This window comes from Micromesistius poutassou, assembly GCF_964030765.1.
Source record: "Micromesistius poutassou genome assembly, chromosome: 12".
In the NCBI taxonomy this organism is placed as follows: domain Eukaryota; kingdom Metazoa; phylum Chordata; class Actinopteri; order Gadiformes; family Gadidae; genus Micromesistius; species Micromesistius poutassou.
In genome coordinates, this window is record NC_140282.1 from 13824079 (window position 1) to 13888543 (window position 64465).

Sequence of the window (64465 nt, forward strand, 5' to 3'; positions counted from 1 at the left end):
CACACACACACACACACACACCCCAAGACCTCCTCATGTATATGTCTGCTGGGTATGTATTTTTCCAGTTCTCTGGGGCCTGATGAAGAGCAGTAGACGTATACATTAATATCCCAGCCTCCCATTAGGTCCATATCTATAACATACAGCCTGCTGGGCCCTTCCCCCACTCTGTACAGACACAAAATAACCGGCTGCATTGATTCTTTTTCAGCATGACTGATAAGGAGATACCTTGTTGGTTCAATGGGGTGGATCTCTATCTCCCGTGTGTGTGTTTGTTTGTTTGTTGGTGAGTGTGTGTGTGTGTGTGTGTGTTTGTGAGTGTGTGTATGCCTCTGTGTGTGTGTGTGTGTGTGTGTGTGTGTGAGTGTGTGTGTGCGTGTGCGTGTGTGTGTGTGCGTGTGTGTGTGTATCAAGTTCATTCTGCATCCTCAGCTACCCTGTTACTGTCCCGTGTCTCTCTCTGGTTTTGAGTGTGCAGCGGATGCTAGTCATGTCGGCTAGCGTTCCCTCTAAGGAACATTGTCCCAACGTGAGGACGTTGATTGGGACTTGGTCAAGGTGAGGACATGGTGTGGATGCAGATACTTCCCAAAGTGCAGCAGCATCAGTGCAAATCCCATCAGACAACACACCTGTTCCCCAGCGTCTCCCCTACAGCCGGGGCTGGATTTCACTTTGGAGATGGATGGAGTGTGTTCCCAGGTGTCATGGGTTCAAAGCTTGACTGCTGACCCTGACGTCACATCCCCTCTCTCGTCCATCTCTTCTCCTTACTCTTCACCCCTCCACCAACTCTTTGGCAAATAGGAATGATGCTGTCAGTCTGTCTGTCTCTCTGACCATGTGTGTCTGACTGTGCGTGTTTATGTGTGTGTGTGTGTGTGTGTGCGTGTGTGTCTGTCTGTCTCTCTGACCATTTGTGTCTGACTGTGTGTGTGTGTGTGTGTGTGTGTCTGTCTGTCTCTCTGACCATGTGTGTCTGACTGTGTGTGTGTGTCTCTGTCTGTCTGTCTGTCTGACTGCTGTTAGTGTGTGTGTGTGTGTGTGAGTGTGAGTGTGAGTGTGTGTGTGTGTGTGTGTGTGTGTGTGTGTGTGAGTGTGTGTGTGTGTGTGTGTGTGTGTGTGTTTGTGTGACTGACTGACTGTGTGTCGTTTGTTCCAAAGGATCTGCCATATACTTAACCCCAATAAAAGATGCAGACGAGTGGGCGAGGAGGGGTGTTGCGTGATACCATCTTGTCCTGGTTGTTTCGCGTGTTGTGACCAGGGGTGAGGAGGGTGAGGGGGGGCTGAGGGCTGAGCGGAGATGGACAAAGCGTCTCGACAGATTAAACCAGATTTGCCCCAGCATCCCGCTGGGCGTTTGTTCCGTGCAGCTCTCGGCCTCATGTGGTCCTGAGAGGTTCTTTCAAGTTTTTTTTGTTTTTTTTCTTCCTTTTCAAAATGAAAAAAAAAAAAGTCCCTAAAAATCATGTCCTTGTTTGTCTCTTAAATTACTCCAAACAACACGTCCCCCTGATTAGTCTCCTCTCACTAGAGGCCACTTGTGCGTCTGAATGGCTGCCTCACTGCATCTTGTTTAGCGCTGTGCATGCTCGCTGTTCCTCACCCCAGGACAACTCTTTACTCAGACGCGTGGGGCACGTGATCGTTTACACATTAATCAGGCGCTTTACAAGGCTAAGGAGACATGAGGAGATAACTTAACCATACATTATTAGCACTTTTTTTTTTTTTTTTTAAAGATGGACAGCCGATAGATTGGGAAAAAAACGACCTACATTTAGAGGATTTATTTGTTCCTCGTTCTTAATCCTGAATTTAATTAAAGAGATGATACTGTAATTCTTGTTCCAGTTCCACTGATCACCGGTACTCATGTTGAAAGGATTCATATATCATTAATTTGTTCCCCGGCAGCCATTAGTGAAATTAAATGTTAAAATAAATACATGCAACTGCAAATGTAATACGTCAGAACCTCAGAACTAGAAACCAATACTTTAATCAAATCACAGCTGGACCTGTAAGACTAATCTTGTGCCTCCGACCTCAACAACATGCCATAATATTCAACATCCTATCTCTATCTATCTATCTACTGTCTACCTTCCACTATCCATCTATATATCTATCTACTATCCATCCATTCATCTATATATCTACTATCTATCCATCTTCTCTCCCTCCCTCCCTCCCTCCCTCCCTGTACTTCCTTTATAACACTGAGGTGGGGGCTTTTGTGTGAGCATGAACACCAATCTGAAAGTGTGTCAACCCTTCCTTACTAACACGTCACAGTCCTGTCAGACCGGCCTTCAGGTATAGCCTATTGCCCAAAGTAGAGTCTAAACAGAGATATAGTCATCACGGTTGAAAGGTTGAGACACATGTGGTTTGTGTCTTTCCCTTAATCCCTTCCTTGTGAGGGATACTTTATGAAGAGATGATAGGAGGAGGAGAGTTTGATGAAGTCCCACTCCTGTGTCTGCTTCCAATGGGCTTCCAAGAGGGAGGGAGTGTGGTGGAGCTCAGGTCTGAGTCTTTGTTTGCGTAATCCCTTGTAATTCTCTCTGTGGGTACCGTCGTCATTGTTCGACTTGTCTTTGATGAATGAGATACAAGGAAGGGCTGCTGTCTGCGTACACATGGCACACAGCACACACGACGGGAGTAGCCTACTTGGATTCACGGGAGGGAAAATAAACATGATTTACATGGATACAAACTGTTGATCATGTTTGATTAATTTGGCATTTGTTTTAGTCTGCATGACCATCTGTGATTGTGTTTGCGTGCGTGCGTGTGTGTTTGAGAGAGAGAGAGAGAGAGTGAGTTTGATCTTTATTTTTATGAGTCACATGCATAGATGAATGGTAAAGGGATTTATTTCCAGATAAACCGTAATTAGAAGTGTATGGAAAGTGAGGCAGAGCAGAGCAAGCTTTCACCGGCTGCAGATGGGGAGCGCGTGTGTGCTGCGTGTTGGAGGAGGGGCCAAAGTTTCCACACTTGGAGGCGGTGAACCTCAGTCATGTGTAGTAAAAAAGGATGGCAGTCTCTTCACCGAAAGGGGACGTGACGGATATCTCGGATTGTAACGTTGCGCTGCGTGATACGTTTAGCGATGATACCAGTTACTCTTCTTTTCATCCTAAACGAATTCGAGTCATGCTGGACTGAGGAGAATGTGAGCGGAAAATCCGTTTCCAGTGAACGGTAAGGTCGTTTTTGGTTGCTTTACCTTTTCTGTGGTTCCGTTGTCCCGTAAGCCTACTACTGGGGTCTTTAAATGGCCGAGAGGGAACACCTTTAAAACGGACATTGGACCGTTTTAGGTTCGTTCCCGTTCGATCTGAATGTTTTCAGCGGATTGTATGGTTTTCTGTTTTGCACGGCCGTAGTGGGGTGGCTCGCCTCCCCGGCACACTTAACACGTTTACGCCTTTACGCTTTCACCGGAGTGTGCATAAGGCGCATGCATCATGATTCCCCACTTGGTTCAATTCCCATAACAGCACATTTCTATCCGACCAGGCAATGACGTCTCTTACGCTACGCCTATTCTATGCATGGCGATCATTTACAAAGGTTAAGAATGTGTTGCTTTTCATTTGTAGCCGACAAACTTTTGCCCATCCTTTAACTCTAGTAGATGTTCGGCTATTTAATGATGGAGGTCTGTACGCTGCGGTTCCAACTTTTTACCTTTCCGCCCGTCTTCTGCAGCTGTTTACTTAGATTGGTGGACACACGCGTTTGGTTATTGTTATTATGTATCGACCCGACCCGAGGCATACGTTGGCCACACTTTTCATAAACAAGCTGGCATGCGACTCCTCGGCTTGTTTCCATTTGGTTAGAAAAAACCCTCCCCTCCTCCTTGTGGATTCTCTTGTTTTATGGGTTGAATTTCTCATTCCATTCAACTGTTTTATTTTATATATATATTTTTTATCATACTTCATTTTACTTAACGTTACTAACTTTTTATTTACAAGAACCTTGATAATGCATTATCCAATTTGAAAACATAATGTGATTATGATCACCTCATTACACGCATCAATAAGAACACTGATATTAGCATATCATATGTGCAGTTGTACTTTTTAACATTTCCTCTGCTATAACACGGTCACATAATTAAGCACTGATGCTGTTACTTTTTTCCACATGTTGTTGCGCTTTCGTTTTAATAGCCATAGGAAAACAACAACACATACTTATGCAGAAAGACATCAAATAAACAAACACACACGCACACCACACCAGCCCCCCCCCCCCCATCACCACCCCCCGCCCCCCCCCCCCCCCCCCCAAACGTGCTTGCACACGCACAGCCAGACACTCCAAACAAAAGGCGCAGGCTCCAGTAGAAAGCAAAACAAAGTAACTCCTCCCACCCACACCACTTCAGAGTGCTGGTCAACGTGTGGATGAGTTGTGGTGAACAGGGCTGGAAGGGTTTAGGGGGAGCAGAGAAGGGTGGGTGGACTGGGTGGAGCCCCGGCCTCATCAGGCTAGCAGGACTCCACACCACCTTGAGATAACTTAGGCCTCTTGTTATCCAAACACTGAAGACTACGTGAGGGGAGAGGCACCGTCCTGAACCCTTAAAACTAGATCATAGCAAACTCCCAGGATAGAGAAATGTAAAAGCAGAGATGCCATTTTGTTGTGCATGCGAGTTGTTGAAAAGATGGCAGAGGCAAACTTATGGCCTCATGTGGTTCATGGGTGTTAATCACTGAGATGGTCAGCCCTGTCAGTTGTGTCTCAGCTTCCTTTATACTTCCAAACCCTTTGGGAAGATATCCTTCATAGGCTGACTCACCAGTTGTGGAGAAGGCATGTACAGGCCGGGGGCTAGAGGCTAGAGCCCATGGGGTTCTGTAGGCTTTGTCTCCAGGTGATCCCATTCCTCATGCTTCCTCCGGCCCTGTGCTTATCCGCCGTCTCTCCATAACACATCTACTCTATCTCGACTCTGCATAGGTCTCAACCAAGCTGTCCACTCTGGAATGAAAGCGGCACATCTAATACACATGCTCGCTACAGCAACCACAAATCCACTTTTTATAAAAAAAAAAAAAAAGAAATAAGCAAAGCAGGAGCCTCCATTTCCTCCTGCTCAAATGAAAAAATATATTGTGTCAAATCTGTGGTCAGGAACGCTCAGTTCCTGAATGCAAAACAGACCTCTTATGTGGTTGCCATATTCCCCCCCCCACCCACCCCCAGATATCAGCTGATAAGCAGATCTCATGCTGTCTCGGGTTGCGGTTCAGAGGCTCTCCGGATGGGTCTGCCGCTGTGTTATGGGTTCCAGGACCGTCCTCATGTGTGGTTAGGAAATAACTGGGAGGAGGAACTGCTTTTATTGTGCTTTTGAATCAAACAAACACTGACTGTGTCATGCGTTCTGACTAGCGGCAGGCGGGCCGAGATACAGCCTGGGCTTACACAAGTTTTAAGCCTTGGAGAAAAATATTGCTCTGTCCCGTGTGGAGATGATAAACAAGGAGGAGGAAGAGATGGTCGCTCAACCCCATGGTAGTTTGCGAAAGAGAGAGATATTTCTGTTAGATGGGACCTCATGCTGTTTAGAAACCCAGTCCAAGTGTATAATAAGACTATTGGTAATACTTGTTGTTATAATAGTTTATGTTTGTGACCAATGTGCATACTAGAGAGACGGGACGATGTAAAAACTCACATATACTAGGTATGTGTTATTTGACTACATTCCATTGTCACGATTAATTAAATGATGTTTGATGCAAGTGTTGCTACATGAGCAACAGGGGAATATCCCATTCCAGTTATCATCCTATAACAAAGTAATTTGTTACAAACGCACCATTATCACATAGCAGCCTCCCGGTTGGTTCCTTCTGTCAGCACCTACCAGCGGGATGCTACTGTTGACATATCACTTCCTTTATTGCCTGCAACGGTGTGCAAAGACAAAGCCCCCAAGCCACCTAGGAATCCCCCTACTGACAGCGCACACAGTTGGAAGTCCCTCATATGTTGCTCTGTACCGGACATGTGTTTGCCAAGTGTGACGGCGGTTAACTGATGAAACGACTCGCATGTGCCTCCCTTTTCTGCGAGGCTATATCCACACTACAGCAACACAGAATGTAAATAAAGTTTTCATGTCAACCGTTTTCCATCCATACTCGCCTTTTCCACTCCGTTAAAATGCTGTCCATCCACGCTAAAGTGTTAGCCGTCCGTTGATAACCGTAATATCGCATCACAATCAGACGTCAGATGTTTCTAAACCCTCTGGTTCCCTGCATTTTCCCAAGCTGGTCACGAGCGAGTACATTTTCAACTCTGTTTACAACTTCAAATGCTTCTACTTCAGTAAGGACAAACGTTTTTTTGTGGATGAAAACATTGTTTAGTGTGGAACAGAAGAAAAACAGGAACGATGGATCCGCCTCAGCATGAGGACATTGCCTAAGTCGCATAATGTTTGCACCCGTGTCTTCATAACATAACGAGTAACCAGCTTGAAACTCTTGCGTAATCGTCAGTGGTAAACATCTCGTGGTGTGTAGGTGTTGAGGGTCTGGCAGGGGGAAGGAACAGAGCTGAAGCAAAGCAGTCATCTGATAGGCCTATTGTTAAGTCCTCCATCCCTGCCTGTCTAGTCACGTCAAGAAATGAAGTCTCAAAGTGGCTTAGCCATAGGGATTAATGTTGTTCGCTCAATTGAATGCTGTGAGTCACGAGAGAGGCCCACTCTTGACGGCCAATCAGGGGATCTGGCGGCATGATTAGCAGATGAACTGTGATTTCCTGAGCAGTGGTGTGATCCAGACCTGGGAAAAGACCCATGTTAGTCTATTTTCTGAGATTGTCAGTTTGCGGATGAGGGGGTTTATGATAAGTGTGTGTGTGCATTCTTTGATACATCAATGTTTTGGAGACATTCATTTTTTTAGGTTGTTTCCCTGAGAAAGTTGGTATTAAAAACATTGGCAAGATTAATTAAATGATCAATGCATCCAACAGTGAGCAATAATTATAGGTTTATGACCACTATGGAGGAAATAAGTGCACTGTGTGTTGAGAAACCAAAATGCTGTTGCCTTATGTCCTACAACAGATTCAGTTTGTGATTGCTAAAACTGATTTTTTTCGCAGGCTAGAGCCTTCGGAAACTGACCTTGGATGCTGTCTGGTAATTTGTGTCCAAAAAAAGACAGAAGAATATTATGAGGTTGTCAATTAATAAATGACATACACAGGCAACTGATATTTTGTCATCTAGTAAGCATTTTCAGAAAGATAATTTGCTTGTCCGAAAAGAAGCCGTTGACAAAAGGTCTTGTAATGTATCTCCAACTTAGATTGCAGTAGTTGTCCAATCATGTTAAAATGCAGCTGATGCAGTAAGTCCTGCTCCCCTGGTGAGTATTTTAAACCACGAGAGCCATGCCTGGGTCCTGGAGTGCTTTACACAGCGGTGTAATCAAGAGGGGATTCAGGGAAATCATCCTTTCACACCACGCTGCGCTCCAACTGAAACACGTGGTTCATTACTGACAAGAGTTTCAGCTCCCCACACCGTCTCCCCCACCCTCACGCAGTCTCCCCCCCCCCCCCCCCCCCCTACAGTGATTTCCCCCCCCCTCGCTGTCTCCCCCCCGCCAGCCTCCAATCACGGCGCTGTCTTCAGACGGGGGCACGGCGACCCAAACCCTTCCTTTAAGCACTTATCTCCTCCTCCTCCTCCTCCACCACCATCGCTCCTGCGTCCCGCTTGTTTGAAATGATAATTATATTCCACTGCGAAGGCAAAGCTTTATGTGATAGAGACGGTTTCAGTAAGAATGTCCTTGCAGAATATCTTCCAATATGGTGTGACTGCATAGCGGATTGTCACTCCTTGCTTCGTGTCTCTTTACTCGGCTCACACTGCATTCCCTGGTTACAGTGGTAGGTCTTCATGGGAAACGTATTTCAAAACAAACCCTTGTCCTATATGTGAAATCCTTCCGAAAAGCAATCATATTGTGTTTATTTTGATAGGGCACAATCTACGAGGTGTATAATACTTTAAGGTATAGTTCAATTAAAACGCCTACAAAGTTGCCTTATATTATACCACAGGACATAGTAAAATTTTGGGTTCTTCATCAACATGGTGATGGAGTTGGGGTTTAGTGTGTGGCTGTGGACAGGTGCCATCTAAGATTAGATGAATCACATGGCCAGTCTTGTCTGCCACTTTGTTATTATCCCCCAAAAAATAATCCCTTGATCAAGAAAATAGGGGGGGGATCAGTGAAATGAATTGCCATGTTTTAAGGATTGCTTCATGCATACAGGCTGGTCTTTGTGAAATGGTTAAGGCGTTGTCTTGAGGAATTAGGATCCCAATTCTTTGGCAGCCAGATCTTCCACAAGAACCGTTTGGAGTTGGCGTCCACGTTCTAAACCGAGGTTAGCATTAAGAAGCCAAGTAGAGTTTGGGCTACCTGCGGGGTGGAGCTGATGTTGAAACAGAGAATTACAACATGATCTCTCTGACTCTCTACTTCTCTCTTGCTCACTCTGTATATCGCTCTCTTTCTTACCCTCTGTATATCTCTTTCTGTGTGTGTGTGTGTGTGTGTGTGTGTGTGTGTGTGTGTGTGTGTGTGTGTGTGTGTGTGTGTGTGTGTGTGTGTGTGTGTGTGTGTGTGTGTGTGTGTGTGTGTGTGTGTGTGTGTGTGTGTGTGTGTGCATGTGAGCTGCGTGTGTGCTTGTGTTTGACTGTTCACACACTGGATTAGCTCACAGCGGTTTAGTGGTTAAAAGGTTTCACTCCCAGCTGAAAGGTTCTTTGTTCGATTTCCAATGTCCGCCTACCTGTAAGCACTGTTGAGCAAGACACACAAAAATCCTTAATAACCTGTCTCTCTACCCTCTATAAAGTCACTTTGGATATAAGCAGCTTCTTAATCGTGATTTACAGTCTCTGTGTTACAGTATATTTCTTAATTTCATAACATGCTGTAATAGCCCAGCCACCTACCCTAAAACTTTATTGATACTTGCATGCAATCTGCAAAAAGTAATATAAGCTTACCTATTACAAAGACAAGATGCTTCTTTATAAATCCCATACTATACTATACATTCAAACTATATTACAACTAACTATATCAAACATTAGAAAGTCTTTGTATAATTTATAATAATCCATCACATTCATATTGCGTCCTTCAAGACACAAAAGGCACTGAATATTAGGGCATCATCATTTTACTTTAATGCCATTACAGCTTCCTCCCACCTGCCTCACCCTTCTAATCCTCACCCACCTCACCCTTTACACCCTCACCCTCCTGATCCCTCAGCCCCTTGTGTTGATTCACAGGTTTGGTGTGATCTTGCCAAATCATGGTGCCGGTGAATCTACTCTGAGCCCCGGCAGCTACACAGGGTACTCTCTCTGCTACCGGGGATCTCCCGTTTATTCTAAAAGCTGCTTGTGAATCATTCAGGAGTCTGCCTTTGGAGCCAGAAGCCATGTGCTCTTCTCTTCTCTTCTTTCTCTCCCATGGGACGCTGAGAGAGACTGGAATAGCCCTTTATTACGTCTAAATGTGTCATGTCTCTCCGTATAGATTTATAGATAAGGAAGGGAGAAGGAAAACAGAACCGTGTTACCTAGCTAGAAGCTATCATTTCCTGCGACGCCGCATTTCCCCTGTGTGTGTGTCGGTGGGTGGGTGGGACTAGGCCCATACCCAAAGGATCATGTTCACCTACAATATGGAATACAAGAATATTTCCATAGGTATTGCAATATCTCTGGTGACATCTCCACGTGTTTTTGTATTTTCAACAAATACACAGATCTGGACCAAGACTTGGGGTTTGATCCCCAATCTCTGCAGCGTACCTGTTGGCATCCTTGAGCAAGATGCCCTTACCCATACCTGCTCATTCTGGACATGCATCTGCACAACTCCATAGTACACATCAATCACAGGAGCACCTGTTTATAACCTCAATGAGCATGAATGAACACTTTATTTTCAGTGTTGCATTATAATCTCATGGCATCGCTATCAGTGTTGTCTACCACCACACAATGGTGTGGCTTCATGCTTCGTCAACACCATGACTAAACTAACTGTGGGCTGCCCTGCAGCCTGATGAGCCATGAGTTAAAAGTACAGACTCAGCATGCAGCCTCTACTTAGCCACCAGCCGGCCGCAGCCTTGTCTTCACACTCCCAGTCATTCCTGGAATCCGGCTGAAAAGCTCGTCTCAAATGCCAGTACTGCGATTTGTCCTTTTGACAGACAGAACATATCCAAGCAAAAGTAATTACACATTGTTGACACTAAACTCCCCTGCTAGACCTTTTCCATGACCCTTTTTAAACCATCAGACCTCTTCTCTTATCTCCCCATGTCTGCTGTTTACTGCGCCTTTTCCATTTTTGTGATTAAATCTCGCCGAGTCACCCTTTGCACCTTGGCAAAAAATCTGTGGCATTGATAGTAGCCAAGCAAATCAAATGTGAATGCGTTGCTGCTCTTTGTACTCTTCCTGCCTCAGCCTGCGATGGGCTGGTGATAGCGTTAATGGATTGGAAGGAGGCCTAATATAGCCTGATGTCTGGCTCTGTAATTGAGCTGCCATCTCAGGGTCAGCAGCTGACGTTCTGGTGAGTCCCTGCCAAATAATACACTGGAAAGTCAAGTCACTTTGTCCGGATAAACAGCAGAGAGCGAACCTAGCCACTTCCGAAATCCTATTCATTAGAACAGACTGGATGTGGTTAGGGGACACAATTTCCCCCCCGCCCCCCCCCCCCCCCCACCCACCCCCACGCCAACCTCACTACCACTTCCACCCCTTAAGTGAACTTCCTGTGAACTGGTTGGACAGTGTGGGCCCTCGTCTAGAGTGTCTGCAGGCCCCGCCCCCCCCCGCATCACACCAGATGCAGGTATAAATAGGAACCCACGGGGGGAGGGCAAGAGGTTAATGAAACTCTACCCTCTGGCAATATGGCGCCAAGATTCAGTGCTACTATACATACAAGGTGGGGCAGACCCTGCCGTGAGATGAGCAGATGGGATTCTGGAGCAGGGGCTTCCTTTTGAATAGAGGGTTTAATGTCCAGGGGGCTTTGAAACAGGAGAGCCCCCCCAGAGATGTCATGGCTATAGGAGACTGAAAAATCGCTTGCAGAATATACGTCGTATTTATTTTGTTAGGTGGTAATTGCCACGCAGTCAGTCACGCGCACGCGCACTAATACAATGTCTGCAAAAAGAGGCGTGCTTCTATTGCCGCGTTTCAGTTGGCTTGAGTGTTCATTTTTGCTAGTTTTAAAGGACACCGATGAATACGCTGTGGTGCCTCCGGTCCGCCTGAACACAGACGCTGCGGACGTCATAACTCTGAGTCACTCATTGTGTTTTTCCTCTTTCTGCCGTGCATTTCTGGTGCAAGGGGGTTTATATTGGCCAGCAGCTTATTCATTATTGAGCACTCTAACTTATTTCTTATTTTTTTTTATTAAGTGTAATGCTGCAGGGTGGTGCCATTACACTCTGCAGGGCAGGCTGATGGTAGGGCCTGAGTGATGATGGTGTGTGTGTGTATATGTGTGCAACCCTGAATAGGCTGGCCTGCCTTATGCCTGCAGTAATGCTGGCTCTGTTCCAGGTGGAAGCATAAAGCACAATGACTCATCGTTTATTGCCAATGTATGGCACCATAGGACGTATCAGCAATCCATTGGTTAACTTGTTTAGTAAAGCCGTTGATGAGGCATTTTCCCAGGATCTCAGTATTTTATCCATCACTTAGAATGTTGCACTGACTCCTCTCAACCCCGCCCCCCCTCCCTCCCCCCCTCCCCCCCTCCCTCCCCCCCTCCCTCCCCAAGAGACCTTCACCCCAAACCCCAGCACACCTCCCACTACTTATTCCACTTCTCTCTCTGAATATCTTGAGCAAAGTTGCCGGAGTTGCATAAGGCGATGTCCTGGGAATACTGGGGAGTCTGTGGGCTGTGAGCCCGGGCATCGCTGCAGTCCCAGTTGACATGACGAGACGTTCAGAACTAGTACAGCGATGATGTCATTCGCCCCCAGTGAATGAGGTACAACACCAGCTGAACAGCAGCAACCAACGCTGTCTGCTGCTGTGTGACGAGGAGGAGGAGGAGGAGGAGGAGAGGGGGTTGACTTGGTGTGACGCACACAGACTTCGCGGATCACCGCAGAAGACCCAGGGGATGGGGAGGAAGGGTGGGAGAAGTCAGAGGAAGTGGTGATGAGGACGTGGACTGCTGCAAAGGACAGAGACGCTATGTGTTTTTCCTCAGTGACAGCAGTAGACACCTTAGAACACAGCCAGGGTCAGAGTGGGACGTGGGGGTGAGAAGGAGAGAATGAAGGTGTGCTGCACAGAGGCAATCGAGCATGGCGATGGAGTGACAACACACAGATGCGCACACACACACACCCGACAGTCACAAACATATCAGGGAAAAGATGGATCTCTGTATACAAATATTGAAATCGCTCAGACTTTGAATCCTTACACACCCCACACAGATCCATGCTGACACACACAACCCCATGCCCTTCCAAGTATTCAATTGCTTTTGGTGACAGGGCTGGTCTCCGGCCCTGCAGACCACCCCGAGCACCCCCAGCTGATGAACCAGACGGCCAGACAGACCCCCATCCAGACAAACTGACCGTCTCCATCCCATCAGCCATTCTAGAAACCCTTTGTTCTGAAGTCCAATCAATCCTGAAACAAACAAGAAGAGGTTAGCTGGCTGTACAACCACCCACAATCGGCCAGTCGATCTGCCAGCCAGTCTGTCAGCCAGCCAACCAACAAGTCTATCAGACAGCAAGCTGTTCACTGCCTGCATTCCAGTCATTCATTGGGACTGCCCCCCCCATAGGCAGGCCCCCCAGGATCAGTCAGTCAGCAGTATTGGGAAGTGGATTGACAGCTACGGTGTCTAAGGAGGTCGTAAATACCAGTTTGGTCTGTGTTGTGGAGCTCTAGCTAGTATCTTAGAATCTCTATTCCCCCCCCCCCCCCCCAAGCAGGACTGCTCCCAGCAGGATGGCTCACAACAAGAGGCGAGAGATCTTATTTTATGACCGGCTGTGAATTTGCAAAGCAGTGGTGTTGTTTGGTCGACTTGGGAACGAGACGCCATGACTTCTGTGTTTGCTCTCACACCTACATGACCGTGTTTCTCTTCACCTGAATGAGGACATACTTACCCTGCACCCCATATTCTGGAAATCCGTTCAAAATTTTCCTCTAGAATATATAGAGCTGCGGTCTTGAAGCCCTCACCTAGGGCGAGTGGACTTCATAATGTTTCGAAAACCTTGCACCATAAGCCAAATATTTATATTATCCCTGTTAGGTTTTGTTGACGTCATGATAATGAATGAAGTTTGAAATCTACGTGGCAGAGTGTGAGGCAGTAAAACTCCAGGCAACTGTGTTGAGTGCATGCCGTAGGGATAGATTACAATACACAGCCTTGATGTCTTCATGCCTCTCCCTCTCCCGTTCTATCTCTTTTTCTCTCTCCCCCTCTTTCACCCTCAACCTTACTCACGCTATCCACTAGATTGTACTAGAAGTTAAGTAATATGAAAACATGAAAGATGGATACTTTTAAAACCATTTGTAATGCAGTGTTTTGTTCTCCATAGTTTATGGTGAAATTCATTTTGCAAATGGAATACAATATTATTCATATCTAGCGTGATCATTGTAAAAGGAAAGTCGTAATGTGGAAGATTGAGCCTCTCCCTATTAGTATGTTGGAGACTTTCAAAATTCAAAAAACAAAATAACCGTGTTGTGTCCGCTCTAACTGGCCAATTCTTGTAAACAAAGGAAGTAATACGGTCTGGGCAGCATTTGGTATTGGTAGAATATATCGCAGCCATAGGATGTGTTTTTATGGATAACATTATTGAAATCACTATAGATCAGAATTGCATATGGATTTGTACAGGTTTGAGCTACGAGCTTGAAATGTTACACTTTGCGACTAGAATTGCAGTAGATCTCTCTCCCGCCGTACTGCTCTCCCTCCACTTCACCACAAAATAAGAACTCTTATGTAATGTGACTAACTGGTGATCACTCACTGTTGGAGTGTCCCTGACAGCTTAATTAAATACTTTGCTATGTGAATCAAAACATGTTTAATCTTACCGAGAACCACGTGGCACACAGATGTGCAAGAACTCTCCATCTGGAACCGAGAACCAAGTAAACAACAACTAAAGGTCATCAGGATGGTTTGTTGGGTTGTTGCTTGGGTCTTGCCTATCCAAACAGGGGATTTCTCTGATGACACAACACAAAACATACAAAAATGGTATTATTTCACAACAAAAGTACTCATCCAATGCCATATTATATGTATTATGAGGATAAAAGAACGTCGATAAAGTCTCGATGGATCTTCGGTAGTAATTGAAGTCTTCATTTGTGAAGCAGCCTTCATGCAGAAAGTGCTTTACAGAACACGCCAAGCTGAAACACATGATATCGTTTAAGCATGAAACAAATGATGAAACAATAGCCAAACAATCAATCAATGAAGTGAGGACAACGATGTGATGTGAGGGGGGGGGGGGGGGGCCATCAGTGTAACCATCCGTCATGTGTTGTGACTTGTGGTGCTTGTCTACTGTCCTTGGTTCGTGGCTCAAATGTTTCGCCTCTTTCCACAGATCCTGACTGACGGCCCGTAATTGCTACATGGAAGCCGGTCTGGCTTGGATATCTCCGAGCGCTACAAGTGGATAAAAAAGAGCCCATCTTTAAATCCATAAAAGGACACTCTACCCTATTTCGAGAGTCAATGAACAGCGTCTAAGCACCAGCGTTGGGAGGACAAGACCCGGACGAGTACCCCCTCTGCTCTCCCCCTCCCCTCCCCCCCCCCCCCCATCCACCCCCTCCCTTCATGTTAAGGGAGTAACAAGCGGAAGAAAAAGAAGAAGAGGAAAACGTGCCTTGGTTTGGGAGAGGGGGAGTGATCGAATCCAGGGAAGCCCAGTTTTCTGCATGTCGGCGTGATAAAGGTCACATGACCATGTGGACACTGGAGCGGACTGTGCGCTGCCTGGGAGCCGCTGCGCTGCTATTGGCCAGCCTGCTGCAGACCGCCATGTCCACGCAGGATGACGCCACGCCCAGGATCAGTTTCCACTACAGTAAGTCCAAAGTTACACCCGTTTTCTGTAAAACAGACATTGTCTATGTGTTATTATGTCTATTAGTAATTGCACGTCCAATAACTCTGAGCGTCACGTCAGGATGCCTGCATGTACTCGATGCACGTCCAGGGAAGCGAACCCCCTAGTCCCCAGTACATCAAGTAATAGTACATGGTTACTACAAGTAAGAATACATTTATAGTATAAGTACGCCATCACAAAAAGGGAGACTACTGCATGATTTTATACTGAAGGGTAAAATCAGACAAACACACCATGACATCATTTCAAGATTGATGGAGTGAATCTGGTTATTATATGGGGATGGATAAACCTATTGATTCATTCACATGCTATTCATCCAACAACAGGAAATTTAAACTTTATTTGAATTGAATTATCATATTTTAGTCTGACTGAATATTTGTTATGCGTTATTACGTGCAGATGCATTGGTAGAAACGATTTGGTGGGGGTTTCTGTGTGCTCTGATATAACTTGCGAGTAAAGTATGTATAATTATTCTAGTTTCCGGATCATTACATTCACAACACAGCCCTTGATATTGGATAGAACACACAGCTCCTTATAGCGTTGCACTTTTGCATGGATTTGAAAATGGCGAAGCAAATTGCATATAGCCTAGCGCTCCATGTGCTCATAATTCAAAACGCTGGGCACAAAGCGAACCGTATGAATGTGAATAATCCACTTGCTGTTCATGACAACAATTCGATTTATTAACCTCCATGTTCTTATGGTTGCAGTGTACCATTGCATGTCGTTTTGCAGGCTTGTGGTTTCAATGGAGTATTTTAGTTCAAGTTTTTGGTGTGGAATGGTGTCTGCTTTTAACCCACAGGACATCCATTTGTGTTGGAGGGACAAGATGACTCTCCCTGGCAAATTGAATTAAATCACACATTGAAATAAAATTAGAAAAGATTACATTATGCTTTTAGACAAGGTTACATTTTTGCAGTAAGTGGGTTAGCCATTGTCTATTTCAGTGTGTACCATTGTCCAGTAATGGTAATAAAGTCCTTACAGACGCGTAATTGCTTGTCAGAAAAATCAGATGATTGGATTCTATACCAATGTCTGCTCTCTTTCTCCAGGAGCAAATGAAAATAAGAACATGCAGCTCATGTATTTTGTTACACCCTGACCAAATCTGATTCAAAGCTTAACTGGATATTCCCTTTTAGTATTTGTATGGGTCTAACTAAGGTTTTAGTCTGTAATTAATTGACGCATTCTGAACATTGATAAATATTGACAAAACGCGCTGAATGGCGATGGCAGTTGTTAGCGGGAGAGATGGATCATCGATTAACGTCAGACTTCAATCTGTGACACCTCAACTTGTGAAATGTTTTCTCCAATGCGGTAGATGCCCAACAACCCACAAGCCTCTGCCTGCCTGAGCGACACCATCTATTCCTCACCGGTTGGTGTTTTTAGTCGTTAAATTGGCAGTGGTACGGTAGATGAATACCCACGTTGCTGCATCCTAAGTGGTGGCTCTTCCAGGGGGATTACAGAGGCGAAGGCAGGCCATGTGAGCCGTGACGGTCTTTGGCGTTGTCGCGGCCTGTCCCGACTTGTACTCCCACAAACTCCCCTTTTGAAATGAAGACTGGGAGGCCATTGTTTTTCCTCATCTCTCAACCGGCACAAGGAGTGCGGTGATTTTACTCGGCCGCACGATAACATTAATCACAGCCCGGGAACAGCCCTGCAAATCCTACTCTTTGTCTTGTCGTTTCAAAGGAAAGAATGAAGACACGCCAGTTTGCCACAAAGCAGTTTGTCAGAATGTTGTTGTGGGCTTGTCATTGCCTCGATTTCCTTTCCTTGCTATACAATATTGATCCATCACTCAAAAATAAATTGGTGTTTTTCTGTACTTGCATGGCCCGTTTCATGTAGAAACCTTTTACATGAGCGCCTGTCAATAACGCTGCCTTTCTCAACAATGTAATTATTGAACTAAATGTAGCGATTAGTCATTAGTCACTCATTGGCACTCATACACTACTCTGACATACATTCATACTCTACTACATATGACATACATACTCTTACTTTTGCATATACTTGTATATTACCTACATACTAGTACATATGTACTATAAAATACTATAGACACTACATACTCTATACTCTAAACTAAAATAATAAATTTTTTAGAGCCGTCCTGGAACATCAAGCTGTTTCAGTATTATATGTGAAGCTCTCAGAATCCGTATTAAAGCTCACCCCACACTACAAGAGAAATGTCCCGATATCCGGCCCGATTTGCCCCTTACGACAATCGGGGTGGCGTTCCCATGGCAGCCGAATCTGGACGAAAATCGGCCAAGATTATCCTGTCTGCCGTAGTGTTCTAAGATATAATCTCATCAACTCCAAGAGCACCTGATCGCAAAATCGGGGTTATCCAACATGGTAGATATTTTCGGAATGTTGAGTGAAGGGCAATTTCCACCAGAACCGTCACAGAAGCGGCACGGCAATAAAAACGTTCGCCGAAGACATTAGAAACCATTATAGTGAATGTAGGCCTTTCCACTGGATACGGCAGAGGCAGCGGCATGGCACCAAACCGTCACCAAACCGGCACTACTTTTTTTGAAAGTTGCCGGTTCGCAGCCGTGTCTCAGAACACAGCCATTCAGTTTGCACTTGCTCATGAATATTCATGAGCTCACATCGACCCCTATGCAATTCACTAACGGTAATATTATACAGTCTATCTATGGTATCAATAGCAAATCAGTGTCACCTTGCTAATGGTTGAATACTACAACAATAACAATGTAGGATTTGCTAACGGTAATATTATACAGTCTATCTATGGTATCAATAGCAAATCAGTGTCACCTTGCTAATGGTTGAATACTACAACAATAACAATGTAGGATTTGCTACAGACTCACAGACAGCATTACTTATTTTAATCTAAAAGCCTACCCGTTTTGATAACAGTCCAACACACTACGCTTCGAATTCACCCTACATGTTTTTCTAAATGTTGGTCATCAACGAGGTTGTAAAGTAGTAACTTCGGGCACATCTGTCAAAATAATATTTTTTTCTTCCGACGTGTTTATGATCTTGATTCATTAATTGCGCCGCGGCCGAACTGACGCAGATATTATCTGATATTATGTAAGCATAAGCACCGCGGAAACAACTGCTGTCATCCGACTCAAAAATCGCATAAGATTAAAAAATCTTGTAGTGTGGGGCAGCCTTTAGAGTCGCATCGTCTACCAGAAAAGAGAGAGGTGGGGTGCTGTGTTTTTTTCCACTGAAACTTTTTCCTTTCTTGTGGGATCTTTTTTTTTTTACTGAAAATCCCTTCAACCTTGCCCTATCTTTTCCTCTCTCCTTGTTTACATCCTAACTAGCATGCTAATCTGGCACGTGTCCCGAGAGAGAGAGGAGAGTGTGTTGTCGTGTCTGTCTGCTTTCCATTATTCCCCCTCGTGGGGAAAGAGGCCCCGACCCAAAGGCATCATGGGAGTTGGAGTGCCATGCTAATGAAACAGGCCATTCTGGAGCTCTTAAAGATAAATTTGAAAATGTGTAAATGTGTCAATTCTGGTAAGGGTAAAACAAAGACAAAGCTGTGATGTTTTGATCATTTTGCATGCTGGTGATTGGACAAATTAACCTATGTCTGGACTACAAGTTTGTGGTTTAGACATGTGTATTGAAGTGGAATAAGCAGTGATGGGGAGTAAAAAAACAAAAAAAATGGATCCATTAGAAACAAATGTAATTTTAACATTTGCCAATACAAAACACGTTTGGAAGAGCAAATCCATTCTCCCCAACGGAAAAACGACATTCCACATCCGATATATGAATTCAAGCATGTTTGTCCAGGGAAGTTTGGGATTTGAGTTACCACTATTGTGACCAGAACCAATAATTGTTCCACATATCTAAGAATCAAATATCGTATATATATTGATGGAGACTAGCTGGTCAACAAGCAAGATATATTATTCTTGGTTTTGAGTGGAGTTCTTTGCTTTTGTCTCTCTATACCTTGCACTGGTAAGGAGAGACAAAACAGTGCATGAAACTTTATTATTACACTTTTGTACACTCATGGATGAGGAAAGCTGCAATTAATGTTCCCAGTATTAAAACTAAAGCATTTTAATTAACCTCAGGTTGAGACTGTGTAGGCTTTGCGTGCACGCTCTAAACGCCCACCACTCAGCATGTCTGGTTCTTTCTCTCACGTGTGTGTATAAACCCAGGGACCTCACCAGCAGCTACAAAGAGTGGGGGGGGGGGCGGGCGTCGCAGAGTTGGTGAGTGGGGGGTGGGGGTGGTAGGGGATGTCGCCCCCGGATACCACTCATGTTTCATCAGTATTGGGGGGTGGGGGGGGGTTAGGAGGCCCCCCACGCTGATCCGTCATGACCACTGATGCAGAAAGACAATTGGCCAGTGATTTCAGAGAGCAGGGATGTGACTGACACGCGGCAGCACGCAGCCTGCTTACGGCAGAGGAATTGGCTTTAATAACAGAGCATGGCCTCCTCCACCTCTTCCTCCGACTGCCGGGTGGCTCCTCCTCCTCTTCCTCCTCCTCCGCACTCTCAGGAAGCCACAGACACACCGCCGTCTGCAAGCACTCTTCATCAAGAAACGGTTGATTGGACGAAATTGCCGAGCAGCCGAGAAACTGTTTTTGAGTCGCTGTGACACAGTGTGACACAGTAGAAATGCAAACAAAAATTAAAAAAAATTTAGGTTGATGCAACAATTCTGCCACTTGGCAGAATGAATCTGAAAGGTTTTTTTCTGTGTGTTACAAAGTACAGTGCAGAGTTGGCAGCTATGGCATAGGGTTTGCTAGACTCCCTGTGTTTGGCATTGAGTGCCAAACACATACACAGCCTTCTATTGCAGCGCCACAGCACAACAGCCTCAAAGTAATTATTTACAGTACTGAGGCCTGCGGCCCCTCTATAACCAATTCATAAATCTTTAGGGTGGGCCTTATTATTTAGCTTAAAGCTATCCACTTAGCTACACAGGATGACGCAGCACTTCAGCCCGCAGCTTCCCAACACCGCCTCGACAACACGCCACAGCTCTCTGAACTCTGCATGCTGCTTGGTTTATGGTGAATAATAATGACTAGCTGGGAGATATTTATGATAAGTGGCTTAAGTTGGGATTTAAATGATAAAGACCCCTATGCATTAGGTTTATTTATACTGCAATGCTCAACAGATGTGGCTAAGGAAATGGAAAGGCTCATCGACATATTGATTGATCATCCATTCCATCTACATTTAGAGTGTGTGTGTGTGTGTGTGTGTGTGTGTGTGTGTGTGTGTGTGTGTGTGTGTGTGTGTGTGTGTGTGTGTGTGTGTGTGTGTGTGTGTGTGTGTGTGTGTGTGTGTGTGTGTGTAACTGAGTCTATAGGTCTGTAGGTCAGATAAGAAGAACAGAGGTTTCCTGTTTGATGATTTGTGTGTTGTTCTTTTACTCTTAGCGACGGGCTCATGCGTTGTTTACTCGTTGACAAAACCCTTACTGTGAACACTTACTGTAAACACTTATATAGTGCCCTGTCTGTCTGGAACTAACAACAGAAAACTCCTTTTGTTCGACGAAGGGATCACCAATTGTAGTCCGCTCAGAGTTTTCTGTTGTTAGTTTCGTTGGTTTTGTTCCATGGACACAAACAGACATTTGCTTTTGTCCAGAGATGGAAGCACCCCTGCTGTGCCACAATGAACTCCTCTCTAGAGCTTTATCTTGACTTCCTTTAAACGCGGTCGCACAGACTGTCAAACTCGCGGCTTATCTTGCAGCAGAGTTTAAGCTTTTTGTGATTGGGTGTGGGTGTCTCACACACGCACACGCACACTCACCATGCAGACAGCAGGATTGGGCCATACATGTCGGTCATTATTCGCTACTGATTCTAAAGCTGATGGTTTGAAGGCGTATTTGCAGAGGGTTAGTATAACCTATGGAAAACAAATTTGTGGAAACAGCTGTTGTGGCAGATTTGAATCCTGTGCTGCTCATCAATAATTGCATGTGCATACTATGTGGGGTAATATGGACCTGTGTGTGTGTGTGTGTGTGTGTGTGTGTGTGTGTGTGTGTGTGTGTGTGTGTGTGTGTGTGTGTGTGTGTGTGTGTGTGTGTGTGTGTGTGTGTGTGTGTGTGTGTGAACTGCTCTTGCCTTTCCTGTACCCGTTCCATAATGATCCTAACAATAGGGTATATTGTTAAAGGTTATGCAAGTGTCTTCAGTAAGACCCTTCGAGCAACCATCGCCTCATTCTGCAACATGACCAGAGCATCTCAGGACTTGTGATCTCAGTGGCATAGCACAGTAATGCCGTGATGTGGTAGCAGTGGCTACGCTAAACGTAACTTAACCGTATGTCTCGTTGTTTTCATTATCATCCATACAAAAAAATAGTATGCGAGTCAATTACAGTGTCAAATATTCCAGTTTTTTCAGTGTCCTCAAATGTCCTTTTGGACTCGCTTTTGGCCCGCTGTCCATACTTTTAAAAACTGGGAGATAAGTGTGTGTTGTCATTGGAACGGGATGCCTGCAGTCAACCTCTCCTCCTAATCTGAGAGAGGGGAGATGGAGGCCCAGAAAACAAACATGACAAGCACAGACAAGTCGGTTATGAAGGTGGAGACATTTTACCACCCCTCAATTGTTCTCCCTTACTTACTCTCTCTCTGTCTCTTTGTATCTCTTGGTCTGACATTAAAGGACAGGTACTCTGGTGCTCAGTGTGGTGTTTGTGTCTGACCAGAGCCTGACACCCCAGAGCTGATAATTACAGCCCTGCTGGACCACTCACTATACTCTCCCTGCTCTAAGTGTGTGTGTGTGTGTGTGTGTGTGTGTGTGTGTGTGTGTGTGTGTGTGTGTGTGTGTGTGTGTGTGTGTGTGTGTGTGTGTGTGTGTGTGTGTGTGTGTGTGTGTTCATTCATCAATGACTATCATTTTATATATAAAAATACATATACAGGGGCTGTAGACCTGCTGTGGTTATCTGCCAGCTGCAGCTTCTCAAACAGTCCTGAGCCTCATGCAAACACCTCCTCTCTCCCTGCAAACAATAGCAATCAACACACACACAGCATGCATCAAGAAAGACACACACAAACATACACAGCTGCAGAGGTTAGGCTACAACATTTCTCTCACACACACACACACACACACACACACACACACACACACACACACACACACACACACACACACACACACACACACACACACACACACACACACACTAAGGTGTTATGGTCCATTCATAATGGCCCAGGGTGACAGATTCTCTTGGTTCAGCTGAGATGCTGCTGTCTGTCCATGCTGTGCATCCAGTCTCCTGCTATCCATCTGTCTCTCTCTCTCTGAGGCTTCTGAAAACAGAGCTTGCATGCATGAGATGGCTGAGATTAATGAGGTAGTCTGAAGCTGAATGAAGGAAAAACCCAAACCCCTGTTTCTATCTCCTCTCTTCTCTCATTCCAACAAAGTAAAGAAAGAAATACATCCACTAACACAACGTTGAACGTCAACCTATATTTTTTATGGTCCCAGAATGTCACCACAACATTTCCTGTTACCTGGCGTGAAGCCCCAGTTAGAGTTGTGTTCCAGATGTCCTTGGAGGTGGGGGCGGAGGGCGGGGTTGTGTGTAAGGGTGGGGGTGGTTGTGGGGTTCATTTATTTGACTACTCAACATCTGTAATTCATGGTCAGAGAACATGGAATAGCCTTCAGTTGTTTCCATGTACTCTATGATACTTACTATTGGAATGCTTTGGTCTGAAAGCCGAAAATCCTCCTAAAGACAAACCAAAATGAAGAGGAGCAGCCGTCACCCACTCGCTTGATCTGTTGGTCACCTGACCAACTGATGAGGAAGAAATGGTAGAAATGGTTGACTTTGCTGGTACAGACCAGCAAATTACTTTTCATAGCTCAATGACACCGTGACACTGAATTATCCGTCAGCGTACCCAAACCTTTCCCAAAGGGCTGGCTGACGTTATTGCAACCTTGACGTGACTCTTCTTGTGGAGAGATTTAGTATGAATGGAAATGGTCAAAACGTCAGCAGCCTTCAAGATGCGCGGGGAAGATGTGTGAGTGTAGATGGCATTGGACAGAGGCGCAAAGGTTTTTTGATGAACGTCTGCCCCTGTCGTACGAAGGATAAGCAGAGCTCAGCCTGAGCTGAATATCATTTGTTCCCCTCTCTTCTCCTCACCCCTCGTCACTCTCTCCCCTCTTCTTCACTGCTCCTCTCCCTCCATTCTTGCCATTTCCTTTCCCCTCTTCTCTTCCCTGTTCTCTCATTTCTCATTTCCTCTCCTTTCCTTTTAACTACTCCTCTTTTCTTCCCCTTTTCTCTTAACCTTACCTATCTTCTCTCCCCCCTTTTTTTTCTCTCCACCCTCCCTTCCGTGGCTGCACTTGGCTATAGGCTGGCCCCTCCCCCGGCAGCCCAGTGTCTTGTGACTGTTCTCGTGTTGCCTTAGTAAATCTGGGCCATGTTAATGGGTAATTCTTCTGCCACACAGCTCAACTACGACCTATCAATTCCACACACTGACCCCAGCCTGCCAGCCCTTGGCCTACTCCTCTGAACACACTCAAAGAGTTGGCCAATGTACCACCCCTGCACTTGGTGTGCAACTCCTGACTGCATCATCAATTCCTAGAGCAGTCTTACGCTGGTGATAACTCACTGCTGAATGAACATGTAGAAGAGACACACGCGTACACAAGCATACGCAGGTAGACACATCCTCTGTTACACGGCGTTCATATTCTGAATTTAGACTTTCATTTAGAGACGTCACTTTTTTAAAAGACATAAGAATGGCCTAGATCAAGATCTTTTAATCATCATTGTTTAGCAGAGATGAAGTGCCGCAGGAGTGACTTACTATTAAAGTATTTTTTAATTGCTATGGCTGCAGCAGGTGTGACCTCTTTTTTTTTCCACCGTCAGTTATTTATGTTTATTAGCTCTCCAAAATAGTTCAACCTTCATTTGATTCAAGGTCCTATCTTGTATGGTCAACATCCAGTTAATAAATGGGAATGAATATAAATATTATTCTAAATTATACCTTGGTCCATTTGTATGCCGCATTGTATTCAAATGTTGGCATTCAAATGTGGAATATACATGTAGGACCCTCACAATGATGTCAGTACTTTTTATGCTCTGAATGCTGCTAATCCAGTACAAATGAGTATAAATGGAAATTTTTAGAATATCCAAAAACAAATACCTTGTTGTGTGCTTAAATTCTTTAGCGGTTGACACTAAATGGTTTGCCCTATCGAATAGAAAGATCACTACAGTGGACAAGGAACTCTGATTACTGTGGGAAAAAAACACAAGTCTGTCAACCCACAGCATCAGCAGAAATAACAACCAACAGCTCCATGTATGTTTAAGGCAGGAGTAATCGTTTCCGTTTCCACACTCATTGTTTGGACAAGGACCTTACATATTCAATAGGGGTCAGAATTAGCCAAAACAAACTTGGCCCAACCTTACCGTTAACCAGTCCTGCCGACCATCGGATGTCATTTGAGAGGTAGCAGCAAGCAACACAAGACGTCAAGATGGCCATCTGAAATGGTGACGGGCCATATGGACGGTGCATCTGATGCGATGGAGAGGCTCGGTGCGAGGCGGCGGGAGGCGCCGCCAGTTGATTAAACAGGAGGCTGATGAATGAATGTGGAGCCGGGCTGTTAAATGGCTCGGCTGTCCTGTAATTGACGCTGCCTCCCAATGGATGCCCCGGCGTTCTAGAGAACGTCTGGCATAAGACACATACCACCGTTTACACAGCGTGCGCTGACTCTGGCGTTGAACACGACATTATTAGTATTTAACTCTCTGCTTTACATTTTGAGCAGAGGATACTTTAATACCTGCGGGATGACTGCGTGGATATGTCATCCAAAGTTTCCCAGCTGCTTCATCCGTCTCCCTGGATATCGTTCTCCGTAACCCTTCCCCTAATGAACTCACACTGATCTCCGACTAAAGGTCTCACAAGGTTCTGTGCTTGACTGCTTCTTTTATTCTATTGTTCGTACGGTGGTCCCTGTGATATATGTGTCAGGGCTTTAAAAGGCTGAGGGGAGGCAGGGTTTTCCTCTGAGGTTGCCGTGAATGGCTCGGACCCAGGGGAGCAGTGGCACCGGGACTATGACGGGGCTCCCTGCTGGGAGACGAGATGGCGCTGTTTTTGCGTGCCAAGTGCCCGATCCACCGGGACAAAGAGGAGCTGTCTATATGAGCTTCATTACAGAACGACACTCTCTTTTGTTCTGCATTCACTTCTCATCAGGAAATTGAAAATGATTCATGAGATAGCAAGACGTGCGAATAAGAAGGCAACTTGTTTTGCTTTTGAAGGACCCCTCGAGTATCAATGACGACGAGAAGACTGTTAATTAAAAAGACTCTTCCCCCCCCCCTTCCTCCCTCTTGGATGATATTTCTGTTTTTGTGTCCATTTTCTCCAGTGATTCCAGATGCCATACTGAAACTGAAAGAGCTCTGTTGATGTGGAAAGGGTCTGGTGATTAGATGTTGGACAAGATGTGTCTCCGACAGCTGGGTTTGGTCTCGCAGAGCATGGAGATAGCCGTCTGCCAAAGTGCCTTGAGTTTTTAGAGGGACAGTTTGTTTGAGAGCATGTTGGATCGTTTAACTGTTGGATAGTAAACATTTATTGCAGTTTACTGTGGCTATTTGGGATGCGATCCAATTCACTACCTGGGGTGCCAACGAGTGCCAACAATTTATTTGGGGGTTAAGGTCAGGGCCGAATGCACGTTGCTGACTTCATGCAGCAGCAGAGCTTTAAATTGTTTTTATAGGCACAAATATTAATGTTTACAAGCTACGATATGAGCCAGGAGTCGTATTTAGTCAAGCAAATGGAGTCCATGCCCCAAGTGGTTCTCAAGAGTGTGCTGGAAGTTTGGAAGAGTAGTCGTTAGGTAAACATTTACAGAGATATCATGACACGCAGCGAGCATGGACTCTATGGTAATCTCTAGCTTTACAAATATTTGGTTGCATATATACTGTGTATTATGTCTTCTTTATCCCTTGAATATGCAGACACCTCAATGACATATGAGAGGGGTTACTTTTATCTGCAGTTTGATAGCAAAGCAAGCCATGGAGTTGATCATTGTTGTTTTTCTGGATGAAGCAAGCTTGATTAACCTTTATCAAAAGATTGTCCTTATTGTTTTCATTTGTGTTTTTCCTTCTTTTCCTTTCTTGTCTTGCATTTAGCAAGATTCAGATTGCTGTGATATGAGATTTCAATTAGTTGACTTTCTGCAAGGAAAACTGTCATGGACATCAGGCAATTAATCAGCATTACAAACAAATGCCATGTCCTTATTATTATTATCCTCATTATTGTCCTTATTATCCTTATTATTAAGATTTATGATAGACTTTGCCTAAACATTTTAGGATTCATTATTTATTCCTATAATAAGACTCATAGGAAAAAGGAAGGAAAGGAAAGGAAAGGAAAGCAAAGGAAGACTCATCTAAATGTGAGAAGGGTTTCTATATCCACAATGATGAATGGTTTGATAATGTCAAGGTCTACTAGGACGTTGCAGCATGGCAACGTTCAATAAAAACATGGTACCCTAAGATCTATAAATTGTGAATGCATTTACATATTTAATGAATACAATTGAAATATGGCTCCCTAGCTAGTGTGTAATGAAAGGATTAAGCCACAAACCTAATCAACTCATTCAAGAAACAACACGATAACATTAGAATTTCAAAGACGGATACATTTTTGTTAGACATTCAAGGCCATTTGAATGTTTTTCCTCTCCCTCTCATGTAAAATGAATGAACCCCAGCCCTTAAACTTTGCAATATATATTTTTAAGGGTGACCGATGTCTCCTCTCATGTGGATCATCAGTCTCACAGGATGTGACATGTGGAGTCCAACCCTGTCTACTCCAGCTCTCCGGTCATATTTGGTGCAAGTTGACATAATCTGAAACCCTGTGTTTTCTTTTTTTCCTCCCTATTGCCAGATGCGAAGGAGCGATCGGCCAAGAGATTCTCTGCGGATGGCGTCTCTAACTACACCTCTCTGCTGCTCAGCCAGGAGGACGACATGCTCTATGTCGGAGCCAGGGAATCTCTGTTTGCCCTCAGCCTCTCCGATATCAGCAAGACCAAACTGCAGAAGAACGTACGTAGTGACAAGAAATGCCTAAATCCGTAGCGTTATAGAAGCAGTGTTGGCAGGATTGAACTGGTTGTATTTACTGTGTTAATGTGTGCATCATAACAAAAATACAAGTTATTTTTTTAACATAGAACATATTGACTAAAAGCCGGCTGCTTTGGAGACATATTTGCCTCCTTGTGGTCATTCATGATTTAACCCTTCTTTAAATTCTCAGATGACATGGGGCACTCCAGTCGGGAAAAGGGAGGAATGCAGCTTTAAGGGGAAGAACCTTGAGGTAAGAGGCGCCAATATATCGGTATTTCTTGACGCTCCAGTGACCGAGCTTAAGGATGTGAACATATTGTAGACAGAGCTGTCACCCAGCTACAACAGGATTTACTCATAGGGTCACAAATGGACTTTTAGTTTGTAACAGTGCATTGCTTTTCTCAATTGTTGTCAAACCAGCGGCCAAATCCCTTGAGACTAAGCTTGGTTATCGATGGCATTGTATTGCACTCCCTGTGTACCTTAGTGCCTGTATAGAAGCAAGATTACGCGGCCATTGTGCTATGCTTTGATATGTTCTCAACAGGGTTTTGGTTCCGTCATGTCTTTGCAACATATTAATTCTCGTGAACTCCTGTTCTCTCCTACCCAGACCGATTGCTTCAATTACATCAAGATTCTGCTGCGACTGAACAGCACACACCTCTATGTGTGTGGAACCTACGCCTTCAGTCCCATCTGTGCCTACATAGTAAGCAATGGTTTCCCTATCACCAGCACCAGCCCCGTGATCTACTGCGCTCTCAATCTTCTTTTCGGAAATGTCTTGTCTTTTATTTGTGTTATTAAGGAAAATAAACTTATTCTTTCCAATGTGGTAGTAGAGGAGCCATGTTGTTTGCCCGTGAATGAGGCCATCGTGCTGAGTTAGTGAAGTATGACAGGGCAGCAGGAGGTAGGATGTGGGTTGACAAGCTGTGTGGTGGCCCCCTGGGACAGGGCAGCATGGAGACCCAGGGAGTCCTCGTCTGCTGCTCTACAGAATAGGTAAACCAGGGGGTGATTATAGTCAGTAGCCAAACAGGACATTGATTTCTGTAGTAGAGAGAATAGGGAGAGTAAAAGAGTTATATAAAAGAGTAGCAAAATTGATTCAAAACGTTTTCGTCACTTCTGAATCACGCCACTGGATGAAGGGTCCTTATCTTGGATTCCTGGCGCTCCTTTGGTAGTTAGTGTTTTATTCTGCATGTTGCAACGTTGACAGACTCTGTGGCTGTCCTTCCAAATCAGCTCTTTTTCCAAAAAACCATGGTGGCAAATAATCGAATAAGAAAAAAGCGTGCTAAGAATAATGCAATATAAAATCAGTTTTCATAAATATAAATTGTATTTGATTCATATACTGGATTTTCTATTGACCATGAGAGAGAGAGAGAGAGAGAGAGAGAGAGAGAGAGAGAGAGAGAGAGAGAGAGAGAGAGAGAGAGAGAGAGAGAGAGAGAGAGAGAGAGAGAGAGAGAGAGAGAGAGAGAGAGAGAGAGAGAGAGAGAGAGAGAGAGACTGTGATCATGTAATTATTGAATGTAGCTGCTCGTTCAAAGAACATGGCTTCCAATGGACCAAGGATTGCAGAGCTTCTGGTCAACCACTGTAGTTCTATTGAGCCTGGAGGTTAATTGGATCGGGCTTAAGGGAGATGTTTTTCCCCCCATAGAACACATCCACGTTCTCCCTGGAGAGAGACGACTCGGGCGAGGTTCTGATGGAGGACGGACGCAGCCGCTGCCCCTTCAACCCAGAATACAAATCCACCGCCATCATAGTGGGTGAGTACTCCGCACCAACCAGCACCCTCTACTGTCACGTTAAGGTCGCACCAGCAGCTGTCTTCTTTCCAGGGAACAGGCCACTGGCTGAAACCCAAACGGCTGGTTTCGGTCCTAGAAGCTGCTTGGTCAGTGACTACACAGCTAGACGTCATTCACCTGTTTTTAAGTGTTGGCTGTCCGTTTTGCCTTAATCTGGATTCGTACTTTCTACGTCCGCTTCTCCGTAAGGGAAACCGCTTGTTCGGTTGTGACGTAAAAGTTTTCATTCGCTCAGGTCCGCTAGGCCCACGCAGACCCCCGTGCGGACCACCGTACGCAGTCCAACGTGTGTTAACCACGCAGACTGTTTGCATCGCAGACAGATTTCCACACATAGACAGTGCTCCGGTTGTGCATGCTCTGGATAACAAAATGGATGCATGAGGTTGTGGAGGTGATCCACTGTTACCCACACCATATAATTTTTCCATTAAACATTATAGAGACAGCCAAATGGCGAGAAATCACCCAACGCCGCTTGAATTTTATGTAGCTTGGCAAACAACGTTATGGTGCATTATCGCCGCCAACTGGCATGAAGTTCGGATCGGAAAGCATGCATAGGTGGAGCGCCAGACCGGCACGGACGCTCAATTTTAGAATAAATGGAACCGTGTGGGCCACTGCGTGACCAGTACACAATCACGGCTGTGTGCTGGTCTGGATGCGGAACGCAGAAAGCATGTCTGAGGCTTTAGTTCCTTTTGTGCGTTTGAAATAAAATCGCAAGTACTGTAGTGAAGGATTTGCTACACTGTCTACACACTAGAACATCCCCCAGCACCAAGGGGACTAAGAGAGACCAAGACTGTCGTCAAAAGCCATATAGTTCCAGCCATGTATTCGAATGATCGCAATACATATTTCGACAATGGGGCAACACTTTTTTTCATAAAAACTGACTGATATTAATTAATTATTAACTGACAGACCTCATCTCCTTTTCATCTCCTCAAGAAAGAAAAAAAAAAAATACCCAAAAAATTGGATTAGTGATCGATCTAGTGGTAGGATCTGAAACCCAACTAGATAATGTGGTTTGGTTTATTCACAAAAATAATACATGATTTCAGCCACAGACTGGCTCAACATTGTGTTTTCTTCATGGCTCCCCTCAGATGGAGAACTCTATGCAGGTACGGTGAGCAACTTCCAGGGGAACGAGCCCGTCATCTACAAGAGCCTGGGGCACGGCACGGCCTTGAAGACGGAGAACTCCTTAAACTGGCTGCAAGGTGAAATCTATTTGGCCTTCATAGATGGCCAACTGTTTCTATGTTTTATGATATCTTGGCTCCCTCTCCCCCGACGGACAAGATGAGATCGGAATCACAGTGGTCATTAGTAAGCCGCAGACTCTTAATGTATGCAAGGTTGAAGAGCAAAGACGAGCTCCCCGCTAGATTGCGCGGGCTGGCCGTCATCAGTCACGGTACATCAAAACAGCCCGTGAGGATGGTACTGGTTTAGCCTGAGCCAACTGCACTTTCCTTACAATTAGGCTCCTCTTTTGTCTTTTGATGTCGAGGTAATTCATGCGTGCTTCTGTCACTGAAGCATCAGAACTCCATTATATGCAGGATGTCTGCAGTAATGCTTCCCCCGACTTTGTAGTTAGTTTAGTTTGTCCTCTTGGTAAACACACCGTCATACGTTACCTCTTAGTCACCCTGCCTGGGATTCGGGAGGGGGGGGCATTTCCAGTCACAGCTCTTTCTTGAGAACAAAAAAAGCCAAAGCAACAAAAGACATTTGTCACGCCTTTATTGGTTTCTTTTTCGTTTGGTTTCGCCAGATCCGGTGTTCGTGGGCTCGGCGTACATCGAAGAGAGTCAGCCCACGGGCAACCCAGTGGGTGACGACGACAAGATCTACTTCTTCTTCAGCGAGGCGGGGAAGGAATTTGACTTCTTCGACAACACCATTGTGTCGCGCATCGCTCGCGTGTGTAAGGTGAGACACGCAAAGGCGCCGTCCGTCAGCGTGCGGTCAAACTCGGCTTAAAGGGATTACACGGGAGCTCCGTCGTGTAGCCGTTGTGTAGACATGCAGCGCCTGTGGGAATAGGCCAGGTCTCTGCATACACCTTGTTTGTTTTTTTTGTAATGTTTTGTTTACCTTGTGAGTTTTTTGCCTTTATTTTCTGTGTGTGTGGGAGTAGATGGAAAACATTTTCATATTTTCTTTACTGGAATCCACCTCCGCTGCTCACCATATCTCCCACCCTCTCTCCCGCCTGCCTCCCTCTCTCTCGCCCTTCCTCTCTCGCCCTCCCTCCCTCCTTCGATCCCCTCCCTCCATCCTTCTCATCCTCCTTCTATCCCCTCCCTCCTCTCATCCCTTCCTTCTCTTCTGCGATGTCATCTCCGCCTCTCCTTCCGTCTCCCTGCCGATGTCAGCCGCACTCGTCCATCCCTCCAGCTCTCTCTCTGTCTCGGTCTCCCTCCCTCTCTCTCGCTCCCTGCCCCGCTCGCTCTCCGTATTTTTCTTCCAGCTCTTTGAGCTTTGCAGCCGGTATTAGTATTCAAGGGGGCTTCACGCCGCAATATGAAATGCTTTTTCCCCTCTACTCTACTACAGTATTACTGCCTTTTGTTGCCAGAGACGAACCAAGGAAAACCCCAGCACACACACACACACACACACACAAAACTGAAACTCCAAACATTTCCAAACTGTGTTGGTTCACTTCATCCCTCCGCATCCACAAAGCGTTTATTGAGGTAACTCAACCCACGATAATCTGAATCAAAAGAAACATTTCTCCCTTGCGTCGGATCGATTAAACCGGCCATCCAAGCCTGCTCTGCGCGGCGTTCTTCAGACGCGGCAGTGCGTAACGGCGTGTTGGTGGAAGCGGTAATGGGGGTAATCGCCAGGGGGACAGCGTGTAATCTCAAGTGACAGCCTAATGACTTGAATCCCTCCGCTCGGCTTTTCTACACTCACCGCCACCATCGCCGCCGCGACACCTTCACCAGCCCAGCGAGCAGCCACTCCTGGAGTCTATATGTGGAAATCATTGACAGAGCAGCCCCCCCACCCCCCAGCCCCCCCACCCACCACCCCCCAGCACCCCCACCCCCCCCCCCCCCACACACACCTCCCTCAGTCGATGCCACCCGCTGTGTTGAACTGTGCAGTAGAAAAATGAGAATTGCTTTCTCCGCTCTATAGAAATCCTTTATTTCACTGGAATTCACTCCTCCTCCTCCTCCTCCTCCTCCTCCTCCTCCTCCTCCTCCACCTTCTTCTTCTCCTCCTACTCAGCTCAGGTCCTTTCAGTCGCCATTCAAAGACGGTATGGTTGCAGTCGCAGGTGGTGATTTCTCTGCTGTGCTGCGGACAGGCTGTCGATTTTAAACCACATGCTTTTGGTTTTTTGATTTACAAAATAATTTATCTAATGAAAGAAAATTTGTTTTGTAATGTTATTTCAGGAGATGATTTGTTGTTGGGATAATATTATATAAGAAATAATCATAGGCTGTACTAATTCTAGCCCTTCTTCTTAATTTGGTGATTCATCAAAGCAATTCAAAAGGATCCTAAACGCTGCATCGATGTAATTTCAGGCCAATTCAGCAGGGCTGTTACAGCGTGTTCCTTCCTACAGTGTGCTCATCTCGCACACAATTAAACGTAGGTCAGCATAAGGATCAGAGAGGAGGTCATGGCCCCGTTTACTCCTTCTGCAAAGTTACCGCTGCACATGTAGACCTACTGGGTTTAAGTTTGCCCCAATGTTTAAAGGCCTCTCTTTGACGGGTTCAGTGTGCTTGGGTCAGAAACGGAGGAAGGAAATCAGTTGAGTAAAGCAGAAACCTCGAAACAGGTAGAGAGGGCACATCGCGTTATATATATAAATCAAATAAGGCTAAGTTTAGTCTTCTCCTGTCCTAGACGGTTGTTTTGATCACGTTTGCCAGGTCGGCTACTTTAAACACCAGTTGTTTTCGTCTCCTCCTGTCTCTCACTCAACCAGGCTCCCAGGTCTCCTTTTGTTTATTCAGGTGTGTGCGTGGAGGGGCCCGGGGATAGAGGCAGCTCTTGAGCAAAATGTGGCCTCACTGTTTTTCTGCCTTTTTTTTCTGTTAGGCTACTCAGCATAAGCCGACGGCACAGCAGAAATATCTAAAGCTGAGGAGTCTGAAACGTAAACAGACAATGCAGTACATTAGCCTAGGGTATAGTGCAGTAGATTAGCCTACAGGACAGTAGCTTATTGTACAGTGCAGTACACTGCAACTGCCCACAGTGAAGGACATTATCTTACGGTGAATTCCCCCAGTGCATTAGAACATTGAAACGGGGCATGCTTTGTTACAGAACCACATGGGGAATGGTCCTTGAGGTTTCAAACGAGTGTGCACGTGTAGCACGCTAGCTGCTCGCATGGCAGCAATAGCTAGGGACGGCTGAGGGGGGCAAGAATGCAGAGTCCTCGTTATGTGGAGCGCCGTCTGCGGCAGGCGGCTAATTGGCTCTCAGGCCTTGCATTAGTCCCACGTGGCTTTGCCCCGCTGCGGTGAACCATGCCTGCTACTTTCCCCAATGTCGTCCAAGAAGGAGGAAGTCTGCGTGGGGATGGCTTTTACATTTGATTATCTCCTCAAGGCGCAAGTCTTCGTGCGGGTTTTGTCTGACGTTGGGAGTAGCCCTGAGCGTCTGTGGTTAGGAGCTGAGGTGTGTCTACGTGAACCAGCCAAACCATCTTAGGGCGGGGCCGGAGACTATTGTTGCAGTTCTTCACACTCCTTTCCCGCTAGCTGGCAGTTTTCACCCTAGGAGGAGTACCTTTTGCTGTTTTTGTTTACCAGATCTATTCTAATGGCGAGTCATCAGAAATGCATCACGTGATAACCGTCTTTTTTGAAGCCACTTTTGCACACAGCTTGAAGTGACTTACAGCTGCAATTATTAGATAATTGTTACGTGTCAGGGGAAAAAAGGGCTATTGCATGCTAATGCATTGTTTCGTGGGGAGGGGGATGAGGGGCATTTCTTCCATAGTCAGTATTAAAGTGGTGATCTAGTAGCTGGGATGGCCTTAGGGCACTAGACTGCTAATTAAAATCCATGGGAAGTAGTTGGATTGATTCGTTGATGCCATTTCTCCAAAGCTGAATGATGGTAATGGCCACACTTTACGAACTGCCACAAACCCTTTACTCTTATGTTTTGAGCAGGAAGCAAGGCACACGTTGACTCAATTACCATCAAATCAAAGACCTTTGTGCTTGGACGATTCATGTTTAAACGTGCTGATATGTGTACAGTGAATGAAAGCCATTAGTCAAAATGTGTACTTTGACATTTTGACTTGACTTTTGACAACGTCATGAAATGCACACACACAAATGGAAAATGAGAAAGAGGCTCACGTTTAACGCTTTGACACAAGTTTTCCCCTGAAGGAAACCAGTAATGATTGATGCTATTCAGATTAGATATTAGAAGTGTCTGCATTCCCAACGCTTTTAGATAAGAATGGGCTTCCAAAATGAATTAAAACTGTCTGAACGCTAGCTGGATAGGGGAACTGAATGCCAAATTCCTCATTATGTTCCTCCCACCCAGCTAGTGTTTAGAACCAAGACGGCTGCTAGGTGAATATGGTCCATGGTGCTTCATGGAGAAGATATTTTGCACGTTGTTAGCAGGGAGGTCACAAAGGCCAGTGGTGGTTAACAAGCTGGTGTTTGCTGTGCGCACGTAACGCTTGACAACATGAGCTTGTGTCGGTGTCTGTCTTGTGGAGAAGCGCAGGGCAGAGTTTGAAACGGCTAGTAATGGCTAATCTCACTCATACCTGCTGGCTAAATAGAGGCCCTTCAACCTCACTCTCAGCTCTCATTTGAACTCAGTGCACCATGTGGTACGACAAATATATGCTCAATCTATTTATATCCTATACCAGTTATTCTAGCAACTTGTATCTATTTTTTCGTGTGTGTGTGTGTGTGTGTGTGTGTGTGTGGGTGTGTGTTTATTTGCCTCATGGTGTGCTCATCCTCTCCTGCAGGGGGACAAGGGGGGTGAGCGGGTGCTCCAGAAGAAGTGGACCACCTTCCTCAAAGCCCAGCTGCTGTGCTCCCTGCCCGACGACGGCTTCCCCTTCAACATCATCCAGGACATGTTCGTCCTGAAGCCCATGGGCGACGGCTGGGAGAACACCGTCTTCTACGGGGTCTTCACCTCCCAGTGGTGAGACCAGGACCGGCCTTCCTCGCCTAATTCTTCCTTTACGTTCTGCTACTTATTCTATGTACTTATTATGTACTTAATATGTGATGGTACTGCTTCATATGTGTTTTTTTTTTTGAGGAAACATCAATCAAAAATCTCTGTTGGGCAGATTGAGGCTCGTTTTTTTCTTCTTTGGACTGATGCTTCTACTAGAAAATGACAAAATAGTCAAAGTAGTCCAAACTAAAGCCCAAATGACAAGAGTACCCGTGTGATATAATCTGATCAGGGCTTAAATTTCAGCTCGGGATTGCGGGTATTGAGCATATTTTTTTCAAATCCTGCAACTTAGGCCAGCGTAATGTGGGACAATCCCGCACAAATTTCACTTTGTTGTCTGATACATTTATAAGAACACGACGGTGTGAATTTGGGTCTATTGACTTCACTTTACCAACCATCTTCCGATTTCGGTAGTGCATGTCCTTTGTACAATCTTTGATCTTGCGACAAACACACACACGCACGCTCGCGCAGGCACACAGAGCCCATTAGCGCTTGCTCCTTCTCGCTCTCTCCCTCTCAAAACTTGAGAGGGACTCCTCCGGACTCCTCCGGCTGCTCTGCCGGCGGAGGAGTCCGCATACGACCGAGAGGAACAATGGAGCGTCCGAGAAATTATATGGACCCAAAGTAAACTGACAGCTGTCTGCTGAAACATCGCTTTCTCCTCCATGTTCGTTTCAATCTGGACTTCAGAGAGTCAAAGCCAAAGTTAATTTCCCCCAATTCCTTTTTCCCCCATGGGCGAGATAAACCCTACTAGGAGTCTTTACTTGTTGTGGAAGTACCAGAGAGTCAGAGAACCCAACGCAGTCTGTAAGATTCATAATATCATAATACCCCCGTCAGTTCGGCCGCAGCGCAATGAATGAATAAAGATCAGTTATTTTACAACCTTGTTGATGAGAAACATTTAGAAAAACATGTACTTTTAATTCAGCCTTGGGTGAAATCGAAGTATAGTGTGTACTGAATGCATGTTGATGATGATACACTCCTTATAGGGGGTAACTACATTGGCACGACACCGGCTTCCTCCATCTTCTGCGCCAGCTTTTTAAATAAATCACCTATCCAAAGTGAGTTGACAGCTGTCTACTGAAAGCATCTTTCTCCCACCGGAGCAGCCCCTCCGCCACCCGTCCGTATACAGCATTCCCTGCCACGGCGCAATGAATGAATAAAGATCGTAAACACGTCGGGAGAAAAAAACATTTATTTTGACAGATGTGCCCGAAGTTACTACTTTACAACCTCGTTGATGACCCACATTTCGAAAAACATGTACTTTTAATTCAGCCTTGAACGCATAATCCAATTTGACTCCATACATGCACGCTTAACTCGACTATGAATCGCATTATCTAGGGGTCTTAATTCCACTATGAGTAACCCAATTTGATTTGATTTTAGCTCGACTAAGATGTATACATGCATCTTAATAATCCAATCATAGATGGACTAAGACAATAATTTGACTTTCTTGAGTGTCATGTAAACACACTGACTGATGGTACATCAGGATACTGATGTACCATGAAGATGTGATTAAGAGAGGAGAGGGAGAAACTAATAGGACTGTATATAGTTAAGAAAATAAGTCAGCAACTACTGTTTCCATATTATTATGTTAAGGGATTTAAAAAGTTAATGAATTCATTGAAAACAAAGTGTTTGATTTGATTGATTCCTTTCTTAATTGTTCAACTGAGCAAAGATAAAACAAAAGACAAGTACAGTACACAACAGTTAAAATAATAGCACATGAGGACATTTGTATAAGGAATTTAATGAAGAGAATCCCTTAAATTAGTGTTGGGGGCCAAATGTAATTAAGCTCGCAAGTATTATTCCCCCCAAACCCCCAAAAATCCTCCCTATGTGGAGCTCTTAAGGGGGGAATTCCCACCCATTTTGAAAATGAAATTTAAAGATCTCATGGCATGCTATTTTATGGATGCTTTAATATAGGTGTTAGTGGGCCCCTAATACAGTACTTGAAGACGTTCAAGAAATTCAGCCTTGGTGCAGAGTTACAGCCACTACGAGCCAGGCACACAATGAGCTCTCCACAAACGTGCTGTTTTTAGAGGCCAAGAGGAGGTCAAGGTGGAGGGTGGGGGTGTGGCCCTGAGCAGCTTGCAGCCACGGTACCATGCGCTAGTGTTTACAGTGGAACACTGAACACTCCGGGTGCTCCGGTGGGAGTCCTGGAGCTCTATATCTAAATAATATCATATTATATCTATATGATATAATATATATTATCATGGTCATGGTGTTTGCACCTCTGGATGATATTATGGATGATATTATGAATCTCAAACGACTGCGTCGGGTTCTCAGACGCCTCTGGTTCTTTCACTTCCACGTCAATATAAAGTACAGACTGAACCGCGAAATGGAGGAGAAAGGGCCCGGGGCAGCCGACACCGGACTGTATATGTGAATAATGTGATCTATATTGTGACCTCTCCAGGGATAAAGGTGTACCTGTATATGTGAATAATGTGATCCATATTGTGACCTCTCCAGGGATAAAGGTGTACCTGTATATGTGAATAATGTGATCTATATTGTGACCTCTCCAGGGATAAAGGTGTACCTGTATATGTGAATAATGTGATCCATATTGTGACCTCTCCAGGGATAAAGGTGTACCTGTATATGTGAATAATGTGATCCATATTGTGACCTCTCCAGGTATAAAGGGGCATCGGGGAGTTCGGCGGTCTGTGCGTTCACCATGGCCCAGGTGGAGCGGGCGTTCAGCGGGCGCTACCGCGAGGTCAACCGGGAGAGCCAGCAGTGGTACACCTACAACCACCCTCTCCCGGAGCCACGTCCCGGGGCGGTAAGCCCTGCCACACCCCCTCTAAACACACTGTTCACAAGTGCAGGGCTGCATGTGCTCGTTCACAACAGTGACTCAAACTCTAGTGTTCACCCGATGTTGAACCTCTGAATCAGCCTCCCGAGTGCCAATTGAACCGTCTGCTCCTCGGCCCTCCCCAGTGTGTGACCAGCCACGCCAGGCAGGCCGGGATCCAGTCGTCCCTGCACATGCCCGACAAGGTGCTCAACTTCGTCAAGGACCACTTCCTCATGGACAGCGTGATCCGCAGCCCGCCACTGCTGCTCAAGCGCAACGTGCGCTACACACAGATCGCTGTGCACAAGATCCAGGGCATGGAGCGGGCCTATGACGTCCTCTTCATTGGAACAGGTAGCCTAAAGGCCCGTTTACACCAGAGCCATTTTAGGCGTGTTTTTTAGGCTAGAGATAGAATTCCAATTCAAACTAGTGCACTGATTTACACCGGCAGCCTTTCTACGCCCTTCTCACGGCCGACCAAAGCTTATCTTTACGCTTCACTTCTATTTCCAAGCGTTTCTGAAGGGTCTCGGTTATGACGTGTAGGCCTATTATCTGATGAATCTCGAAAATATAGCGAAATAAACAGCGGCGGTGTGAATTGATACGCCTACGTCTCTCTCTCGCCTGCGGTGTAAATTCCCAGTAAGAGTCTTCAGCTGAACGACCGCGTCTTCTTCATCATCTTTTCCCTTTCCCTGTGGTATTTCCGGGAGACTGGTTTTATGTATTACGTTCCTAAATGCACTGCAGTTATACTTTCCTCACCAAAAAGTGAAACTAGTGTTATAATCATAGTCTCAAATGTGGTATTAGTAAATATTACTTGCACATATCTTAGGAATAGTGAGATGCAACACGTTAAGTGTGTGTGTGTGTGTGTGTGTGTGTGTGTGTGTGTGTGTGTGTGTGTGTGTGTGTGTGTGTGTGTGTGTGTGTGTGTGTGTGTGTGTGTGTGTGTGTGTGTGTGTGTGTGTGTGTGTGTCAGACGACGGCAAGCTGCACAAGGCGATCAACACCAACGACAGGATGCACATCATCGAGGAGATGACACTGTTTGCCACGCCACAGCCGGTCCAGCACATAGAGCTGGACCCCCAGAGGGTGAGGCCTCCCTCACCCCTTCAGCCCACCTATATTATACTATATTATAACACGTTATTACCACCGCGTTGTCTGTTATATCGTACTAGAGTCTCCTGTTTTATGGTTCTGCTTTGTTATACTATATAATCATTGTTATTATGATATATCGCCTCCATTCCTCTGGTACTGTATATCATACTATATATTACTATGTATGTCAATATTACTATAATAATAGTACGTGATGTACTAAGTCTCCTGTCCGCTGGCTCCTCCTTTATTATGCTGTATTAAACTATGATATTGTTATTATGACGTGATATATTGAGTCTCCTGTTTTAGGCCTCTGCTATATTATACTATATTAAACGCTAATATTATGATTAGGACATGATATATTAAGTCTCCTGTCCTCCGGTTCTGCTTTATTATCCTATATTAAACGCTAACATTATTATTATTATTATTATGACTGCAGGGTTTGTTATTTGTGTCGTCGTACTCCGGGTTGGTGGAGGTCCCGGTGGCTAACTGCACCAACTACGCCAGCTGTGGAGAATGTGTCCTCTCCAGGGACCCTTACTGCGCCTGGACAGGCCGTCTGTGTCGCGACGTCAGGATGGCGCCGCCCGACAGGTGAGCTCACCGACCAATCATGGCCCACAACCAGTGGACACAAGCCAATCAGTGGTGTTTTGTCGTGGGTAAACTGTAATGAGCCATACCTTACTCCCAAGAAAAATCAATGAATGAATGGAAACCAATGCAAAATTGACAGTGTAATCTTGGTGAGACACAAACAGGTCGATATCTTGAAAGCCCATTGTAAAATGTTGACACTTGACCCCTCTATTGAAAGGTCAATTTGAATAGAATCGAATGACACCACCATTGCAATTGCACTATATGGCCACTTGATGGAGACAAAGAAAGTGTTTATTGCAAAATGGTGCCAAGACACTTTTACTTTTACGTTTATGGTTGTTTTATGTGATGGTTATAAAAAGAAAAAGGGAAGATTGTTCTTGTTCTTTCGAATTTTTGGCAGTGATATGGATTGAATTGTTGGAATCAGTATATATATCAATTGTTGTACAATAACGTGAACAAGATCGCTATTGATGTGCATGTGCACAGTAATGAAACCGTTTTTTGTTACATGCTTCTTATTTTGTTTGGGGTTGGTATTGTCTTTCGTTTAGCTAACAATGGTTTCAACTAAGAGTTGACAATCTAATCTTTTTAGATGTGTGTCACATGACTGCTTTCTCATGGGATTAAATGCCTTAATACGTCTTTGCAAGGGGGGGGGGGCATTTCAGGATTAAGCATGCACTCATCTCTAAGAAGTTCTCAACCACAGTTTTTTTTATACAATTATATAAGCCACTTCATAGCTGGCTGACATGACTGTGTACAAATCCTGGTGCTTTCAAAGTGGGTATAAGGCGTATACCTGCCTATGGACTACACTACTTGAGCCAATCACAGCAAGGATAGATGGACGAGTTAATAAACACAAGAGTACATCATGACTTATAGGAGGAAGAGATCCTCCGAATAACTAGCAGCAAATTTAGAGGCATTCTCATTTCACTTTCATTTAGCTATTACGTATGTTTTCAGTATTTCAATTCAATGCTGTTTTTATTCATCAGGACACCACACATTGAGGCTCACAGCAGTGGTAATGAGACATCCTTTTATTGTGTGTGTGTGTGTGTGTGTGCGCGCCTTCACCCATGATGTACAAAATACAACTACAAAGCACGCACAACCGCACAAACACCCATAAGCTCTGTGTACTGTCATCTGCTTTGATCGGTTAAATTGAAACAGAACACGGGGGCCCGTTATGTACAAGCTGTCTGTACTTAGAGGAGACTCAACCGAAAGGCTTCCGTGTCGGTCATGTGTTCCGGAAGGTTCCTCTCACTACAGCTGCTGTTAGGTTGACCCACCTTGTGGTTTCTCTGTCCCGCCGCAGCCACTGGCAGCAGGACGTGGAGGAGGCAGACACCTCCGCCATCTGCAACAAGACTTCTCACACGCCCCGGTCCGCCTTCAAAGCACCAGCCTCCCGTGAGTTCACGACCGCTAGTGACAAGTCATTGATTTATTTCAAGGGTGATTTCCAATTCATGAATGAATTGACTTTTCCACTTCCAAAACTTCCAAAAAGTATTGCAAAAAAAACGTTTACGCAACTGACCAATGAGAAACGCTAACTGTTACCCCATCTCGGTGACTTCTGTTGGAACTATTTATAGAGATAAATAGACTAAACAATCAAACGTACTCTTTTTATAAAAACATAATTTATTGTATTCATTTTACGGCCATTATAGTTGAGGACTGATGGGGGCCCCTGGGAGCGGACCAGCTAGCCATCAGGAGCTAAAGCAAACTGTTGTCGCACTACCGTAGTGCCTCCTCACAAAGCCCCTGGAAGTTGTTAATTTAAGCAATAATCTCGCTCCACTGCTTTTGGTCACATGCTCCCATTACACCACACTGCACATGTATTACATAGCATTAAAAAAGAAATGACCGCTCCCGCTCAGATTTTTATACCATACCATATTTTAATGATTTTGATATTTAGTTAAAATGGCGTATCGTATTCCCCCAGGGGACGCTGCCTGCCAGCTCATTCATTGAAATATAATTGAATTCTATGCTATTTGTATCGTGTATTAACTTGATAACAATACTTCCAGGGGTCTCCGCCTGCCAGCTGATAACCATCCCCATGAACACGTTCAGAGTGCTGCCCTGCAAGCTGCGCTCCAACCTGGCGACCCGCAGGTGGCGCTACAGCGCCAGTGCCAAAGAGTTCCTCTACGCCACGCCCGAGGGCCACCTGGTGGTGGTGGCCCAGCCCGACCGGACGGAGGCCTACGAGTGCTGGTCCGAGGAGGAGGGCTTCCGGCAGCTGCTGGCCAATTACTGCGTGCGGGCGGAGCCCCGGGAGGAGAGCACCACGCTGGTGGGCCACTCGCGCACGCCGCACGTGGCGCGGGAGGAGAGCATCCTCATCCTGCCCGGCGAGTCGCGCTCCACGCAGCTCCACGCCAAGACCTACTGGAACGAGCTGATCGTGGTGTGCGCCCTGCTGGCCTTCTCCCTGCTGGTCTTCTCCTTGTTTGTGGTGTACCGGAACCGCGACCGCATGAAGTCCATGCTGAAGCAGGGCGAGTGCCCCAACATGCAGCAGAAGAAGCCCCGCATCGCGGGCAAGCCGACGGAGAGCCTGCCGCTGAACGGCAGCACCATCCCCGTGTCCACCTCGGACCACAAGGGCTACCAGACGCTCAACGACAACTACATCTGCAGCACGCCCACCCACGAGTCCTCGCCCGACAACAGCAAGAGCTTCTCGGAGGCCTCGGACCGGAGGCCCCTCAACGTGAAGGAGAGCCACGTGGAGTACTCGCCCACCTGCCCACGACCCCGAGTGCGGCTGGGCTCAGAGATCAAGGACTCCATTGTGTGAGGGTGAGCTCGGGGGCGAACAGGAGCTGTGTAGCTGTGTCTCTGTCAGGGTGCAGTTAGCAGCCAGTGGGCGTGCAGAGGAACCCCCTCCCGAGCCACAATGCATCTCATTCTTATTTGTGTGTGTCATCGTTGTTTCTTGATCGCCACAGAGGTCATCTGCTTTCATCGTATCCACGCCCAAGTGGGCAGTTCGCCCCTGCCTCTTGAAGCAGAGGGGACTGTTGCACAAAACGGGGTCACAAACTGTTGTGATCTGGTTTTTTACCAGGATGAATCATCCATTGAAAAACACAAGGAAAAAAAAACGTACATGCATACAAAAATATATCCTAGACATCCTGACCAGGGGCCGATCTACACGGGCCAGGATGTCCATCAAATCGAGATCTGGGAGAAGGTCGTTCACTTACACACAATGACGACGCAACGATGACAACTGATGGTCTGAAGAATGTCGGTTTCTCTTGTTCACTGAAGAGCTGTCTGATGCCACGAGGACAGAGCTCTTTATCCTGTATGGATTTCAAATCAGAAGAATGACCAATCCGAAGAAAGACTAGAATTGCCACCGTTTAGCCAACGAAAACGGTTAAGGAGTCCAAATCTGCAGTAGGTACAATAAGTAGCTTGATAAGTAATTAAATGAGAGATTGGAGAAAGCGGCTCTGGTCTTCAGCCTAGTATTCCTCTAGCCAAGTATTGATCAAAGAAGGCAATACGACTTTTGATATGCAAGTTAAGTTTGACCGGAACCCACTCCTTTCGGCACAATCGGAAATGCATACACTGGCGGAGACTATGAGGCGCAAATAACAGATGGGGAGAGAATTCAACAGTCCCGAGTCAAGCCAAGAAGAGAGAGCATTGCTCACTAGTCACCAAAATAATCTTGCACAATGTGCCAAAAATCTTGATTGTGTAATCCAAATGCAATAGTGCCATTATCACAAGCCCACTCCATCGAATGCCTTATGTTAGCACTGATCACAGTCACGAGAAGCACATGTTGCTGGAGCAAACGTTGGTTCCCAAGAAACATCTAAGACGTTATTAACATCAACTCAACAGGGATGACTCTCGTACCCCATTGCTAGTGTAGTAACTAGACGTCTGGAGAACTTATTCTCTACTTTCCCTCTTTTCCCATGTGATAGTGGGGGAAGCGCTTCAGCTAGTTTGTGATCTAGTGAGTTCACAAGTTAGTTAGTTGGTTAGCGATTTAGGGGGGTATAGCGTGCTACTCCAAGAACCAATGGACATGATATAAAAAATGAAGATTTCCCCTTTAAACAAAATGATTTCTCCCAAGTTTTGACATTGGTCTTTATTTTTTATTTTATGTTATTATTGTTTTTACAAACTCTTGGCAACATAAACTGCAATGCGGAGGCCTAGACCTGTTTGGTCATACCCCAGCCCAGAGCAGTTAACGCCTCATTCGTGTTAGACGTGTGCAGCTGCCACCCTGGCGTCGATTGGCCATGGTACAAGTGGAAGCACAAGGTTACTGGGGGTGTCAAAAACATTCAGGTTGTTTGCACATTTCAATAAATATGAAAACAAGAAAGATCAGCAAAGCAGGTAGGTATTCTACAAGAACTGACTACTGAGAGAAGAAAAATAGTGTTTGACTGATGCAGAGAATGAGGTTTAATTTTTTTTTTAAAGAAAATATATAATATGACAGGGACCATTGCCACCATTTAAAAACGAATTCCAATCCATAGATCAGACTTGGTGTTTAAACTTTTTTTTTTTTCCAAAGATGTAGGAGATTGTATTTCAAGTGTTGTGTAATTCTAAAGTTGATACGTTTCCCAGGTCAATGCGAATGGCCTGGCGGCGTTCATGTTGTGGAATGTATTGCCCATTCACTGTATTAGTCCAGTAAGCCCACCGTATGTACTCCAAACATCATAAACAATCAATGTGTGTTCGATCACACCCTTGAAGATATGACAACAAGCTACGTCTGCTCCAAGTTTGACAAAGTAATTGCACAACAAGCATACTGCGGCGTCAGTCAGTGTTTTGTTTTGGATTTGTTTTCCTTCATTTGTTTTGTTTGTGTATATAACTGTAGTTAATATTGTGTGTGTTTTTAAGGGACCTTGTGCAAGATGTATTATAGAGGTAGTTTTACAATCTAGAAACGTGCACACTGCTGATTTATTTTATAGTGCCTCATTGCCTAACCCCAACATTAATTCCCCCACTTCTCAACATTTTACTTCAAACTTGGCGATTGTGAGATATATGATATCAAACATTGGATTTGGCCCAATAACTCTTGTTAGTCCTTCTGCCCTTCACCAAGCCCATCACAAGGGGAAAACAATGACAGTAGTCAATGTCATCTTTTTAAATGTTTTAAATAGACACGATAATATAAGATATTGACCATTTGTCCAATTATAGGCAAACATATCCACAAAACATTATTTTTAATAATACAACATTTAAATTGTAATTCAGAACTCAGATAAATAGTTTTGCTTTGAAAATCCTGAATGACCAACTAACTCCTCCACCACTACATTATAACTTGGGGTTAGACATGTGTATTATCAGAACCATAAGGTCTACACACACACAAACGGACCACTCTCTTATGTCACCCACAACAGAAATCAAACCTGTTCCTCAAATGAAGAATGTCTTGTATTTAAAAGATTCAAGATTCTATATATTACTGTCAAACCTGGCCTTGTGTTTTTATTTTGTGACAAAATATAGCTATTGTTTTTTTTTTTTTACAGATGTGCATATTTATTTGCGACACATGCTTTTCTTCATAGAAGCAGAGAGTAGTGATATACTATAACAGATCAAATATTTCTAGTATAAGGTTATGTTTTTGACTGGCTGCAAGGTAATACACTTTACTTTACTGTATGTGAATGTAACCAGCTCGAATATACGACACATTATACGACACATTTCAACATTGTCAGTCTTCAAGGATATTACTCCCTACCCTCCACACACAAAGCATAACTTGGCTTCATCTTTCGTCCGAGATTCTGAAAAGGTCTCGATGCACGACACAATAGAGATAATCAACTCATTCTGTTTGTGCTTGTTAATTTATTTTCATCCAAAACATGGCCCCCAGGGCTGTGCATCCACACTGCACGATGCCATCTCAGCAGTTTCTTTCTCAGCATAGTGACCCTACTGAATCCCATAAGCTTAGTTGACTGAACTATTAGAATAATGTGGTCATGTACAGTAAGTCTGCATGAAAAATTGTGTGCACGTATGTGTGTGTGTGCGTGTGCGTGTGTGTGTGTGTGTATGTATGCGTGTGTTTGTTTTTGTTTTTTTATCCAATCAGTTGTGTACAAAAACATGTTGTAAGCTGTATTTTTTGTATCATACATTGATATTGTGACTGTTGTTTTTATTATAATGTACATAAAAGGCACTTTATTTTAATTTTTTTAAATAAATGAATAAAATGATAAAAAAAATATATAAACATGTTTATTTCTGTTTTATTCTCGGCGGTGTGATTTTTCTCTTAATTTAAATACAAAAAAGGCTAAATATTCGCAGCAATAAAAAAGTGCATATCTGACCCATAGTTCTGCCCCACAATACTGTTCAAGACAACAAAGCCAACTTTTTTTTTTGGCCAAGTAATTTGGTCTCTGCATTTACCCCATCCGTGAATTAGTGAAATACACAGAGCACACAGTGAAGTGAAACACACACTATCCCGGAGCAGTGAGCCACTTACAGCGCTCGGGGAGCAGTGAGGGGTTAGGTGCCTTGCTCAAGGGTACTTCAGCCGTGGATGTGGGCATGGGAGAGAAGTGTTCAACCACTTCCCCCGCATTTTTCCTACTGGGCCTGGGATCGAACCGGCAGCCCTTCGGTTTAAATGCCAAAGCCCTAACCAGTAGGCCACAGCTGCTCATTTCCAGCATGACAGAAAAAGGCCAGCTCGCTGAGAGCTCCCGAATGTCCTACAGACACTCAACTGTAAACAAATCGATACACATGTAGGTATTTGTATGGACTAACAGCTAAACCCCAACACCACTTGTAGAGTTGTTTGCATTACATCAGTGGTTCTTGGCCTTTGACTTTAGGATTACCACTAAATTGTCAAGACCTTTCGTGGACCACCTCATATGCAAACGGTAAAAAATAGATAGGTACACATGCAGTGGCTAAGCAAAGGGTGCCAGTGCCCCCTTTACACACAATTATTACTGTGAAAGGCCATGGTCAGTGGGAACCAGTGGAAATACAAAGTCAGCCACGATAATGCTCCCAGTGTGTTTATTTAGCGAACAAAAAATCTATCAATGGAAAACAGTTTTTTAATAATAAGCCATAACACTATGTAACAATATTTATTATATATTTCATTTTAATAAATTATTTTAATTGTGCCTCATTCCCTTAACCCCATATAGGGAACACTGCAGTAGCCGCGGATGATGGGATATAGTGTGGAAATTAATTGCACATCAGTTGAACACTTTTTTCATGGTGTATGAATGGTATTAAGTAGTATAGGGAACCAGATTAATACACAATACACAAATACACAAAGCCGATGCGTGCGTCCAAAACTATTCGTTCAAAACCAAATAAACAACAAAAACAGCGTCCCTTATTTGCTTTAAATACTTTATTTACCGCGCTGTATTAATTCCCAAGTTTTGAAAAGAAAAGAAAGTATTTGAAGCGAATAAGCGACGACACACACGCACGAACACACGTGCACGCACGTTCATTCACGCAAGCAGGCACCCACTACAACCTGGAGAGGCTGTAAATGCTTTTAAAAATGATAATGGCTATAGACAGGTTACAAATTCTCCCAATTTACTTACTATTCCTCTGTACATATTTGTTTTTTCCTGCATTTTACAGATTTGTGAGGAGTTTTTCTGTATTACAAACAAAGATCTACTCGGAACATTCAGAGCTGCTGTAGAAAAAAATTGTACCGCGCCCGAAAAACAGAGTTTGGCAAGGACCTGAAGGATATATATCTATACTGAGAAAGCTTGATGATGAAGTGTGTGCACAGTACAGTACCAAACAATACTTTCGCCCAGATGAAATTCAATCTGTTGAATTACAATTAGTCTTGCTATTATTAGAGCTATCTTTCTTTCTTTTTTTTCTTTTTTTCTTTGAGACCACCAACCAGAGACACTATAGAAGGAGGAGACACATCACTGAAAAAATCACCCATTGAAATGCATGGGGAAACTTCGTAACGCCAAGATGGCAGTTGTTTGCACTTGTATGCACCTCTTCCGGTGCCGTTGCTCCAATCATTTTGCAGGTCCTACGCGGTCACGCTTTTTGCGACACTTGGAAGTTATTTTCAATCAAGAGGGAAGAACCAGCAGCTGGAGCGGCACAAGCAGCATCGACTGGAAAACTTTGACTACCAACGAAGAATGGTATGTATTTAAACTATACTGCAACTTTGGTACACCATCGTTGTTCAATGTAGTTTCTGTTTTTTGTCGTCCTTTCGTTTCACATGATGGTGAATTAGTCAACTGAGCTAGCTAGCGATAAGAGCCGTATAAGTGTTGTTTGTGTTGGTTTTAGTAAAAATTATAAAATATTAGCTTTGAACACATTGAACACTAGACATTGTTGCTGTGACTTCATTGCTAACTTAAGACCCCTTTAATTTAGTGTGCTGACTTCAAACGAAGCGTCGAATTAATATAATCGGTAGTGTAGCAGCTAGTAATAGAGGTTTGAAAACAAGACTTTTGTTATGCAATATAAAAATAACTTTGGTTACTTCTTAGACTATAACTTATAATACATTCTGAATGTTTGCATTCAAATCCTAGCAGTACGCAATAATTTGTACAACATTTAAACAACAGACTCTCAGGAAGATCCTCCAACAGGAAAATTCATATTCAATATTCATGAAAACAAGGCTTTTTTTTTTTTAATTTTTTTTAATTTTTTTAAAGACCGGGTAAACCAAAAATAATTATGGGTTTTGAGTTTATAATACCACAGGAAAATATATTATTAACCACCCTGCCAAATTTGAAGGACTAAAAAAATCGCGAAGTATATAAAATTATGCTTCAAAGTTGATGAAAAATGAGCAGTAATCCCTGGCTCAGGACGGTGGGGGCGTGTGCGCTGCAGGCCAGGAAACCACGCCCATCACCGGAGAGCCAACTGCAAACTGACAATTCAAACCAGACTCGTGAGCGGTAAAACCATAGACGGGTGAAACCACAGAATGCTAGTGCGCGGTTAATGTATTTATACCTAGAGGGCAGCAGGGGGCGGGTTTATGTGAGTATGACCGCTTTACGTAACGCGGTCTTCGATGTAGACCCGCCCATTTTAAACCTGCACACAGAACATTCTCTGAGGCCTAGCTCCTCAAGGAAATGATGAATGGGAAAAATATTTTTTACATGTTTTGAGGGACACATTTAAGGCCTAATTAATATGATAAGAAGAAAAATACTGAATTTGGTTTACCCGGTCTTTAATTTTTTTTTATTTGGGCAGCCACTTGGTTCCGTGCCTTTATTTCGGCCCCAAGCCTGCACATTATGAATTTCTTCAAGGCAATAGCCTCGATGGCCTTGGAGTGAGTCGGGTGCTGGAGGTGGATCTCATCAAAGGCCCCGCTGCGTTGCAGGGCCTCCTTCACTTTCTGGGCCAGCCCCTTTGCTGCCCAGACTCTTGGCAGCTCCCTTTTAATGCTGCTTTCGCACCTGGCGATGCAGGCCTGGAAGGCCTCAGTAGGCTCATGGAGGCTGGCTGATGAATGAAATTTCTTGGCCTGAATGAAGGAACCCTCCCTTGTAGCAGTGCTGTAACTGTGCTCTCTGTTGTTTCTCTTCACCAGCACTCTTTCACACTCCCAGCACTGGCCAAGGTCGGGTTCTTCCGCCACCTTTTTGGTGACCCATCCAGCAACGTAGGTCAGCGCCTCTTGCTCCCCTTCCTGCCCACCTTCCTGCTCCACATAGCTGGCATCGGGGTGAGGGATTCCCTGTGATGGCCAATGCCAAAGTAAGTCAGAATTAATTAGGTTGTTTTTAAATAATGATCATAGATGTTAAGCCTAATGTGTGATTCTTGTTGTATTCAGACACATTATCATTGCCTGCTCAATGGCCTGCTCAGGGGCCACAGTTGAAGTCAACTGTGAGTCAGTCTAAAGCATAAAAACACATTCCAAATGTATGTATTACGATTAAGTATTCAGTCCTGTGTTATTTAAAAACCTCAGAAGGATGGGGTGAGTTCCATCAGGATTGTGATTACAGTTGGTACTGTTGGCCATTCTAAAACATTTTCTTCCATGACATTGCATGTTATAGATTCCTTGGAGATTTCAGCATTGATCTTACCTGCAGCAACTGAGTTGCGTCATCAGGAATGCAGTTGGTGTTGCACCCCTGTATGCCAATTATGCTGCCCACTGATGCACTCCGCAAAGCTGCAGAAAACTCCCTGGCTGTGGGGTGGAACCTGTGTCCTCCCTTCCCTCTTATGACCGAAAAGAGGTTCTGCAAAAATCGGTAGGTACACCATTGTCAGAAAATCTAAAAAGCATTTGGAACTAAAAGGATTCTAATGTTGGCTGAACAATACCTCCAGGCAGTCTTGGTTGAGTTTCGCAGTGCGTAGTACATGCACGCCCTCTCTCCTCAGCTCCTCATGTAGCTTGAGGACGCTACGGAGGCTCAGTACCAAGCCTGAGTGAGACGGCGGTGATCTTTTGGACCTGGATGGAAGGATGTGATAATATCTAATGTCGCCATACCATTAAGCACATAACATGGAATATTTATATTTACACACACACACACACACACACACACACACACACACACACACACACACACACACACACACACACACACACACACACACAAAAGTAAAGCATAGAGGAATAGCTTCCCTATCAACCTGTAACCACCATATAATGTTCAAAACCTTACATCAACATCCACTTCACCAGAGTGGCTCAATAACACTGACGGTTTGGCTTAACAACACTATCACTATTACACAACTGTAACAAGTATGTCAATTGTAACTTCAGAAACGGTTTTGCACCATACACATAATAACACTCAACAACAATATGTCCACTCTCGGTTCAATGTTCCTTTTGGTTCGGATTGTCCACGTTACGTGTGTGCCGACCGTTCACCAATTAGACATGTCCATCACGAGTGCGTTGCTGTCCGTTGAGAATGATAGCCATGTGTGGCAGCAGGGTAGCCTATTTACTCACCCACCGCACCGTGCATCAATGCGGGAGAAGGAGAGAGCAGGAGCCACAGACACGTCCCGGTCTGTAGCAGTGAACTGGCTGGCTCTTCGTCCTCTGGCGTGACAAGCTTCCAACGTTGGCGACGGGCTAGTAATATAACTGAATAGTCAACACTTTGCACTACCTAGCGAGGACGGTCGCCTCGCACTACGCGAACTATACTTGTTAATAATACGACCCCGGATGAATCTTCAGCGCTGATGGCGTGGAGTCTTCCGCTCCTCCACACGCCACTCCAGCCGTAACTGTTCCGTAGCTCAGATTAAAACATGTCGCACATGCAATAACTAAGAGCTAAACTGTTATTCAACTGATCTATCATACCGAAATCTCCGTCAGCATGGGACCTCGCCGAGCGCCGCCATCTTCTTCGTTCTTCCTCACCAACTCTCTCAAGTCCCGCTCTCTCCTCTCATTCGCCAGTGCACCTGCATGCAAGTACCGATTGGCCGAGCCTATGGCGAAGTTCATGGGTGCGATTGGGTGAGGCTATTTTGAGGGAAAGGTTATCGTAGGGGCTACATATCAAGAAATATATGCACACTCTAGGTGTACACCTACACATGATCCTTTTCAAAAACTCTTCCAGTCTCTCTTCTTCCCTCCTTTCATGTCTTCTGTCTCTCTGCCTTTCGAGCTAAGCACGGAAAGAACAAGTAGGCTTCTATTAGGAATGAGGAGTTGACGTCACGGCACAGTAAGCCGTGTAAGCCCCCCCCCTTTCCGCCATGTTGGTAGGTACGCCCCTCCGAGTGCAGCTGAGCTTTGCGTTATTGTTGACACGGTAGCTGCTAGCAGAGGAGGTCGTTGAAATTCTTTACTGTTTTAACAATGCCTGGAAGCAACTGCTGCGTTAAAAACTGCTCCAATGCCTCACACGATCGCCGAGGAAACCGTAAGAACAGTGGGCTACAGTTTTTTAGGTTCCCTAAATGGAGAACGCACTTAGGAGAGCAAGTATCCGACATCACGAGGAGACGTCGGATTTCTTGGGTGGCTGCAATCAGAAGAAAGGACCTTACTTTCGATAACATTCCCCAGTCGATAAGAGTGTGTTCTCTGCATTTTCACTCAGGTACGTTCTCTAAAAATGTCGATGCGAACCCTGAAGTGCATCTGAAGTTGTTTTCTAGCAGCTAGCTAGCTACCTAACAAACTGTTGCTTCTTAGAAAATGCTCGATGGCCCAACCATTAATGTTGTTTTAAACAAAACTAGTTGAGATTCAGTTCATGACATTAGTGTTTCCCATGATTGTTTTGAGCTTAACTAACACATTTTCTGTAAAAGCTTAAAGCATTGATTACATTGCATTAAAGCATTGATTGAAGCATTGATTGTACATTGTACATTGCATTAAAGCATTGATTGTAATTAAAGCATTGATTACATTGAGTTTTCATAATCGAATTATTAAAAATTATCTAGGTAAACCATCATATGAGATGGTGGAGAACCACCCTGACTGGACACCATCTTTGCGGTTAGGCCACAGTGATGTCAAGCCAACAGAAGGAGCGAGATATCAGCGGCAAGTAATGCGCAGCAGGACCCAGCCCCAGGAGCAAGTGCCCCCGACAGAGGAGCAGCGGCCTCCATCCCCGACAGAGGAGCAGCGGCCTCCATCCCCGACAGAGGAGCAGCGGCCTCCATCCCCGACAGAGGAGCAGCGGCCTCCATCCCTGACAGAGGAGCAGCGGTCTCCATCCCCGACAGAGGAGCAGCGGCCTCCATCCCCAGCACAGGAGCAGCGGCCTCCATCCCCGACAGAGGAGCAGCGGCCGCCATCCCCAGCACAGGAGCAGCCATCCCCGACAGAGGAGCAGCAGCCTCCATCCCCGACAGAGGAGCAGCGGCCTCCATCCCCGACAGAGGAGCAGCGGCCTCCATCCCCGACAGAGGAGCAGCGGCCTCCATCCCCGACAGAGGAGCAGCGGCCTCCATCCCCGACAGAGGAGCAGCGGCCTCCATCCCCGACAGAGGAGCAGCGGCCTCCATCCCCGACAGAGGAGCAGCGGCCGCCATCCCCGACACAGGAGCAGCGGCCTCCATCCCCGACAGAGGAGCAGCGGCCTCCATCCCCGACAGAGGAGCAGCGGCCGCCATCCCCGACAGAGGAGCAGCGGCCTCCATCCCCGACAGAGGAGCAGCGGCCTCCATCCCCGACAGAGGAGCAGCGGCCTCCATCCCCGACAGAGGAGCAGCGGCCTCCATCCCCGACAGAGGAGCAGCGGCCTCCATCCCCGACAGAGGAGCAGCGGCCTCCATCCCCGACAGAGGAGCAGCGGCCTCCATCCCCGACAGAGGAGCAGCGGCCTCCATCCCCGATAGAGGAGCAGCGGCCGCCATCCCCGACAGAGGAGCAGCGGCCGCCATCCCCAGCACAGAAGCAGCGGCCGCCATCCCAAGCACAGGACCAGCGACCGCCATCCCCAGCACAGGACCTGGGGCCTCATGTACAAAGCTTGCTTACGTACAAAAAAGCTGCGTAAGCAACTTCTCACGCAAACGTTCGGATGTACAAAGACTGACTTGACGTGAGAGTGCGGTTCTCCACGCAAACTAAATGCCTGGCTTACGCACATTTCTGCTGCATTTTGTCAGTTGGCGGCACATAGAGGCAATGCAGCGCAACAACATTAGGCCTACTCGATCACGAGTCATGATGAAGTAATATTGCAATATGAGGCTAGTTCAAAGTGGATTTGAACGTCGGGATGTGTGATCTTAAATGCACTTCAATCATACATTATTGTTGTCGAGACGCATAATGTGACACTGTTGTTGATATTAGGCTAAACGTAAACAGACCCATAAAAATATATTGTTACTATTGGAGTTAAAAGGAAATTAAAAGGAAGCCCCAGCAATATTATTTTCAGTGATGACTTGTTTATTAAACGTTACATATTTCATGACCACGCATGACATCGCTAATTGATCTCTCTTCACGCATATGTCGTCAGATTCTCGACTGCAGTATTATTATTTGATGTTGCGTGGAGTAAGAACAAGCCATTGTTACTTAAATTCAATCTATCAATGAACCAGTCGGTCGATTTCGAATTATGTACATATTATTGACACCTTGGGTGTATGGGAACAACCGTCAGCATGCATCCAAATAAATGAGAATATAAAAGCATGCACAAAATGTGGCAATAATCGATAGGTTGACAATGGCAGTGTTGGCCTTGTTAGAAGATGGTCGCATTCGAAATGAAGGGTTGTACCGCGACAATTCTGATTTTTTGGGCAAAAGTGAGCCGATCCCAAATCACAGCTGCCACCCTTTGCTCAAATAGGGCGAGCACTCCGCCCCGCTGCCCGTCTGACCCACACTTCTCCGGTGGGCAGACAGTCTTTTTACGTCCACCTTGATGTCCGACCACTTTTTTTTAATGTCAGCCAGAGTTCGGCTTTCGGCCCCAACCTCGTTGACCGACTTGGCAACATTTTCCCACGCCAGTTTTTTGCTTTTGGTGCTGATTCCGGATGAAAGAGCCAAACAAGATCTTATTTCTGGCCTCTACCTCCGAAATCAGCACCTCCACCTCGCATTCACTAAAGTTATTTTTTCTTCCTTTCTCCATTTTCTCCTTTCTCCTAACGAGCGCACTACTGCAGGTTTATTTATACTAATTAGCATATTAAATGAGGGAGGAGACTGGGTGGAGAGACGGGCTCGTGCACGTGCGCACAATTTCACGTTGTACAAAGAGAATCTGCGTGAAATCGTGCTTACGCAAGGATTGATACATCCGGATTTATTTGTGCGCAGCAGCTTTCCAAATTTTGGCGTCCGCAAAGTTTGTCAGAACTGGTTCACCGTGTGACACACGCTTTTGCCTGTTTACACACACGCCACACATCCAACAACAATAACAATCCTGATCGCCCCCCCCGTCAAAAATCCCGATCGCATTGTTGACGGTTCATTTATTACATAAATTAACTGGCTACAACAATGAAACAAATGATTTACAATGCTCCGAATGAGCACATGTGTGATGGCCGTGCAGTGTTTCCCACACATAGGCCAATGTGTGGCGTTGCGCCACAGATTGAACAACGAGCGCCACAAATTGATTCCGCTTTTCTTATTTATTTTTACTTGAACGCGTTTTTTAAATGTAACTCCGCCAGCCCGTAATCGCGCCCCCGTAATGCTGCCAGTCCGACGTGTTCCCATTCCGACAGTCCTGTGCGCGTATGCAAATTAGCCATGTGCGCCAAACAGAAGAAGGGCCCTATCTTGCGCCCGGCGCAATTGACTTTCTACACCGACGCATGTGTCATTGCTAGTTTGCACCCGGCGCAAAGCTGATTTTCCCCCGCAGCAACCAGGCACCACTACACTTGCATGTTAAATATTATGACGTCAAAGATTATTCATACGTGTGAAACTGCATAGAAATAGCGTGTGGATTGTTGAAACATTTTTCCCTGCATGAATGAACATGAATGAAGTATAGTAGGCTATGCCATCCGTTAAAATAATAATAATACATTCGAGCAAAGTATATTCCAGGCTTCTAAAACAAAATCTAGTTTTAGGGTAAATTATTGGTTAAGTTATTTGGGAAAGAGCAGCTGATACAGCGGTAAGTTGTACTTTTAATAATGCATCTGCAAACACCGTAAGCAAACACATATGTTCTTGACCCAGACATCGTGTACAAGCCCATTACTTTTAGGATTGATGAGTATTTGATCGTGGGAAAAAACAGTTTTACCGCGAGTGAGTATTTAATAGAATGAATGAATGCGGGTGATGCTTGGTGCGCGTGTGTGTGCGCGCCCATCTGTCTAAACACACGCAAATTAAACACGTAAGTGTATGAGAAGGAAATCGAGTCAGTCGACCTGCGATAAGCAGCTGATTCTGAACGGACTCTTCTCTCTTCGAGATGGACGTGTTCTAACGCATTTTTAATCAATGAAATGTTAACACAACAGTATATATCTGACCATTTAATTTTCGAAATTTTAGGTGAAGCCGCGAGCTTCCCTTGCAGTAGAGAAGTCGCCACTACGAAAGAATGCAATGTATCCAACTAGCGGGAATGGATCTAAACAAACTAAGCTCCAGCGAATTACTACAATGCAGAAGTAGTGGAGAATGGCGAAACACAGCAACTCTAGCCTACTCTCAACCAAAATAAAAATAATCGCCACCCGGTGCAGCAGTGTGAACTGCCCCGTTTTTAGAAAGTCTCAGCCCGTCTCGTCGCAAGGAGTCGCGAGTTGCAAGCAGTTGCGTCGCGAATCTACTGCGGTCAAGCCAGCCGACACTTCGAAAACGACAGTCAAGGCAGCCGACCCAGCTTTTTGCTGTACGCGTATATAGGCCTACTAGCCATTACGGTAATAGCGTCTCAGAACTGTTTTTAAAAAAAAATGCACTCGTCGGGTATACCAATTGACAGTCAATAGAAGCCTTATCAATTTAAAAAGAAACGCCCTGTTATCATAGACTAATTACACTTCAGGGTTATAGTACACGACCCCATAGTGTGACCCAGTAAGTTTCAAGACATTCTGATGTGTAGTTTCAGAATAAAAGTCCACCAAATATTAACATATGAGACAAATTACATGAATTTGGATTTCAATTAAAAGAAAACGCCCTGTTATCCCAGACTAATTCCACATTAGGGTTATAGTACACGACCCCATAGTGGGACCCAGTAAGTTTCAAGACATTCTGATGTGTAGTTTCAGAATAAAAGTACACCAAATATTAACATATGAGACAAATTACATGAATTTGGATTTCAATTAAAAGAAAACGCCCTGTTATCCCAAACTAATTCCACATCAGGGTTATAGTACTCGACCCCATAGTGGGACCCAGTAAGTTTCAAGACATTCTGATGTCTGGTTTCAAAATAAAAGTCTCACACCATCGGGTTACTAAAGAAGTTAAATGACTAGACTAAAGAGCCTGGGCCGGAAACCAAAACCTCAAAACCAAGTGTTCTTCTCGAGTGGTTTATTGTAACTTTCCAAACAGGAGGTTATACTGACAATGTTACAGACAAAAATCGGATTAACATTGTCTCACTAATGTTTGTTTGCCATTCAATTTTTTTTAAAGCTGTTATCAGCTACTTTCGCTCACCGCACTTTGTTGTAATTAAATTGTGTTTTGATTGAGTCTGTCCTCATTGCGGAGAAGCATAAAAACACAAATAAATCCACACAAACCACTGTTGTAACTTGTAGCATTACTGGGTATTCAATTCAATTCAGATTCATTATGATTTTTGGTATAGGGGCAATTAACTGGTTTCTTGACATTGGTAGGGACATGTGCCTAACCGTAATTGTACCCGCTATTGCGATATGCATTTGCAGTGGCATGATGAATGGATTTAACGATAACAAAAAAATACAAGGATAATCACAGTAATACAGATCAGCGCGGCCACGTTGAAGCCCAGAGCCCACTTGCTGTATCCCTTGGCCCTCTGCAAGTCTCCGATCACCTTCATGTCTCTTGCCTGCGACAAATATAAAAGAAAGAAAGATGAACGAGTGAATGATATGTTCAAATAGAGGTCTAAGGCCATGTCGTTGGAAATGTGATGTGAATTTACAGACATTTGATTTTTCATTAAAGCTACTGAAGGTAAGATTCCAGTGTTGTAAAAGAAAAGAGCAGAAAAGCGCAAGATCTTGAAAATACTCAACACCTTTAAACACCCTACATTCTCCCTTCCAGTTCCCTATTGTTTCGCCACCATTGAGAAAATATCCCTCATCAGTATCAGGGATATGAGTCTCTTCAGTCATGGTTACTATGGTTACATCAGTCTACATTGTTTTGTAGCCACATTTCTTATTCAGATGTTAAAAATGTGCATGGTTTCAAATAAAATAAATCTACCTGTATTTTCTTTATTTGATTATTTGTTTGCAAAAGTTTAAATGAAGCAATGACTTCTGGGGATTTCAAGACCGAATCGAGTAGACGCTAGACCGCGTCTGCGCGCTTGGGCTTGTTGTTGGAAGTTGGACGATATAGCCTACTGTGGAAGTTGGAAGCTATACTCAAGAGGTCCTTATGAACTTGGATTCGGATGACGTGATAAACAGGGTTTCAGAGAAGAGCAAGCTCCTTCGTACTTTGTTAACTGCATGACGATACATTCTGATGATATATTTATTTTTATGCATTGGGGTTGTGTAATGATATGTCCATGTTTTGGTGCAGTTGTTGAACGCATTTAAGTTTAAGTTCACCATCACTAGGGCTATCAAAAGTGCGTTTTTTTTTTTTCCGTGCATGGGAGGTTGTATCTGCGAGTTCCGCGCGCCCCCGTAGGCCGCTGGTGGGTGCAAATGCCAGGGCCGTTTTTTGATCCAAGTCCGTCACTGACCAGAACAGACTTTGTCACTGAGAATTTCACCCGTAAACACGGCCGCCTTTATGCACGGGCTTACCTGGGCTGAAGCCCCAGGGCCTACGACGATCAGGGGCCTATCATGAGCCGCAGTATGAAAAAAATAATAATAATCATAATATAAATTTCAAAATAAATTTCAATAATATTAATTTGCTTTGAAGTTAAAACTGTATATTGTATGATTCTTCGTTTAGCAGTTGTGGAAAAAGACATAACGAGAAAGACAAGGCCTACATGTCGCCTATGTAACGGGTGCAACGGATCAAAAAACTCACGGTTCGGATCGTTCCTCGGATCAGAGTCACGGATCGGATCATTTTTCGGATCAGCAAAAAAAAAAAAATAGACAAGACAAATAAACATAAGTTGTGTCTTTTTGTTTATTGTTATTATTGTTTGTGATAGCTTTAGCCCGGTCGGTTTGTGCAGGAAGGGGCTGTTTAAATGCCGCGGTGATAAGCGGTTGTTGAGCCGCTTTCGGTTTCACTCCTGTCAGTGAAACACCGGGGTGATGTCGCTGCAAATGCGTGGTCATGCTAGATGTGTTTCCACTGTTGTATGGCTTTCTTATGCCACAGTGCCTACACACCGTCACGGTTTTATCCACTAACCTCTTTCCTTCATCATTAACTTTGACAGGGAAGCCAAAATGCTCCCAAACAGGGGATTTAAATGACGCGGGGTGTTCAAGCTCCTCCGTTCCTCCGCTCGCCATGACCACGCTGTGTGTGGACTGAACATGCGCACAATTTTTTTTCCTATAAATCAATCCGCGGATCATGTGTGTGCCGAACCGAAATAATTGATCCGAACGGATCACGGATCAATGATGATCCGTTGCACAACACGGCGACATGATCGTACAATATACTGTCAAACAGTGTTGGGAACGCTACTACTAAAAAAGTAATTAGTTATAGTTACTCACTACATGTACTTAAAAGTAACTAGTTATCAGGGAAAGAACTATTTGCGTTACTGTAAAAAAAACAAAAAAACAAAAGTTGCTATATGTCAATGAATTTGAATTAGGCCTAGTGCTTATATCTCCACTTTGAAAATGCCAACTTTTCACCGGATTGCTCTGGACTCGCCGTCTCTGCTGCTTCATCGAATCTGTTTGGTGTGTGTGTGTGTGTGGTGCGCGTGGTAGGCCTACGCGTATCCTGGCTTGTGTGTAAAAACACTGGCTCCGATTGGCTACCATGAAATATGACTCTGCCTTAGCCAATCATAATCGCTTATCTCGTTGTTAACCCGTCTCCTCACTAGCAGTTTGTGTGTGGAGCCAGGGGTGCATTCGGATTAAACAGTTTATTCAATCAATTCATAGTAGCCTACCGCACCGCTCACTTCAGTACACAACACAACACAACAACCTGACTTTTAGTACACAACACAATAATCTCACCTTTAGTAGGCCTACACAATAAAACACGATCTGACTTTAATGACAAACCAAATTTAAAGTTAGAGCCAGGGTCAAAGGCTTGTTGTTAACATTTACAATACACTTCATTATCACAACTATGATACAAACGAAAATCAGATAAACCTCACCTTAGTGCCTATAATAAAAGCAGTTATGGTCTGTCCATCATATCACAAAGGTTAAATTAAATGGCATGAAGTACAAATATGGCACAAAGGAGGTTGAGAGTAAAAATGAAAAAAAATAGGGGTGCCGTGGATGGAGAGAAATATGTTTAGGGGTGCCGTGAGCCAGAAAAGTTTGGGAACCACTGCTCTAGACACATGGCATTTACACATTTTAATTGTAAGACCTCCTCTCAGGGGGCCTACGAGACCTCTCAGCCTCAGGGCCTACTGGCAGGTAAAGGCAGGCCTGCTCGTAAATATTAACATTTCTGACCAATTTCACTCAAAGTATAGCTCTTAAATCGTACAGCATCTTTAAAGCATTACAAAGCAAAGGCCTACCTTGATTGAGAAGATGAGCGCCAACAGTCCGAGGCAAAAGGGGTTTGCGTAGAAGAAGCTGCAGATGGACCATACCACATAGTCTCTGGGATGCTCCGCAGGGTGAACGATGGTCACAACAGTGTGTTGATTCCTGGACCAAAACAGAAAAATGGAAGTATCTGATATTGGAAAGTAATCTGTTGGAGAATTAAACATTGACATTTTTTTACAGCCCACAAATGTTTTTCACAAAGCATCTGCATATTGGACTTTTTAATTTATGAAGTAGGCTATACGTTTTCGACCACATTTTTGACAAGGATAACTGAAATCAACAATAGATTGTTGGAAAAAAAGAACCCATATATAAACAATTATATGTGTATATATATCCACATACATTCAATATGATGATGTACCTGGTTTCTTCCATTCCATATGATTGCTGATATTGTGTTGAAGCCATCTTCTCTTTATGAAGAAAAGTAGGCTGGCACAAGAAGCAGTGTGCTTTTATCATGTCCGTTTGAAGAAAAAAAACACCTACCCACGCCCACATCACACATCATAAAACCCAAAATAATTAACTACAATTGATTGCTGCCATTACTGCCTTTTCATTCAACTGTGCCGTTCTTGTTGTGGTTTTGCACCAATGTTTTATTTTCCTCCATTTGATAAAATAAACCTCAAAGCATACCAAAAGTACTCTTTTTATTGTCACTTCCATACATCAGGTTGTACTGGGCTTGTTAAATAGAAGTATTTGAGAGTAGGAATTGTTGAACGTTTTGTCTGCCACCATTTATTTTAAAGCTGTTATAGCAAGTGTTGCACCCCTCATTTCGGTTTGATGAAATTGCTTTTTGATTTCAGCTTACTTCTCACACCATCGGGTTACTAAAGAAGTTAAATGACTAAACTAAAGAGCCTGGGCCGGAAACCAAAACCTCAAAACCAAGTGTACTTCTCAAGTGGTTTATTGTAACTTTTGATCCACAATACAACAAGTTATACCAGCCATTAGAGAGGAGATAAGAATTGTCTCAATTATGTTTGTTTGCCATCATATATTTTCAAAGCGTCTATCAGCTATTTTGTCTCACCCAACATTCTCATTGAGTAGTGTGGTGATTGAGTCTCACAGTTCTCATTTATTGTGGTCTATAGCAATAGCCACTAGTCAAAGGAATGCATGAGACCCAAACGGAACTCGGGCTAGCAAAAAACCCTCATCAGCTCTTCAACATGTAGACCTATCGCAAAAGGCACTGCTTTAAGGTCAAATATTCCTTGCACAGAGCAAATGAATGCAAGACAAACAGGCATACAAGTAGAAAATTATTACAAAATATTCTTCAATATTTTCTTTGACAGTATTGATGAGGTTTTAAGAGCTTAACCCCATCATATAGACCTATCAATTCATTTTAGTAGGTTTAACAATGCATCCAGTGTATAAACCAAGCCATTGAAATACATAGTAGCAAACGTATTATACATAGTATTGGGGTAAGTGATACAATTGGGTTTAGGCATTTAAAATATATAACTGTAGACTGATATCTCGGTAGTAATACATGGACAAAAATGCAGGAAGTCTTCATATAATCTTTGTTTTTTACGATTTGGAATATCTGTTAAGCTATTACTTTTCATTGAAATGCTAGAATATAATTGTTATTAAGCCCACATTCGTTACATTATTATAAGTACAAGATAGTTGTTTTAACTGGTGGAAATCCGTTACAGCGGAAGCCATCTTGGCCGTGCCACCTGGTCAATATATATGACCTCACATTTTTAATGGCGTTAATGGCGTTAATGGCTGTAGGACGGGTGTAAACGTGCACAATGGCGTTCTGGAAGAGCAAGACGAAGAAAAAAATGTCAATCACAAAAGGAACACTTTTTTTAAAATAAAAAATACAAAGATTTAAAAAAAAAATTCTGCCTACCTTCTGAGCCTCGGCATTGTGCTTGGTGAGCAGGCTCTGGACCTGCTTTCCATAGTCCGGCTGGATAGCCATCAGGTGCTGTACCTGTTCAGAGGAAGATGGGATCCAACTCACTAGTGTTTTTATCACTTGTTCCATGTGGGTAGCCATGGCACTGCAATGTTTTTAAACTCCCTCAATGTACTGATGGAGATGCACCCCATTGATCGACTGATCGTTTGAGCATTTGCCAGCAATGGGGATGCAAGGTTAACCGAGGGGCTGAAATCTGTCCTCAAACAGAATGGTAAAGTGGGACTAAAATATGTGTGCATGTGTGCGCCCACCATGTGTTCCTGGATGAAGACCTGGGCTCCCTTGAGGGCTCCGGCAAGGTTCTGACAAAGTCTCCGTCGCTCCTCCTCACTCAGAATCTCGCTGTAGAAGGTCCCCACCTGCCACACCCAAGCACACTTACTTAGGTACCTCACACACACGCGCACACACACACACACACACACACACACACACACACACACACACACACACACACACACACACACACACACACACACACACACACACACACACACACGTCCTGACCTGCGTGTAATTGTCATCGTTGGCGCTGTTGTAGCGGGTTACGTCAGGGGACACCTTGAACTTTGACTCCAGGAAGCAAGGTTGGCAGTCGGGGGCACCGAAGCTGTTGGGGAAGTAGTTTGGAGCTCCGCCTTGAAAACACATCGGTCAGATTAAAAAGTATTAGTACTTAAATATTTGTTATGTGTTCAATCAACAGTTTTTGAAGAATTTTGGGCAGCGCTCCAATATAATCTGTAATTAGATGCCGTTTATTGTACGTGCCACCAATAACACGTTTCCATCACATTGTTATGTCTTCGTTTAGGATTTTGACTACAAGCTGTTTTTGGCGACAGACACAACACAAAAAACACAAAACCACTGTACATGTAGGGCAATGCCTGCGAACGCACACCAAACTTACGAGGCAACAGGGTTTGTTAGGCCAACCATGTAGCAAAGAGATGCAAAACATATCATTGGTGGCATCTATTGTAAACTACATCTAATTACAGATTCTAATGAAAAGTCACACAACTCTTTCCCACCACCCCAAAGGGAGTCTTTAATATGTTAAATCAGTGGAATGCCCCTTTAGGAAAGTGATAGCCCTGTGAGCCTGAAACAACGTGCAGCTTCACAGTTCTCATGCCATCTCATGCTTACTTTGGGGTCAGATCATGCACACACTCTGCCGATAGCGGAGAGTCAGAAACTTTTAGACTTCAAATGGATCCATTTAAATATCCGATACTGGTACAGGTATGCTGGTACACCAGAACAGTTTAGCATTTATTAATCATAGTCTGAAGTATTCATCGTTCATTTTCATTGGACCCTTGACCACCCACGCTAAAATAGACATTACATAATAATAATAATAATAATAATAATAATAATAATAATAATACGCAGTCCCACCCTGGTTATCGGACATGCACATGGGGCCGTCCCTCTGGTAGTTGGACACGCGGGTCTTGAAGGGACAGTTGACGGGGATCTGCAGGTAGTTGGCCCCCAGGCGGTGCCGGTGGGTGTCCGGGTACGAGAACAGGCGGCCCTAGGCACCCACGCCAGGGGACAAGTCATGTCACGCGTTGGCACAATAAATTACCATTTGCCTACTCAGTAATCTCCCAGATGCATTTATCCC

The 64465-nt window shown here is 44.6% G+C and overlaps 1 protein-coding gene across 2 annotated transcripts; it reads left to right on the forward strand.

The window, feature by feature from the left end:
• Positions 1-14958: 14958 nt before the first annotated feature.
• LOC311356814 (semaphorin-4B-like) lies at positions 14959-46563 on the forward strand. 2 transcript variants are annotated; one of them, XM_084476676.1, is made up of 14 exons: positions 14959-15258; positions 27412-27572; positions 27787-27849; positions 28216-28314; positions 29281-29392; positions 30553-30669; positions 31230-31387; positions 35460-35641; positions 38390-38540; positions 38702-38912; positions 39550-39665; positions 40126-40283; positions 41635-41729; positions 42368-46563. In XM_084476676.1, the coding sequence occupies exons 1-14, from the start codon at positions 15132-15134 to the stop codon at positions 43141-43143; spliced, it is 2526 nt and encodes an 841-aa protein (XP_084332802.1). In that variant the 5' UTR covers positions 14959-15131; the 3' UTR covers positions 43144-46563. The 2 variants fall into 2 exon arrangements, with proteins under 2 accessions (XP_084332802.1, XP_084332803.1); XM_084476677.1 differs by lacking the exons at positions 14959-15258; positions 27412-27572; positions 27787-27849; positions 28216-28314 and adding an exon at positions 28524-28610.
• Positions 46564-64465: the final 17902 nt, after the last annotated feature.

What these genes read in the sequence shown, in the direction of transcription:
- LOC311356814 (XM_084476676.1), top strand. Translation starts at nt 15,132, where the DNA reads ATGACCATGTGGACACTGGAGCGGACTGTGCGCTGCCTGGGAGCCGCT. An exon ending in AGACCAAACTGCAGAAGAAC is followed by an intron (nt 27,573 to 27,786) that starts GTACGTAGTGAC and finishes TTAAATTCTCAG; the next exon opens with ATGACATGGGGCACTCCAGT. An exon ending in CGGAGCCACGTCCCGGGGCG is followed by an intron (nt 38,541 to 38,701) that starts GTAAGCCCTGCC and finishes GGCCCTCCCCAG; the next exon opens with TGTGTGACCAGCCACGCCAG.